The sequence below is a fragment of the Cryptomeria japonica genome, chromosome 6 (assembly GCF_030272615.1).
Source record: "Cryptomeria japonica chromosome 6, Sugi_1.0, whole genome shotgun sequence".
NCBI classification, from domain to species: Eukaryota; Viridiplantae; Streptophyta; class Pinopsida; order Cupressales; family Cupressaceae; genus Cryptomeria; species Cryptomeria japonica.
In genome coordinates this window covers 659,037,684-659,109,772 of record NC_081410.1, presented here as the reverse complement: position 1 = coordinate 659,109,772, position 72,089 = coordinate 659,037,684, and the positions used below count along the sequence as shown (strand labels likewise).

General features: G+C 35.6%; 2 protein-coding genes across 3 annotated transcripts; both read left to right on the top strand.

Moving 5' to 3' along the window:
• Positions 1–44,964: 44,964 nt before the first annotated feature.
• Positions 44,965–46,915, top strand: LOC131054824 (xyloglucan endotransglucosylase protein 6). Of its 2 annotated transcripts, none has more exons than XM_059207551.1 (4): positions 44,965–45,336; positions 45,814–45,908; positions 46,066–46,259; positions 46,343–46,915. In XM_059207551.1, exons 1-4 carry the CDS (start codon positions 45,156–45,158, stop codon positions 46,752–46,754), a joined length of 882 nt encoding a protein of 293 aa, XP_059063534.1. In that variant the 5' UTR covers positions 44,965–45,155; the 3' UTR covers positions 46,755–46,915. The 2 variants fall into 2 exon arrangements, with proteins under 2 accessions (XP_059063534.1, XP_057845416.2); XM_057989433.2 differs by having other exon boundaries at positions 44,974–45,336; positions 45,808–45,908.
• Positions 46,916–54,919: 8,004 nt separating this feature from the next.
• Positions 54,920–56,824, top strand: LOC131054823 (xyloglucan endotransglucosylase/hydrolase protein 9). Its single transcript, XM_057989432.2, has 4 exons — positions 54,920–55,338; positions 55,731–55,831; positions 55,923–56,116; positions 56,200–56,824. The coding sequence occupies exons 1-4, from the start codon at positions 55,149–55,151 to the stop codon at positions 56,600–56,602; spliced, it is 888 nt and encodes a 295-aa protein (XP_057845415.2). The 5' UTR covers positions 54,920–55,148; the 3' UTR covers positions 56,603–56,824.
• Positions 56,825–72,089: the final 15,265 nt, after the last annotated feature.

Here is a 72,089-nt window from a genome sequence, read left to right as displayed (position 1 = left end):
TTCCCACACCGGGTTTCCTCGTTAAACATCTTGTGTTATGGTGTTCTTTCTATGTTGTCTTTACTATTCTTATTTACTACATTAATTCTTGTTTACTGGTATATTGTTTTGGAATGAAAAATACTTAATAAGGTCATAAATTATGTAAACTTGTTAGATACTGATTCAATAGAGGATTTCAAATCCAAGCTAATGGATCACCTGGTTAGAGGATTTAGAAAACACAAGCTCGTTAAAGCTTACCCGGTTAAGGGATTTAACTGTTGTAATTATTAGAGAACAACAAGGTCTTACTGATATGGTAATAGCACTACTCTGCTTGATGAGATCCTTTTTATGCTCCTATCTGCCTTCACATATTCTACAGATATTCCTTTTGGTTCGACAATAAATCACACTGACACACTTAACCAAAATTACAAACACTATTACAAAACGAATCATCGACCTTATAAGCAAAACAGAAGGTTGGTAATACATGACAAAACCTAAGATCTCATAGAGATTACAAATATATCAATTCAAACATGACTGTTGGATTACATAGCAATCATCTGCACATTGTTCTAGACAACCTCGACTGCACCTGAATCATCACACATTGGATCATGTAACTCATCACGTGGTTTCCACTTCATGCTATGCAGTCGCTTATTTCCAAGATGAAACAGTTATCTCTACGCACCAAAACCACTTTGAAACTCATCACGTGCATCATGCATACATGACATAATCATCTCTGGTCACCATTCAATCATAGATCAACAAAACCGATTCACCAAGCTCCATTGATTAGGGTTCAACATATCAACAGGTTAGGGTTACCGATTGATCTCTCTGCTTCAATAATGTCCGTTGATACAACTAAAAAGCAACATCTTGTTGTGAGCCTAATTTATGCATTAACATAACTAAACATTTCTTTTCTTGTTGGTTTTTTTCTCTAGATTTATGCAATAACCTAGGAAAATCATTATATACTAGTAGCAAAAAGAGTCCTTTGATATTTGAAGGGATGTCAAAACTACGGTCTCAAATACTCCACAAAAATAAATTTCACTATATTAAGATATTCAAATTTTGATTATGTAGATAAATTAGAAGATTGAAAATGCACTTTAGAACTGCATCCTTATAGAAAATGCATATTAAGTCTTCGTTGGATGATTGTGAAACTCCTACTTGCTATTATCTAAAGGAAACACTTGACGGATCTTTAACCAAACATATCAACACAAAAAATTTCATACAAATTGAAATCATTGTCCAACTACAAATTGACTAAGAAATATTCTTAGCAAAGCACTTGAAAGAGAGAAAGCTTAAGAAGTGAGAGAGACAAAGAAAGGATACTAGTAGATCATAATATTCAACAAGTTACATACATAGAACTGAAATAGCTTCTGTAAATTCCAATACATGCATGAAATGAAACTATATGGATATATCTGCAAGCCTCAAACATATTGAGAAGTCCACTTTCCATGCTTCTTAAACTCCCACTCCTTATTATCTAAAGGACAGACTTGACGTGTCTTTAACCACTTGGAAATGCAGTGAAAATGGAAGGCGTGGTTGCATGCTCCTCATACAACTCCACATTCTTCACTGTTTGATTGGACTCCTTCTGCTTGTTTGGCCTAACATTCAATGCAGAGGTCCATGATGTGGTTTCTACAAATAGCACAATTGTCAGCCACAATATCCCAAGCCCAAAAGGCAACAACCTCCCATTTCTTGATTTCAAAGTGCTTTGAGCTTGAACCATTTCCCCCCTCTCTAGATGTGGAAGCCATTGATGAAACCACAACATGATCCTTTCACTTCCTTTCCCTATCTATAAATAACATTACAACCAGCATTCTACATTCTTCTAAAAGGAGGGTCAAAAGGCTTATGGGATTGATTAATGTTAAGGCGTCTTACGTTAACATAATGGATGCAAAAACATTCTTTCATAAAAATTAGAAGCATTTAATTTGACATGTTTGTGATACTTAAATTGCATGAAAAACAAACAAAATATTTTCTTTATTTTCTTCTCTCAACTCTCACTCCATCATTCAATTAGTTAACTTTATAATTATCTCAATCTAAATTTGTAATAATAATATAATGATACGATAATATAGTAAAAATGTAGTCTTAATTAAGAATGAGAAGAATCGGAATCAACAACATTTATGTTCATTTATTTTAATCACATATTTCTTCAACATCAATTTATGCATTCATATTTATATAATTATAAATTTCAACATGATAGTAGAATCATTTTTAGATGTGTTAATGATCCAAATTATGGATTCGGATGACAACACCTGAGTGAGAACCTGTGGTATTGTAAATTATGTTTACATGAACAAGAAAGCATAGAATTGAAGCAAGCCAAAAAATGATCTATTCAATTTGAAAATCCAACATATATCAGTCCAAGGGATTCCAAGGGTCACCAACAACTCCTTGAGATTTGAAACCCAACAGTCACATCTTGCTTATTTACATAATAAAATCTAAAACTATGAAATTTTCAAAATAATTATATAAAATGATGTCCTAACTTTAACTAGGCATAACTTTTTGCACAGGACTCGAAATTACGAGCCATTTAACTCGTTGGAAAGGTCTCCAAGTGTTGGAGGCGAAGTCCTGAAAGTAATTGCCAAACTTTCAAGGGCTAAAAATGCCCCGAAGGCCTTCAAAAATGCCAATTACTAATGTATAGAAAAACTAAAAAAAAATATAAAAATATTTTTCCACTATTTCAGATTTGCTTCTGATCAGTTAATAAGAGTATTAGAATCATTTTTAGATGTATTAATAAGCATTTACAAACATGAGTTGAAGGAGAAGAAGAAAAATGAATGCTGAAAAATATAAATACTATTTTAGTGTTTAATAGGTTTATTTTCTCACTAAACATGTAACTATGAAATTTTGAGAAATATTGACATGTATACTAGTATTAAAATGATTCTACAAATACATGTTTATGCTTTCATGTGCTCTTTATACCTAAAAAACATGTTTATGCTTTCATGTGCTCTTTATACCTAAAAAATTGTACATAAAATTTTACCTAAATGATAATCAATATATTCAACTTTGGTAATATCCATTATAATGATTTTAAAAATAATTACATTAAAAAAAAAGTCAAGAGCCATAATCCATAACCCATAAATTTTTTAGAGTATATACAAATGTTAAATGACAAATAACGATTATTAGAAGTACTATAGATTGTTTAAATTAGTGCAAGAGAAAAAATATTGAGGGAAATATAATGGTATAGTGTAAAATTTCATTAGGGAGAGGACCTAATAGTTGAGCATGTTCCAATAGTTATAGCATTTGTTGATTCAATGTTGATATTTTTAATATTAAATAACTAATAATTGTTAGTTTAAAGTTGTTTACATTGATCATGGGTATCGATAATTGAATGAAATATATTCTTAGATATAAAAGGTAACAAATCATGTGATGTCACATTAATGTGCCAATAAAACATGACTTGATGAACATCTATAGGTCTAACCTTTTTGGGAAGTCATTTACCTAACCTTTTTATAAAATAGTGTAATAAAAAAACATTATGAAAAAAACAAAATTATTTTCATTTTTTAAAAGATATAATGTCTATGACCAAAGTCTACATTCTACATTGTGGGATGTGTTGATTGGCTTGTTGTGGGATGTGTTGATTGAGCAAGCCAAAGGCTAGCTCAAAGGAAAATGTTATAGTCTCTTGTGGTTCCATTCACCCTAAAAAGGAAATCAAAACAAAATACAATATTAGGGATTAATCTTATTATCAATTTTTTTTAAGCTTTAATCAAAGCCTTACTTATCTCATGCACTTCATTTTATGGAATGTACTTCAATATTTATGTAGTGTATTTGTAACTTTCATGTCTGTAAATTTATACAAATTTTAAGGAATTACCTACATTATCTATGAGATCAAAAAATGTTTAAATAAATTTATAACTTTTTTCATAATTTGTAATCAAAGATAAATGGTCTATACTCTAGTTGTTGGCATTATTAATATTATCAATGTATTTATTAATGATTGTCGAACATAAAAAGAACATAATCATGACATGCTAGCTATTATTTGGTGTTTGTAAGTTGTTGAATAGAGTGTTTACCTCATTTTGATTATGTAGACTTCTACATTTTTAGAATATTATGTAAGGTCAAAAAGTTGAATTAGTATTCCATTTTATGCCTATGTTTTAATAACAGATTGTTTTTAGAAATTATGCCTCATTTATGGCAATTTTAGTTCATATTTATAATTGTCATTATGTGATGAATGGTGTTATTATATGTGAGCTTAAACTATGACTTCATTTCAATGAATCTCTACTATAAATAACACAAAATAGTGGATCTTCAAACAAACATTTATCTTGTGTTGAAACATGCCAACTACACAAAATTTTGGGTGCAACATAAGAAAGGATTCTACAACTTCTAACTATCAACAATCCTATCATCAAAGTCTACCACATGGAAAAATAATTTAGGATAGTAGGTGAGTATGTTATTTTAGTGGCTCCTAAATGATAGAACTAACAATGACTTTTATCTTCTATTATCTTAAATGACTTGAGAATGCTAATTTATTTAGATAAAAAAATATATTATATAATATAATTGATTGAATAATTTCAAACAAAAAACTACAAAATATTACTCACGGTTCTATTATTAAATATGTAATGATCCATTCCATATATTTCATGGTTATTTGAGATATTTTTGTCATGTCTCTCTTTTGGAAAGGATATAAAAAAGATCTATTTTGTTTACCAAACACACAATACTCATTAAAATAACTTTTTCTAACAGGATAATTGGAAATATTGTCAACCGATTTCTTATCTATTATGGTTTTAAGACCTTTTTCACTAATGTGACTTAATCTATGGTGCCACAACATACATGCATTTTCAATCCTAGTTACAAAAGTAGAATTAAAATGAGTAGAGGCATGTAGCTTAAACAAAGCTCCTATTCGAGATCCCTTAACAATCACCAAATTTCACCCTTACCAACTTGTAACCAGACTTATCAGATGACACATGCTTTCCAAAATCACTCAACTTGGAAATAGGAAGTAAAATTCTTACAAGATCTAGAATATTTTTAATGTTAGTGTAAAATATATTTTACTTGTTATTTAATAAGTAATTATCCCTATGCATTTCTACACTTGGATTTAAGCCACCTTAGGTCTAGGTTATGTGGTAACTTGGAGAGTTGGTCAAACTCATCCAAGACATATGTTGCCACTTCTTTGCCACTTGGTGGAGCTTAATTGCCACCACTTATTTAATGTTGAGATTGACTTTTGATACAACCCAATCACTCTAATTATTTGTACAAACATTATTTATAATCAATTTGATACTAGCAAATGATTAGTGATCCTAATTCTAACATGTAAAACATTTACAATGGTTATAATCCTCCCATCACTCAAACATAGCTTTACCTTTCCTTATCAAAACTCTTCATCGAGACTTGTTATCAACAAGAAAATCTTTCCTTACATCATGTTATTTCTATGAAGAAAACCACTTCTTGTGGAGTCATATGGTACGAGGCATGCAAATCAACAAGCCAAGAATCATTACAAGTAGAGTTAGCTTAAGTAAACAAAGTATTAGAATCGTTATCATCAGAGGACTTATCCATGGAAGCTTCAATGTTCTTTTTCTTATTCCTACACTCTTTCTTCACATGTCCTCATTTACCATAGTTCCAACACTTCACTTTTCTCTTTTTGGGGGTCTAAGAACATCCTTTAGACTTATCATTCTCTTTATCCACTTTATGCCCTTTCTCCTTGGACCTTCCTTGAACATGTAAGGCATCTTGGGAGCTGACATTAATGTTATTTCTCCTCATCTCCTCTAAAATAAGTATAGGAATAATACTATCCATCTTCAGTATTGTACCACCACTACTTATGGAAACAAATCGATTTTCTCAAGATTCAAGCAAAGAGAAAAGCAACATAATACACTTATAATCATCATCCTTAATACTAACTATTTGCACAAAAATGTGACAGTCAAATGACCATAAAGCAAGTGACACACCAATGAAACATTATATATAAAAGTATTTAATTAATAAACTAGTTAAACAATCAATCCTTCAAAGACGTTCCATTGCTCTCTATCTCCAAGGATTCCTCAAGTCATGGTTTTGCTCTCGGATCATTGAGCACTTGAATTTCAAAATGAAAACTTAAAGGATGAGTGTTGTGATAAAATGATCTACATGCTAGATGCAATTATGATCTATATGATAATAACCATGCTATTGAAATTTATCTATGATAATGAAAGTATTATGCTTATGATAATGAAAATGTTATGCTAACATGGGTAATTGCTAATGCTAATTATGATCTAAAATGCTTTGAAAATGTTTGTGTATATGAGAGGGACTTGTGTAGCACCTGGAGCACCTTGATAATGAAAGGATGAATCCCATTTATAGAGGAAACAAGTAATTGGATGGCTAGGATAGATTTGGCTTAGAAAGGGCTAGGATTGTATGAGGAGGGCTTGATCCTCAATCCATGTGTTAAATTCAAGCCAATGCAATGGTGACAAGTGGCATCATGAGAAGGCTTGAGAGGAGAGGGACAAAGCATTAAATTCGTGAACATACATGATGGTTACCCTAGGTCGTTGAGTTATTGGATAAAGGCTTTATCCAAGGGGTAAATGAATGTGCAAGGGTTAAAGGATTACCTTAGTCAAAGAATTAAATGCTTGAAGGGACTTGAGGGTTAGATAGATGCTTGGGTTAAAGAAAAAGTCTCAAACCAAGGGTCAAAGATGATTTAGTTGGATTAAAGCCTTTAAGGCTTGAAGAGACTTTGAGGGTTAACTTGTTGAAGGGAGAAGGCCTTTAAGGCTTTGTAAGAGCCTTAATTGTTTTGAGAAGTGACTCTTCCCTAATTCCTTAGTTTTAGGAATGTGCAAACACTTAGAAGAGGATTGGGCTTATTTTAGAAGGGTTTAGACAAAAATTAGTGAGCAAGTGGGCATTATAGGAAAATGCAAGTGGGTGAGGATTATTAGGATTTTAAATAAATAATAATTTATTTAAATATGAAAGGGGGATTTAATTAAATAAATATGATTTATTTTTTTAAATAAAAGCTGGAATTTGATTAACTGAATTAAATAAAATAAATTGAATAATTTATTTAATTAATAGAAGAAGAGGATTGGGGTGAATCGATTAAATATTAATTAAATTAATCGAAGAAAAATGAGAAATGGATTAATTAAATGTGAATTTAATTAATAGATGGATGAATGATAATTAAACAAATATAAAGTTTATTTAATCAAGTGGACATAAATAGGTGTCTACATTTTGCCCCTGTTTGAAGTGATGTGTGGCAACACGTTGATTCAAAGAAAAATTTGCTTCATGGTGCTGATAAATTTTTCAATTTGCCCCAAATGCCGATTGTCGGATAATCATGCAAGTATGCCCCCTTGGGATTTTAATCAGATAGATTTTTGAATTTTTAGGTTTTTTGATGATTTTTTAAATTTTTATGATTTTTCAAAAAAAAAAAAAAAAATTGGAGAATTTTTGAGTTTTTCTGATTTTTTTATTTATACCTGATACATTTCCTGATAAAAAAATGATTGACGCTACCGATTAAGTTGATTATGGAAGTGGAAAAATGTACCCCACTTAATTACCCCTTTTAAAAAGTAAAAAAGAATGGTCATTTGACTTCAATTGTGCATGTGATTTGGAGAAGAGAGCTCGTGGAGAAAATGGTGATTCCATACCACACCCACCAATTCAAGCAAGTGCGACGTTACAACCGACTCGTCGCATATGGACCTACGGTAAGTGCCTCGAAAAAAACACTTTTGTTGAAAATTAAAAAAAAAATTGCACGTTTTTCATGTTTGAAATGCAGATTTTTTTTATTTAGCGCATACGAAAAGAGTTTTAGCACTTAGGGTGTCTGTTTTAGCGCATGAAGATATAGGGCATCCTTTTAGCACATAGGTTTAGTTTGGCAGTGCATAGGTAAATTTTGTTAAGACAACGACCCTTTTAGCACATCGATAAGATAGTTTGGCACAATGGTTGGATATTTTAGCGCATTAGGTGAAGTAGCGCATTGGTCGGTCAGAGTAGCGCAATGATAGACTATTTTAGCACATAGACTAAAATAGTGCATAGAAGAAAAGTTTTAGCGCATTTAAATGTTTTTCTACCGCATTGAGCAATTTTAGCCCATAAAATCACTGTTTTAGCGCATACACACAAAAATGATAGAAAATTAATCTTTCTTCTTGATTTCGATATGTTGGATCATGACAACTTTTGTCGTGTTGATGCTTGATGATAATTGACCTCATGATGAATGAGAATCAATGATAGGCACTCACCGAGATTGATTGAAATCTCATTTGAGCTTATTAGATTGATAAATAACTTAATTGATCAAAAGTTGATTGGTGATATGTTATGATTTTGTAGAACTTAGGAGTTCTACAATCTTCAGAGCAATTCCCGAAGACATGGCGCTTGATTCCTCAATTGACACAAGCTGATTTGGATCTCATTGCGAGATGTGGATTATCGTCGTTAGTTGATATGCCTTGGTACACGATTAACAGGGGTTTACTGAGGACATTGGCTTAGCGGTGGCATAGTGACACCAACACTTTTCATTTGGTGACCGAGGAGATGACAGTCACTCCCGAGGATGTTTATCGGATTCTGAGGATCCTCGTGGTTGGCAATTTGGTTCCATATGAGCACACTAAGGAGGGAGGCACAAAGACATTGAGAAGGGTTTTTCATGATGATCAAATTAGCGGCTACAAGATACCTTGACAAGAGATGGTTGATTTGTATGAGCCACTGCCATCAGTACTCGCTGGATTCATTGGAGGCTTCTTATGTCTCGACAGTAGGTCAAAGGGACTCTTAGTTGGATGGGGTATAGTATTAGAGATGATGATCACAAAGGGCAAGAGGTATGTGTGGGTCTCTTGCATGCTTGCACATTTATATCGTGAGCTTCATCAGGTGGTGTATCAAAGAGCCCCTAGTATATCAACTGGGGTCACATTACTATAGGTTTGGGCCTAGGAGCATATAGCTATTACCCAGCCCTTGGAAAATTGAGATAGACTAGTCGGTAGGCCATATGTTTTTGGGTACAAAAGAGTTGTTGTCTAGCGGAAGCTGGGCAAATTGGAGTATTGGAATTAGATTCTTGATGATCTTAATGCAGTTATATGGAGGCCATATCTAGACTGTGAGCCATGGCCGAAAGCTGCAACATAGATGTTGTATGTCTTTACCTCCAGATATTTGATTGGACAGACATCATTCATTATTGAGACGTTTCTTCACACATGAGTGTACAGGTAGTATGGCCGCATACAGGGAGTACCACATGGAGCCTATGCATATGCTCACAGATAGTAGGATGTTCCAGAGTGGGGGCCCACAATTTCATACAAGGCAACCTATGCAGAGTATTTTAGGTTAGGTGCACAGACCTGAGATTACACAACTAGTGTGATTGATGCTAGGATGACGGTCGAGTATTCTCAATACTTTGTAGCTCATTTGTTACCTAGATTATCTGACCCAACTGAGCCAGTGCCCACTTTGGATGAGGATGAGGACAAACCACAGCTGAGGGGGGCCCTTCGATGCAGAGATGATGATGATGAGGAGGAGGAGGGGGATGTGGGAGAGGGTGGAGGCAACGTAGGTAGTGCAGGTGGTACAAGTGGGACAGGTGGGAGTCCCAAGAAGGGCTTGGAGAGAAGAGTACCACAGAGTAGGAAATCTAGGATCCTTCCTACACAGGGCACAAGTACATGAGGGGTTGCCAGGTAGGATATAGGAGCAGCAGGTACTTCTACACAGGTCCCCTCTTAGTAGCAGGAGACAAGATCGCAACAGGTGACTCCCAGACAGGTTCAGATTAGAGTGCCTACTCACCATCAATAGGCTCATATTAGTGTGTTGCAGTCCTTAGTACAACAGCTTCAGGCAAAACTTACATAGGTACATGAGCAGTTAGCTCAGGCCCAGGGACAAATTGCCTCTCTTACAATAGAGAGAGATATGGCCATTGCTGCCAGAGATGTCATCATTGCAAAGAGGGACACTGCTAACTTACAATCAAACTAAAAGCATTCAAATGTTTAACAATAGAGTCATCATTCTTCATTTTCAAAGAACACAAAAATATTTTGAGATATAAATTGTTAGACAAACTCTTAGTTTGATAGATTTCACCTATTTTTCTCCATAGTTAGTATGTGGTATCTTCTATAGAGACATTTAGGAGGACAGAGTCTATGAGACACAATTGAATGGTTCTTTGTGCCTTCTTGTCTAACTTCTTCCAAGAATCATCCAACAAGGTCTAGCCCTTTGGTTTCTTATCTTCTGAAATAGGCAACCACTAATCTCTCTCTTTAAGGAGATCTTCCACTTAATTGTACTTTGATTTTATAAAATGTTTAATTAGATTAATTAGTTATTTGAGTTTATCATATGAGAAGAAAATGTGGAATTAAATAAACAAGATTGATTTAGTTTATTACTTGGGTATGTGCATGAGGGGCTAAAAGGTTGATCTTTACAAAATAGATTAATTAATTGAATAAATAGTGTTAATATATTCAATTAACATCAAAAGAATGATAAGATGAATTAATTAAATTTAGGAGATAGATTGAAATAATTAACCAAATAAATAAAATTTATTCAGTTAATTTAGGAGCAACGACGAGGATTGGATTAATGGTTGTAGAATGGTCGAGAAACAATTTGGATGTCTATATGTGCATTAGAATTACAATGATTAAATATAAACTATCTCTTAGAATTTTTCTAGGTCAAATCTATGCCCCATTGAGTTGAACTTTATGTGTTGGAATTAATTGATTGAATGTGAGTCTATAAACTTGTCTCTCTTTGTCTTTTCAATTGTTAAGTCTACCAAGGTGGTGTGCAGGGACACAATTGGGGAGTGTCATCTTTGATAGGTGGAGTGTATTCTCGTAGGTTAGCCCCATTGTGAGGTTAAAATAACAACAATGAGTAATATCAAAGAAAAAAATTGCCAACATAAAAATGGAGGCATAAACAAATGGTGTAGATTTGATTCTTTGTACCTTTAGAAATCAAATTTTGTTTTAATGACTTCCTCTTTTTGTCATAGACACTAATTGCATGTTGAATTCTTTAACATAACATGTTACACAAACACGTGCCAAGTCAAGTCATAATGACTAGTAGAAAGGGTAGTAAAGTTGGAAATTCAATTTAAAATGATTTGAATTTCATGTCCACTTTTGTACGTCTTGATATTCAACTAGATCAATCTTGACCCACTTGGAAATAAACTTTAAGGTTAAAAAGTTTATTTCAAGGTTGAAAGTCAATTATGAAAGTGCAAATTAGAGTATAATAATAAGAATTAAATGAAAAATATACATAAAGTGGCATTAATACGTGAATAAAATTAATATAGATAAGAAGAACAAAACCTCACATAAAATATTATATTTTCAATTTATTATTACAACATCAAAGACATCCTACCAAAATAAATAAAAACTTAAATAATAAATTAAAAATATATGCTAATTTAACCATTAGATATGTAACATAATAACAAATTTTTGTATTCAATTGTATGCAATTTGTATCATCAAATAACTTCAACTTTATGATATATCACAAGGATAAGATAAGAAGAGAATAGAGAAAATCAAACTTCATGATCCATCATCATTTTCTCTCTTCTCTTACTATATTATTATTATCTTGATGATGGATCATGAAGTTTGATAAAAATTATTGATGATAAAAATCATACAATTAAATCCAAACATCTGCTATCATCTCTAATATGAACTAAAGAAACTACGTATTGTTAATTGAAATTTTAAAATGTTCAACTTTGACAATCACGATTGTTTGTTATTGAGGTTAGCTTTTGTTTTCCTCTCATTGTTCCAGTGGGTAATGAGCAAAGCAGCTATGGGGTGAACTGTTTAGCAATTTATATAAGGGGAAAAAGATACTTTGGATTCTCTTCTATAACTTGCTGAATAGTTGACTACATAGCCAATTCCCTCAATGAGGGCCATGCAGTGTGATCCCAAGCTTTGATCCAAAAAAAATTTGTTAGGTATTTCTATGATCCCAAGTTGTGACTTACTATAAATAGCAAGTTTTTCATATAAATTTTTTCATAGTTTTTCATATTCTCTAGATATTTTTGTATTCTTATAAATATATTCATTTAAATATATCTACTGTCTACATATATTGATTGCAATCAAGGAGGAAGGAGAGGAAGAGTATGGATTTCGATTGTAGACAAAGCCTTAAAAAAGAGGTTAAAGAGGAAAGATAGAAAATGAAGAGTAGGTGTAAAAAATGAGAGTATGGATTTGGATTGTAGACAAAGTCTTAAAAGAGAGGTTAGAGAGGAAAGACTAGAAAACAAAGAGTAGGTGTGGAACACTTACTTATGCCTACTAAATTATAAGTATATTTTCTAAGTATGTAATATAATGATAGTTTTATTATTGTACTTGGAATAAACTATATATTTTTTAAGCTATGAGATTTCAACAATCTATTCTATTATTCATTTGTTGCTTCTAGATTCGATTGTGTGAGAAAATTTTTATCATCAATGTTTCGAATCACACTCCATGATTCATCATCAGGATGAAGAAGAATTATAAGGAGATGAAAGATGATGATGATGAATCATGGAGTGTGAAACGTTGATGATAAAAATTGGCTCACACAATCAAATCTAGAAACAACAAATGAATATGTAGATTGGCATTTTAGATTGCGATCAAGGAGGAAGGAGAGGAAGAGTATGGATTTTGATTGTAGTCTGTCTTAAAAGAGAGGTTAAAGAGGAAAATAGAAAATGAAGAGTGTGTGTAAAAAAAGAGAGTATGGATTTGGATTGTAGAAAAAGTCTTAAAAGAGAGGTTAGAGAGGAAAGACTAGAAAACAAAGCGGTTGGAGAGGAAAGACTAGAAAACAAAGAGTAGGTGTGAAACGCTCATGCCTACTAAATTATAATTATATCTTCTAAGTATTTATTATAATTATAATTTTCATGTATTATAAATATACTTATAAGTAGTTATAAGTAATCTTAGGCATACATTTCTATGAGAACTTCTAAATATATTTATAAATGTATATAACTACTTTTAAGTTTATAGATTTATTTGTATATTTAAGTATATCATAAATCAACAAGTACTGATATATTTCTAGTTATCATATATTGATCCGTAAATTGCAACTGAAGATGCGAAGATGGAGGTGACAAGGGGGACTTCCTCCTCATGTAACATATTCAACTTAGTAGACACTTAAACAACTCAAGACAACAAAAGCCACATTGATGTCAACATGAGAATCTTATGGCCTTGCCATTTGAGCATGACCCCATTGACTTCTAATTTATTATTTTTTCACTTGTTTTTCATCATTTTTCTCTTCATTTTATTATCTTGTTTTTTATGTCACACTATTACTTTGGGTTTCGCATGAAACCTCTCCTCTCTCCCCTTACCCCTCTCTTTTTTAGTCACTCTAGGTCTGTAACTAACTTTTTTTTTCCTCCCCTTATCTTTCTTTCTAATGCATGAGCATCCCCAATTCATAGCAATCTTGCATCAACCAAAAATATTTCCTTTATGTTTTGCTTTTTGTTTGCAGTTTCAACATTTCTTTCTGTGTGTTCAGGATTTGGCTCACCAGAACCTATGGAGTTGGAATTTTCTTGAAGACTTGATCACCTTCCTTATTCCCAAACCGTGGAGCATCATTTTTTGGCAAGTTATCGCTACCGGTTTTTGAGACAGTTTTCTGTTATCGGTTGCCTGGACCTATTTGCATTGGTGATCTACCATATCCCTTTCGTAGCTTGCGGAGCCCTGAGCATTGATGTTGATGTTCCTTGGTGTGTGGCTGACCTTTTCCCATGATCTACACTTCATCCTTTGGTTTTTTCGAAGGAATTTCTTTGGCGGAGGCTGACCTTGTTGGTTTTGCATATTAGGTCTTGTTCTAAGGGTTTTGATCCTTTTTTGGGCCAACCGGATCCCCTTGGATTATATAAATCATTGTAATAGAGAATTAGAATGTAATCAATAAATTAGACAGAGTATAGAAGATAGATCTTAAGATTTAAGGTCCTGGTTGTGACCTATTCTATATTTTGAACATGTTTTAGCAGGCTTGTGAGCCAGTTTCTGTAACCCAGTTGGTTGTAATCAGTTTTCATGATATATTCAATTTGTTTTGCATTGCCTCCATCATGTCCTTGTGTTTCCATTGTGTTTACTCTTGCTGACCGTTCTAGACTAATCTCTTTGAGGTCCCTCCTAGTCGGTGACAACTTCACTTTCCATCTTTTCTCAATTGTAACACTATAGAAGAAGGTTTAATATCTTTGAAAATAAAAATTTTGTTATACAAAGCTCTCTCGATCATAGGGTTCCAAATCTTGTATCCTTATACACTGCCATTATATCTAATGAATATATATTGTATTGCTTTGTTCTCCAACTTTCATCACTTATTGCTAGACACATGTTAACATTCCTTGTAACCAAAACGTAAACATGCTAAAATGAGCTATTTTTTGTAAGAAAAATTAAAAGTGCACAAAATTATAGAGAAGAACAAATGCATAACACATATTTATATGGAAAAACTTGGTAAAATTATAACAAGAAAAAAACAATGGGCAAATATCTTTTGTATATTATTTTTCAGAAATTTTCACAGTTACAACAATCTCAAATTGTACATGAAAACACAACTTTGAGTAGCATATAACAACCGAGTTGCAGAGTTCGAATAGAAGACAACTTACTAAATTTAGTAAGTATGACTCACACAACTACATGTATGTATCACATGCCAGAATTACTATTTATAGTAAGTCTCCTAACAAAACTTGCTATTTATAGTAAGTCAAAAAAATTGCACCTTCGGTAGGGTTGTCTAATGGCAAACACCTACCATAGTTAGGCTTTCTTGATGGCAAGTGCCAAGAGAGAGACATATCACTAGTGACATCTCTAAAATTATTTATGCTATTAGATAATTATTGAAAATTCATATCAATTATGAAGCTCACCGAACTGGAGTTAACTGGTAAGAAACCCTCACTTATGGATAATGCTTAATCAATCCTTAGTATTATAAGGTTTAGAGAGATATAAGGGAACTAAATGCTGTTCCTTGCAATACAAATTATTAATAGTAAGAATTCTGGAATGGTACAGTGACAACTCTAATTCATAATTCATGCCAAATATATAAATTTTGTATAAACATGAGTGTTAGATACCCTGTTGCCTACCTTACCTTTTTCACACTAAGGTAATATTTTTCAAACCTAGACCATGCTATAGCGAATCCAAGAGGGAACAAGAATACCTTTAAAAATAGTAAGGATGAATCTTAATTTCGATTAAGCTATGATACTTTGTGATCAAAATCCAAGTTATTGACAAATGGACATCTGCTAATTAAGTTCATAGGAAAGAACTTATGTCCTAAAAGTTCAAGTTGCAACCATGAAGGGCTTAAACCATATACAACTCAATGGCTAATATCAACTAATAAAGACCACGTATGGACTACTTTTCATGAGTAAATAGTATTGAAACTATGTGAAATGTGAACTATTCAACTACTGTAATTTAAGACTAATAAATTTTTACATGGAATTGGCACAATATAAAGAGGGTTAGTGAGTTTTGCATATCCATTAAACATGGATTCATTCTTGTACTCATGAGAGAGCAGGTTGATAGCTCAAGGGAACAAGTGTGAACTCTAAATTTAATTAAACTAGGAATCTGTCAAAATATAGGTTACACCATAAGAGTATAAATCACCTCAAGTTTGTTGAACATCATGTGAAACGTGGGTCCAAACTTAAATGATAGTCAATGACCCTCATAGAGTTAGAATGTAGTAAGCATATAGACAAACATGATGGACTTGAACACCTTCGAAATTTAATTCGATCGAGTAGGGTTATGAACAATGATTGCATGATTTAGCATGATTGCAATTTCATTAAATCTTTCAACCAAGTTGATGCTACTTCTGCATGCATTAGCCAGTTTGTTAATCCAAATATACAACCCAGTCAGAGGTCATGCTAGTTAGGAGTATCCTATAGTGTATGACCAACACTAGTACATTTGGGCCTAATTTTTGATGGCTAATTGTTGGATTTGCGATGACACAACGTTAGACTTCCGACTAACTTTACCATTGAAAACTCGTCGTCGGGCTTCCCAACGATGCCATTTGCGTCAGTCATCCGAAAATGTTATGAACTCCTCCAGTGGTGGCTATATTTGCACTCCTGGCCACAAATTTTGGTGGATTTCTGTCAGAATTGCGATAGATGCTATGTTTGCTCCTCGACGACTGTCCGACATGGAAGTGACGTCAGATATACAGCATCCTTGTCGGATTTTTTATTAGTTGTCGTCGAAATTCCGACAGTGAGAGATGATGTGGGTCAAACGGCTTTACAGTTGGTGTATGAAAGCATTGAACGAGTTCTACTTTTAAAAATTGCATAAAACATTTATTATTTATTTGATTCAGTGTTATTTGCAAAAACTGATTATCAATGATGTTTCCTTTCTCCAAGAATTGTCTAGGATCTTTCCTTCAGATAATATATAACATCGAATGACTAAATATTTTCTTTACAAATGCTTATTTTATTTAATTATTATCTGAGTGTGAATTAAAATTTATATATGTACGAAAGCAGAACATACAAGCTAAAGAGTCATGTGCAAGCAAATTTCGTAAAAGAAAGTAAGCAGGCATTATCTTGAATGACATGGAAATAAGCTCATCAGCTACCTAGTAGAGAGCAATTGGAGAAAAGTAGAGGAAAGTGTTAAAGGGTGATAAATAGATAGAGAGTATGCAATACAAACAAACAATGTTTGGAGTGTGTGATGTGACGTCTCTAATTTATGTCCGGAGGGACTAACTAGTTTTGGAGTTCCTGCGAAACATATTGGGCCACGCTTGGAGGAAATCAATGTGTTCATGCAAGGAGCACCTTTTTTCTATTATGAGAATGATGCTTTTGCACCGAAGGATATTTGGAAGTCAATATCCAAAAATTTCTATAGTGTGGAACCAAAGTTGGCAGACTCGAAGTAATTTTCAGCTTTCAGAAGACCAAGAGGTTATGTACACAATCTCCCAATAGAAGGGCAATTTCAAGCATTACCTCTCCCCCCCATGACTATTCAGGAAGCACTTCCTCAGACAAAGGACTATTGGCCTCCATGGGATCAAAGAAAAAAATTGAAGCATAGACTCTAGACGATGTGGTGGTGTCCTTCATGAAGAACTCTACACTATAATTGAAAATTCATGAGGGAAACTACAAGATAGTGAAGAGAAATACATTCTTGAAAAGTGGGAAGAATGGATCTTGGTTTGGGTGGGGCCAAGTCAGGTGGCTCCTCTAGAGGTTGACGAGATAGAAATCTTATTAAGATTTCAAAAAGATCACACTCATGGAACTTCATGTGCGACTGATCGATTACGCTGTTTGGGTAATGCATTCCAAATAGATACAATTGCATACCATTTATCTGTCTTGATTAAAGCCTTTTATCCTGATGGCAATAAATTAAAGTAATTTCTCTTCTATTTGGTATTGGTGGAGAAGAGGTCGATAGGTGGTAGGTCAGGTCAATGCAAAGCAACCTCTTCTCCACCAATACCAGATAGAAGAGAAAGAACTTTAATTTAATGCCATCAGGATAAAAGTCTTTAATCCAAACAGATAAATGGTATGCAACTGTATCTATTTGGAATGCATTACCCAAACAACGCAATCGATCAGTCGCACACAAAGTTCCACAAGTGTGATCTCCTAATATGATTTATATCTCGTCAACCTCTAGAGGAGCCATCTGACTTAGCTCCACCCAAACCAAGATCCATTCTTCCCACTTTTCAAGAATGTATTTCTCTTCACTATCTTGTAGTTTCCCTCGTGAATTTTCAATTATAGTGCAGAGTTATTCACGAAGGACACCACCACATCTTCTAGAGTCTATGCTTCAATTTTTTTCTTTGATCCCATGGAGGCCAATAGTCTTTTGTCTGAGGAAGTGCTTCCTGAATAGTCATGGGGGGGGAGAGGTAATGCTTGAAATCGCCCTTCTATTGGGAGATTGTGTACATAACCTCTTGGTCTTCTGAAAGTTGAAAATTAGTTCGAGTCCACCAACTCTAGTTCCACACTATAGAAATTTTTGGATATTTCCTTCCAAATATCCTTCGATGCAAAATCATCATTCTCATAATAGAAAAAAGGTGCTCCTTGCATGAACACATTGATTTCCTCCAAGCGTGGCCCAATAGGTTTCGCAAGAACTTTTTCCCTCCAAACATAAATTAGAGACGTCACATCACACTCTCCAGACATTGTTTGTTTGTATTGCATACTCTCTATCTATTTATCACCCTTTAACACTTTCCTCTGCTTTTCTCCAATTGCTCTCTTCTAGGCAGCTGATGAGCTTGTTTCCATGTCATTCAAGATAATGCCTGCTTGCTTTCTTTTACGAAATTTGCTTGCACATGACTCTTCAACTTGTATGTTCTGCTTCCATACAGATATAAATTTTAATTCACTCTTAGATAATAATTAAATAAAATAAGCATTTGTAAAGAAAATAAAAAGTCATTTGATGTTACATATTATCTGATGGAAAGATCCTAGACAATTCTTGGAGAAAGGAAACATCACCGATAAACATTTTTGCAAATAACACTGAATCAAATAAATTAAAAATATTTCATTTAATTTTTAAAAGTAGAACTCGTTCAATGCTTCCATGCACCGATGGCAAAGTTGTTTGACCCACACCATTATCCATAATAGAACAAATCAATATAATAGGCTATTATAAAGAATATATACAAAAATATGAAAGAACATTAAATTACCATTACAAACCCATAAACTATTAAATAATGAAAATAGATATAAATTTGTAAATGTCTCCCTACAAACACCACAACCATAACCAAAAAAAAAAAATTCTTACCCGCAAAAACTAAGTAGCTGGTGAGTTGCAAGTCTACAACATCTCTCAGATGATCAAACCGTTTCTTAATTTTGTTCTTCTGATTAATCAATGGATTTAGTTGCATGTACAAATTTTCTATTTGAAGCCTTCTGTTTCCCTATATTTGAGACTTAATAAAATTCTTGTGAGTAGGAAATTGATTCAGGAGTTACGTGTGAAGAATTTGGCAAAGTAAATGATGACAATCAAACTCAAATTTTATCTGTCTTGAAAGCCTTTTATCCTGATGGCATTAAATTAAAGTTCTTTCTCTATTTTCTGGTGATCTCTGGAGCATAGGTTGCTTTGCATTGACCTGGGATACATTTAACTTGTGTTGTATCTGCGGAAATATGTATCATAGGTTGATGCAATGCAACCTATGCTACACCAATACCAGATAGAAGAAAAAGTACTTTAATTTAATGCCATCAGGATAAAATGCTTTCAAGACATATAGTAGGTATAAAAGGAAGCCTACCCTGTCATTTGAAGGGGTCTACCTACAATTCAAGTGATCTCTTAATTATAAAATCAATTCAATTCTAAGTGAACAAGCAATGAAGCATTGAAGGAGAATTCAAGTTGGTGCAAGTGCATTTGGAAGACCAAAGGACTCAATGAAGCCATTAAAGACTTTTGAAGGTCTTAGGAGTGAAGAGCCGATCAATTATGATGTCTTAAGGTCCATTATGGCCTTTAATGATGAAAATTGTAATAAGTTTGTAATTTGTCCTAAAGGGCCTGGTAAGGACCTTAGGACCAACAAAAAGATGTAATAGGAATTTATGGCTTAGGGAGTCTACAAGAGTTTAGGAAAGTTCAATAAATCATTTCACGACCTTGTGTGTCAGCAATTAAGAGTTTTTGATCAAATGGTTGATGTAATGCTTTGCACAACAGAGAATGTTGGTGTACAGACTAGGACAAGCAATAACCATTTGATCAAAAATTCTTGCCAGACCAGAGGAGAGAAGTGATACCTGCAGAGTGTAAGTGTAGAAGGTGAAGAGGAGCTAAAGCGGATCTGCATTGGCATTGAGTGTTGTTACCAGATCATTGTAATACTTGTTGATCTCTAACCACTTCAACAGTTGGGAAATCCCTTAACAAGGTAGCTTTAACCGGCTTACTGTAAATCCTTTGATAGGGTGACTCAAAACCATTGAGTTCTTGAAATCCTCTAACAAGGTAACCTTTAACAGGGTTTAACCCTTAACCGGGTATTCTAGCCATCCCTTAACCGGGTGATCCCTAATAGGATCGGTTCCTAACAGAACCTATTGTATCAGTATTTAACCGGACAAGGCTCCTAACAGAGCGGACTTCTAGAGAGTTCAAAAATAGCTTGTGGGTATTCATCTCCACCATGGTTTTTCCCAGTTGGGTTTCCACGTGAAAAATCTATGTGTCATGTGTGGTGTTATTCATGTGATGGTTTAAGTGATTTGTGTCTAAAGGTAAATCATGTTGATCTACTTGTTTATATATTTTGATGATAGATTACATGTTCACGCACTAGGGTAAAATGGAAATGAAGTATTAGATTGTATGAAAAGATAAGTGTCAACTAGTTTATGCTTGTCTCAATTATTCTGGGTCTTGCCAGTTGTACTCCATTTAAGACCAGTGTTACTGTTTGTTTGTCAAAGCACAACGTCTACTAACAAACCGATTTTAGGAATGTGTTTTTGTTTGTACTGATTCACCCCCCCCTCCCTCTCAATATCGGTTTGGTACTATCCGTTCATCATTGAGTTATCAATTTGTATCAGAGCGTCCTCCAGGTCCTCTGTGTTATAAGCTTAACCACTTGAGGAAAAGATCCCAGTCTAATGATGAAGAGGGAAGGTCCAAAGTTCAACAAAGATAATTTCAATATATGGAAAGATAAAATGAAGATATAAATCAGAAGCATGGGTGCTCAACACTGGAGCTATGTTGAGAATGCTTATGTTGCCCCTACCGGTACTCTCACCGATGACCAAAAGAGAGAGATGCAGGAGAATGGGCAAGTCATGGAAGCCCTAATTAGTAGTGATGCTCTGCAAAAAGGATTAGAAAATCTGTTTGATGGCAACACACACAAGAGCACAAGAAACAAACGTTAGTGTTAGCAACAAAAGATTATCCTAAACAGGCATATCAAGAGAGATATTAAGCATGAAATAGAAAGCATATAAACATAGAATGAAATAGCTAATCAAGATGCTCATAGTTGCTCCTCCCTTGTTCCTCTCCTCTCCAAGTCCCAAATGAGTGTAGCTCTCAGCAGCTTTTTGCACTATGGATGCTTATGGAGGATTGAGATTTAATACTAAGCTTCAAATATGAAATGAAAAGCTAAATACTATGCTAGAGTAGATAGTGATGCTATGAAAAAGCTCTATGCTAATGCCAGTATAACAACAATACTCTAAAATGCTTCTCCTTTTGCTTGAGGAGAAGGGTTCTATTTATAGAAGAAATAGGGAAATGAAGGGTTAAGATTGAGCAATCTTAACAAGGGTTAGGATTGAAAGTTGGGGATCCATGTGCACAATTGGCACCAATAAAATGGTGACAAGTTTCAACATAGGATTGGGTTGAGAGAAGAGGTTGGAGGCATTAAAGGCCTGAGAAGACCTCATGGTTATCTAGAAGGTAAGGGTCAAGTCTAAATTAAGATTACCCATTGGATTAAGAGTTAATCCAAGGATAAACCTTTGTGCAAATGTTTAAGAGATAATCATGGTCAAAGCATTAATGGCCTGATGAGACCTTTGGGTTGGGTAGAGGTTGAGTCAAAACAAATGTTTTAACCATGTGGGAGGGTTGAATTAACCATTAATGGTTATTGGAGACTTTGGGGATTAAGTGGTTGAAGGTTGAAAGCTTTCAAAGGTTATCCAAGACTTTGAGGGTTAATTTGTTGAACACACAAAGCATTAATTGCTTTTCAAAGACTTTGGAGTCTTTGAGAAGTGACTCCAATTTGCTTAGGAATGTGACAATATTTAGGGGATGGGTTAGGCTAATTAGGAAGGGTTTAGAAGAATCTAGAAGGGGTTTAGGCATACAAGTGGATTTTGTAGGAAAATGCAAGTGGGAGAAATTTTGGTATTTTCAATTAAAATAAAATCATTTATTTCAATTAAATGGTGTAAGTTGAATTTGGATAAATATTTAAATAAATATTAATTTATTTAAATGAGAAAATGAAGATAAAGCATTTAAATGCTTGAAGACTTTGAGGGAAACCATTAAAGGCTTGAAGACTTTAAGGAAAACCATTAAAGTCTTAAGAAGACTATAGAAGGAAGCCATCAAGTTTGAATACTTTAAGGGAAACCATTAAAGGTTTCAAGTGGGTGAGGATAAATAAGATTTTAAATAAATAATTTATTTAAAATAGTTGTGCAACTTGCTTTTGTAGGAAAATACAAGTGGGTGGAGGATAAAGGTGATTTAAATAAATTATTTATTTAAAATAATTGTGCAACTTGCTTTTGTAGGAAAATACAAGTGGGTGGAGGATAAAGGTGATTTAAATAAATGATTTATTTATTTAAATGTGAGAGGTGGGATTTTGGGGGTTTTAAATAAATATTAATTTATTTAAATGTGAGAGAAGATTTAATTAAATAAATATGATTTATTTATTTAATTAATGGTCTGAATTTGGTTAAGTGAATTAAATCAAATAAATTGAATAATTTATTTAATTAATAGGAGAATAGGGTTAAGATGAATTAATTATTAATTGATGGTTAAATAATCAAATAAATACTAAGTATTCATTTAATTAAGTGGACAAATTTATGTGACTACATTTGCCCCTCTTTGAGACGGTGTGGTTTATCGCGTCGTTTCAAAGAAAGAAAAATAGGTGTGAAGAAATGCCCCATAAAATGTAAATTTAATGGGTGGTATGCCCCCTCGAGAGATGGGCCGAATTTTTTTTTGAAAAATCGGGCGATCTCTCGAAAAAGAATGAAAAGTGGAGGGGAGGTAGAATAGAAGAAATTAGAACTAATGATGAAAGAATGGGAGAAAATGGAGTGAATATGAAGAAACAACAAGCCAGCGAGTACCCTGAGGTCATGCAAGAGATACATAGCAGATGTAGTGTGGGGTTTTGATTGATGCTATACAATTGATCAAAATTGGTTGGACAATCTGGTGCAATCGGTTGAATTGCCCCGGTCAAGTCAAAGCATGACAGTTGATGTCAGTTGGTCGCTTGGACATGATAAAGTCTGAGTAAGTGAATCAAAGTGACCTGATGGTGACTTAGACAATTGATGTAATTGCCCGATGAAGTCAAGGTATATGAAGCAAAATACTCGTTGAGACGTAGACAATTGATGTAATTGTCCGTTGGATTGTGTTTGATTGGTTGATCAATTGATAGTGTGTGCATGTGATGGATGGCTGTGGGGAATCATGGTAGTCCCGTTGAGACTAGGTCATTATGATAAATGCCTGATGTAGTCTAGGATTACCATAATCGATTACCTGTTGAGACCCGAAGATACTTGATCAGAGTATCTGTTGATAGTCTAGGTGTGTGGGAGTCGATGTATCTGTGTAGACAGAGCAACTTGCTGGATTGTGTGGATGAATGAGGATGGGAAGCGATGAAGGGATTAGGATGATGTTGATGATCAAGATAGGGAGGGTGAGGGGGGATTTGATGTTAGATAGAAGATATGGAGGACTAGGATCGAGTCCTATGGAAGAAGATGAGTAAAATAGAGTATGCATTATTATGACTACGTATGCATGATATGCAGCTATTATGAATGTATGGATGGGTGGAATGCAACGAAATGCAATATATACAAATGAGATGGAATGACGATCCATGGTGCTTTATTTTTCATCATTGAGCTTTAAAATGTTGTAAGAAAATACAAGCAACTTGACATAAAGATTCAAGATGACCAGAGTATTTCTTACATGGATTTTTATATAGCAAGTTAATACAAGCAACTTGATATAATGGATCAAGTTGACCTGAGTATTGCTTGCGGGACAGACAAGGATTATCTCCGTTCATGCATGACTTGGATCGTCCTCCTTGATCTTAGGCTGATCATATCCTGAGACAAGTGCATACCGTACTAAGAAATAAAAACCTTTATCCAAATTGGATGAGGAGGAACCAAAGAATGAGCAGTGTACCTGTAAACAAACAGTATATACATAAAGAATAAAGAATATGGATCCTTGGTAATGGTTCATGCTCATATGGTCAAGGTATACGCTGTAGTCAGCAAGCCGTAATGATCTATGACTGCATTTGGCATAAGATCACGTAGCTTAGTGAACTTTCCACGTAGACACCATTAGTACATGCCCCAGAACTTCATCGGAAATAATGCGCAAACGATACAAAACAATGCTGAAAGATCCCGATACAGATAAACAAATGAATTACTCACGAATCAACCAAGCATTTGATAGCTTAACATAATTTTCTTGTCAAAGAAAACGTCACTTTTGTCTTTGTTTTGGTAAGGAAGGATGCATCCTTGTTTAAGACAGTTTGGATTGTAGATGTTGATTGTGTTGGTCGAGTGATAAGTGGTCATTTGGGTGAGTATTTTGTCAATGTTTGTTTTGTATCTGATCGGATGAATATGTACAAGGTGTTGTCATGTTCTTGGGTGATTTTTGATGGTTTTTCCGATGTTTTTGGATTTTGTGAATCATTTTTTAATGTTTTTGGATTTTGTATTGTTTTTGAATGTTTTTGATATTTTCTGGGACATTTTTGAATGTTTTTGATATTTTTGATGATTGCCTGAATGAAGAGCGTAATGACACATAAGACAATGTAGAATCCACTTCCATTAATAGGTTAAGGGTATTGCCCCCAGTTTTGAGACCTGACTATGAAAAGGTGGGATGTTAGACGCATGGAGTACTTTCTTAATGATAGATGAATAACAAGCCATGGCTTTGGATGGATGGATGTATGTATGAAGTAAATGTGATCGCAACAAGTCTGAAAAGATAATGGAGCCATAGCCCTTACGAGTGGCGTCTGTTTGCCAGGTTTTCACCATCGCACTTACCCAAGGTGCCACTGGAGTGGTTGTTCACCGTTTGGATGCATGATTTTTCTTTACTTTTTTGAATGTTTTTATATTTTCTTCAGGACATTTTTCTGAATGTTTTTTGGTATTTTTTGATATGTAGGGGAGCCTGATGCTCTGTATACCTTAGGTATAAAACCGTTTGAGGTGCATGCTATTGATTGGATCTACGAGCGGTTCTCCGTCTGATGTAGCCAACTGATATGCCCCGGACCCGAATACAGCAGTGACAACATATGGGCCCAACCAGTTTGATTCAAACTTGCCTTGATATTCTCTGTTTGGTTGGTTGCGAGGATTTTCTCGAAGAACAAGATCACCTACCTCAAATGTACGAGATCTAACTCGGTGATTGTAGCTTCTACTCATGCGCTGCTGATAGGCTTTGAGGTGATTGTATGCAGCTTGTCGCTTCTCATCTAGTAACTCTAAGTCTTGAAGACGGGATACTCTGTATGCTTCATCATCGATGAGATTGTGCAATGAAACTCGTAATGATGGTATCTCAACCTCAATAGGTAAGATAGCTTCTGCACCATAGACCAATGAATAAGGAGTTGCACCTGTAGGGGTCCGAATGCTAGTTCGATATGCCCATAGCGCTGGATTCAATTGAACATGCCAATCACGGCCGGCATCATTGACTGTCTTCTTTAGGATCCTCAATATGTTTTTATTGGATGCTTCGGCCTGACCATTGCCTTGTGGGTAATAGGGAGTGGAAAAGCGGTGTTGGATATGAAATTTCTCACAAAGCTCACGAACATCCTGATTTTTGAAAGGAAGACCGTTATCTGTGACAATGGACATGGGCACACCATACCGGCAGATGATGTAATTGAGGATGAATGAGGCGATCTGCTTGCCGGTGACTTGGGTAAGTGGAACAGCTTCGATCCACTTGGTGAAATATTCAGTGGCGGTAATAATGAATTTATGGCCATTGGATGAAGATGGATGGATTTTACCCACAAGATCAAGACCCCATTGACAAAAAGGCCATGGTGTTGTGATTGGTTGCAGTTCTTGAGCTGGTGCATGTATTAGGTCGCCATGAACTTGACATTTTTTGCACTTCCTGACAAAGTAGTAGGAATCATTTTCCATAGATGGCCAATAGTATCCAGCTCGCATGATCTTCTTGGCTAGTGATGGACCACTTGAGTGAGTCCCGCAAATTCCTTCATGTACCTCTTCCAAAGCCTTTGTTATCTCACCTTGTTCTAGACATCGAAGGAGAGTACCATCAAGACCGCGTCGGTATAGGGTTTCGGCAATAATGGTATATCGAGCAGTTTGGCGAATGAAGGTTTTACGTTGGTTATTTGATTGGTTGGGAGGAAGGGTGTGATCGCGGAGATAGGTGTAGAACTCACCGTACCATGGGGATTCAGAACCAACAAGGCAACATATCATTTCAGATTCGGGGATATCATAAGCGGGGATCCAAAGTTGTTCTACCAAGAACTCGTAGCGTGTTGAATTCTGAGGAAGATCTAGTAGAGATGCGATGGTAGCCATGGCGTCAGCAGCTCGATTCTGATCTCTTGGTATCTGCTCAAAAGTGATAGTAGTAAATGATGTCTTTAGACTGTCCACCATTTGCTTGTATGGCATGAGTTTATCATCTTTGGTCTGATATTCATTAGTTGCTTGTCGAATGACCAGTTGTGAGTCGCCATATACTTGTAGTTCTTGTAATTTCCATTGTACGGCTAACCTGAGTCCTGTGATCAAGGCCTCATACTCTGCTATGTTGTTTGTGCATGGAAATGTGAGCCTGTAAGACTTCGGGATGCTATCACCTTGAGGTGTGATAAACAGAATGCCTGCCCCCGAGCCGTGCCTAGTGTATGAACCATCAAAGTATAATTTCCATGACTGTGCTTCTGTAATCATGAATATCTCTTCATCTGGAAAATTGGAAATGAGAGGATGATCGCCTATGAGAGGTGCATCAGCCAACTGATCTGCAATAACTTGACCTTTGATAGCTTTACGGTCCACATACTCGATGTCGAATTCACTTAGAATCATCACCCATTTGGCCAAGCGACCTGTCAATGCTGCTTTGCTGAGTAAATACTTGAGTGGATCAATCTTTGCAATGAGTTGTACCTTGTGTGTTAATAGATAGTGCCGCAATTTAGTGGCTGCCAGGATTACTGCTAGGCAAGCTCGCTCAATAGGTGTGTAATTGAGTTCATAGCCCACAAGTGTGCGAGAGATGTAGTAAATAGCACACTCTTTTCCTTCTGCATTATGTTGTGCCAGTAGTACACCCAATGCTGTACTTGTTGCTGAGATATAGAGCAATAATGGTCTACTTGGATCTGGTGGCATCAGCAATGGTGGATTCATGAGATAGTCTTTAAGCGCCTGAAATGCTTGCTGGCATCTGTCATCCCACTGAAAGCGGATGTTCTTGTGTAGCAGGTGTGTGAATGGGTGACACTTATCAGCCAATTGTGCAATGAATCTGCGGATAGATTGAAGCCGTCCTTGTAGTGTTCTTAGCTGACTGATATTCTTTGGAGGTGGCATGTCCATTATTGCCTTAACCTTTGCTGGATCGACCTCAATGCCTTTGCTTGAGACAATGTATCCTAGAAGCTTCCTGGAGGTCACGCCGAAGACACATTTCTTTGGGTTGAGTCGAACATGGTACTGTTCCAGTCTATCAAAGATTTTATCTAAGATGTGAAGATGTCCTTCTCTAGTAAGTGATTTTGCTAGTAAATCATCCACATAATCTTCCATCATAGTATGCATCATGTCATGGAAGATGGTGGTCATTGCTCTTTGATAGGTCGCTCCTGCATTCTTTAGACCGAAAGGCATTACATTCCAGCAGTATGTGCCCCATGGACATGTGAAGGCTGTCTTATGTTGGTCCTCTGGTGCGATCTTTATTTGATTGTATCCCGAAAAGCCATCCATGAGTGAAAGCATGGCATGTCCTGCTGTCAAATCTACTATGATGTCGATATTTGGTAGAGGGAAGTCATCCTTAGAACATGCCTTATTCAGATCTCTGAAGTCTGTACAAATGCGGATGCCCCCTTTTGGTTTGCCAACTGGTACAATGTTGGAGATCCATTCTGCATAATCAATTGGTCTAATGAAACCAACATCCAGGAGTTTCTTGAGTTCTGTTTTGACTAGCACAGCAATCTGAGGATGCATCTTACGAAGCTTCTGCTTGACAGGTTTGGCTCCTTTTGCTACTGTGAGATGATGCATGACTAAATCAGGATCAAGCCCAGGCATGTCTGCATATGACCATGCAAAGTTGATCTGACGTTGTTGGAAGAACTCTATAAATTGAGGCTGTTCCTCTGGAGTGAGAAGAGATGCCAGATGTATGATATGAGGGTTTTCAGGAGTCCCCACATTGTATTCTTTGGTCTCCTCAATGAGGATCGTTGATCGTTCCTGTTGTGTATTAGCAGGGAGAATGTCAAACCCTTCATCCTCAGGCGCCTCAGAGAGGTTTTCACCGTTGGATACGCTCTTTCTTTTTACTTTTGTTGGATCAAACAGTGCCACAGTGTGGTTTTCACTAGAAGATCCATGTTTTAATGTTATATTTTTGTAGCTGAAGGGTTTGGCATCCGCCTCGAAGTATGCTGCTCTATTAAGTTCAATGGCGAATCCAGCTTTGTGATCCCCGCTTGGTAGATTATCCCTTAATTCCAAAAAGTCAATGATAGCCTCATCATTTTGGAAGAGGTCAAGACATGGGGGATTTGGTTGGTTCCATTCGATGAGTTCAGGGTGGATAATGGGCATTACTTCATCGATTAAGTTAAGTGCGGGAGATGTATCAGTGAGGGTTAAGATAGTGTGGTGAAGGTCATTGATGGTACTCTCCCTGTCAGAATCAGGCGTAGGATGAGACGTAGGGTCTGTGGAAGATGTTTCCAGCTCAGGTACCCAAGTGGTCTTTATCTGTGCTTCTCCGTAAACAGGAATGTCTTTGCGTGGCGGAGGTGGTGATGTGTCTTCCTCATCTGAAGTGTTAAGTTGCACTGAATCGAATTCCCACTCATGTGAGTCGGTCTCTGAATCACTCTCCAGCATCCGATTGCTATACCATACTGGGATGTCTTTGGAGTTAAACACGGCAGGTGTGATTGGTTTATGTATCCTTGTAGTGATCGGTGCTGCAGGAATTGTGATGGGGTTTAATGGATTTGTCACTGGAAGTATCGGTAATGGTGACTCAGTGGCTTCTGCTGGAACTACTGGTGCCATAGATGTTGCTGCGGGTTCCAATATAGTTGCTGCTACAAATGGTGTTGCTGATAGGATTACTGGTTTGTTTGATGGGATGAGTGACATTGGTGATGGTGGAGTTGTGAGCCTTGAGGGGGCAGTGGGGATAGTGCTTGATGGTGCTTTGATTATGAAAGGTATCCTCTTTGCAGTAGGTGGGCAAAATGGTTTGCTGGGTTTTCCTTTGAATCTGAGTTTAGGAAGGATCTCTTTTTCAAAGCCAAGGCCTGTATTACCTTTGGGCTTGAATTATGGTAGTAGAGGTTCGTGTCGTCCTTGTTTGCAGTATCCCAAAGCACTCTGACCATCATATCCCATTCTTTGCATAATGAGGAGGCCTTTGCCATATTGTTCCGTAGGAAGTGTAACTCGCGGTATGTCAGTGGTGATGGGATCTTTGTAGATCCAGTCCGCTAGGTCCTCATCTTGTGTCTCTTCCTCTTGACTCTTTCCAAGGATGAAAGGCGTTAAGGCACATGCAGGCGTGATTAGTGGTTGCTGGAGTAACTGCTGTGGTTTACCATGTGTTCTTGGAGAAGTGGGCATTTGTCCCACACAAAAGAGCTGACTCAAGTTGTATTCTCCAGGACCTTCCTCTGCGACTTTCATTTTAAGCTTTTCTTGCTTGGGCATAGGGGTGTTCGAACTGGCAAGAGAGGCAGGATTTACATATGATGTGGAGGAAATGGCTTCCCTATTATTAGGAACAGTAATCTCTGGTTGATGGCTGATATTATGGCAAAAAGCAAAGGGATTTGCATCGCCCAGGATTGTGATCTCTACACCGTTATGTGGGAACTTGATACATTGATGGTAGGTAGATGGAACGGCTTGCATGGCATGTATCCAAGGTCTCCCTAATAATAGATTATATGGCAGAGGAAGGTCCAGAACCTGACAGATTATGTGTTTTACCACAGGGCCCACTCGGATTGGTAGCACCACCGCTCCTTTGGATGAACGCTCTGCATCATCATAGGCCTTGATGGTGATCTTCTTGCGAGGATCCACTGATTCTATTGCATATCCCAATGCTGTGACCAACTGTAGTGTACAAATGTTTAGGCCTGCTCCATTATCTATCAAGACTCGCTTGATCCTGTGTTGGTTGACAAAGCCTTCAATGTGTAGCGAAGCATTATGAGGTTGTTGGAAAGAAGAGTTGTCACTTTCGGAAAAAGTGAGACAAGGTGATGACTTTAGATTTCCAACCATGGCTTGAAACTGGTCCGTATTCAAGTTTGCAGGGACTGACGCCTCTTGGAGTGCTTGATCCAAGATAGTTTTATGAGATGGTGATAGGCGCAATAGTTCTAAAATGGATATGAGCGCAGGGGTTTTGTCTAATTGTTCCACAAGATTGTACTGCTTTGGGATGGAGGTGGTGCCTTGTGGAGCTGCCTTGATGGTAACTTTGCCGCGACGCGTAACAACATTGCAATTTGAGGTGGGATTTTTGAAGGTGATAGTTGCAATTTGTTCACTGGCATCATACAGGTGATTGACAGTGTAATTATACGCAGCCTGCGTATAATCAGTGGTATCAGGACCTCGTCTGGAAGTGGAAGGACCCCTTTGATCTTGTGATGGAAGTGGATTCTTGAACATCTGATGATCATTATTGGTTGTTTTTGGGTCATGTCCTTCAATTTCAATTTCTCCTCGGTCAATAAGATCCTGAATGAGATCTTTCAATCGATGACAATTACTTGTCTTATGTCCTCTTCCTTGATGGAACTCACAGTGTTCAGTATCTTTCCACCATGCTGGTTTGACTTGAGGCTCATAGTTTGATAGCTTAGGTAGAGTGACCAAATTTTGAGAGAGGAGTTGTCGCAACACTGTTTCAATGGGTTCCCCTAAGGGAGTGTATGTGCGTTTTTGTTTTTGTGGACGAGGTCTTGGTTCATTATGAGATGTGATGCGACCTTGATTAAGAGGAACATTTGTGTTATTTTGAGGTGGAGGATTTTGTCCTGCAAACCGAACCACCGGTTGTGCATTTTGGATAGTCCGAGCATCCACAACTCCATCGTTGACGATGTTCTTATTCTTGTTCCAGAAGTTCGGTTTATCGCTATTGAAGCACGGGCGAGGAGCATCTTTTGGTTCATTAAAGATTTTGATGAGTCCTTTTTTGATGAGTGCCCTTTCACATTTTATACCCTTGGTGATCATATCGTTAAAAGAGTCTGTGTCTTTGACATCCAGGTGAAATTCCATTTCTTCGTTTAAGTTGGAAATGAAAATTTCCACTAGTTCTCGTTCAGGTAACTGAAGAGAACGTCTGCTAGACATTTGGCGCCATCGTTGCAGGAATACTGCGAATAATTCACCTGGTTTTTGTTTGGTGTTGCATAGATCAGCCATGGTGATGTCGCGTTCAATATTATAAGAGTAATGAGATAGGAACTTCTGGATGAGTTCCTCAAATGTTCTAATGCCACTTGGAAGTCGGGAAAACCATGATGTGGTTGTTCCTCCCAAGCTTTGGGGAAAAAGGCGCATTAGGTATGTGTCCTCATAAGCGACTTCGAGACAAGCGGAATGAAATTCTCGGACATGATCACGGGGATCTCCCTTTCCTCTATATTTTTCAAATTTTGGTGTTTCGAACCCGCGTGGAAAGGGTGGCATATAAAGATTCCTATCAAACGGATAGGGACAGATGTCGTTAAGTGAGAATTGATTGGTCTTAACACCACTATGAAGTTGTTGGGCGAGATTCTCGACTTGTTGCCGCAACATCTCTATTTCATTTGGAGGAGGAGGTGGTGGGTTACCTCGAGGGATGTTATATCTGATGTGATTTCTACCTCTTTCCTCCTCATGGCGACTTTGTCTTTCTGATGCTTGTCTTAATTGGGCAAGATCAAAGTCCGAGGGGAGTTTGGCTCCTTCTTGAGCGAGTCTTAAAAAGTGAGCATCCGCATTGCTCCTTAATATTTCATCAAATAATCTGTTAAAATGAGGGTTATGCTGAACCCTTTCGATTGTTGAAGGAGTGGGAGTACTTGGGTTTTCGTCATTCACATTTCCTCCAAGTGCTTCTTGAAATTCATTGAGGTTGTCCTCTTCTTCCTCAATTTCTATTTCTCGTTGCCTTGATCGTGATCGGGTTTGAGCCATTTTGTTTGCAAGTTTGTTTTGAAGTTGATTGAAGATGATGATGAGTTGGTGATGAAATGAAAGATTGATGATTGGTGATTTGTGTTGTATGGGGATCTCTAGCACTTTAAGGTAGATGTAACCGAAATTCCTTCTTTGATTTGCTTGTTTGTTTGATAGATTTTTGGATGTGATAAGGTGTAGAGAAATCTGAGATGTGTTACAGATTTAGACTACCTAGCAATGAGAGGATTCACTCATGAACTAGTTTTAACCTGCGTAGATGTGTCTCTTAGGATGAGCTTATCCTAGATGTAGAAACAATCTAAAAAGTGATGTGATGTGTTTGATTCAAGCAATATCTAAAAGAGAACTTGGGACAAGAACCTCTTAATGTTTTGAGAGTTTTGGGATGAATTGATGATGGAATAATGATGTATGAATGAGATGATGGATGTTTTGTTTTTCAACTTCAATAAAAACTGTGTTACAAATGGAACAAACTCTACCTCTTCCCTTTCAGGCGTTGGTGGCACTTCTCGAGCTGTGTTGTAGGTGATACAGATGTTTGGGAAGAAGTTGGGATCTATCTTTCCTCCTTGATTTTTTTGATAACTCAGAGCTCTATATTGCATAAAAGCTCTGCGGTTTAATGATTCTGAATCAAACTCGTTTGTTTTACCTTGAAGGTACAGACGCATGCGATGTAGAAAGACTCTATGTGAGACAAAGATTTGTCTATTGAGATAGAAGAATTTCCTCCTTTTGATCAAAGCCTTTGAGCTTAGTGGTCTCCTTTTCAAGGTGATATTCTGATGACACTTCTTCTTTCGCAAGATGTGAAGAATGGTCATAAAATGTGATTCTTAGTTGTTTTGTACCTTGTTTTTGGTATTTTTGGTTGTGTGGATAGATGTTGGATGAATACTTTGTTTTTGGGATTTGATCTTCTGATTTTTCTTTGACAAGAAAACAAAGCAAGCACACAAACACAAGAATGTTGCCTCAAAAGGCACAAATGAGTATGGGTCTAGATCAACCCAATCCTTGGACTTGTTTTTGACCCTTCCTTTAGATTTATTTTAAGGTGTAATTCCAAAGCCTGAAGTCGGCTCAATTTGCACTAGGTCTGTAAAACGAACACACTTCAAACACTCTTTATCCCTAAGGTCAAATGGCCAGTTGTGATAAATTTAGCCCACATCTTGATATTTCTTTGACTTTGGTACTACATACCTTATCAATCCCGTCGTGGCAGGTAAGGATGTGATATACTAAGTCTTGCACGAGCATAACAAATAGATGATCCCTATGATGGGGGAGTCACCACTTTTATCAAGCCACAAGTGACCTTTCAAAAAGCTATGTTTCTACTCAAGGAAATATGTATGGTGAGTATCTTGGGAGCAAAACCATCTATGCTCTTGCACTAAATTATACCTCAAATATCCTCAATCAATAGAACGGGTGGGCTACTACTTAAAGGTGTTTAGTCATGTTCGATGTTTTTGGACATAAGTTCATTCTGCAGTGACTCACTTAAGAGCCTTGTAACTGGTGGTGGGGCCCATTTGTCCTTTCGGCCAGTTACACTGTAGGAACAGCTATACCCAAGGCTACAGCTTTCGCTCACACCTGATTTCTATAGCGGCTCGAAGGATTTACCGCTCAAGGTCGTTCCCAAGAGTGATGTGTCTCTTGGCAGGCCTCTCTTAAAAAGATAAAATTTTGAGTGTTACTAACACTTTTCTCTTGCACCTAGGACCACGAAAGCCAAGGGAGAGGATAGTGTGTGTTAGAAGTAGGACCACTCGACCAACTCTTTGCACAAGTGTGCCAAGCACGAAAAACACTTGTTCTTTTTAATCTGTCATTGCAATGTGATCTAACTATTTGGAGATGTTGCTCCAACAATCATGGTGTTTTTTTTAATTTTCAAAGGCAATTGTTTGAGTAAACTAGAATTTGAAATCCTGGTCAACTTAATGAAAAACACGTTTGCATGAAGTAAAATTGCTTTGAAAATGAGACAAGTTGATTGTGAATTTTATTTGCACCAAAAATGGAAGTGTGGATTGTGAGTTTTATCTTGATGCAAGAAATAAAATTTGCCTTGTTGATTTTAAGCACCAAAACGAAGTTTGTTTCCTAACTTGCAAAAAAAATAAAGTTGTTTTTGTATAAGTTTGTGGTTCTTTTTACCTTTGAACAATGAAATTCTTTTTAAGAGCCCCAAACAAATGTGTGATTCTTTTTTAAAAGCCCAAACTTGAAATGTGAAGTTAATTTTAAACCGAAATAAAAAGTGAATTCATTTTTAAAACCAACTTCAAAAACAAGTTAGTAAAAAATATAAATCTACTCTTTAATCTAATTTAAATCTGCACAAAAGAGAAAAATAGTTAGTAAAATCCGCTTATTTGGTGGGCTTCTACAAGCCTAAATTTTTATTTTTTTTTTTGGTTTTTTATTTTTTTTGGTTACAAAGTGATTTGTACAACGTTTTGTTACAATAGCGCTAGTCTGCGTTTGAACAGAGGCACTATTTAACACAAACGTATTAAAAGAAAGGGAAAGACAGAGAAGGGAAAAGCACTGAAACAGGGGGAATAGCGCCAAAATAATGCCAAACGCACCAAAACAGTGTCAAAATCGCAACCTGTGTGACATTTTCAACATTCAAACATGTTATTGGTTAAAAAAAAAAAAAAAATTGATCTTTTTGGTGTTTGGATTCACGTCAGGTTCACCAAATGATGCTCTGCAAAAAGGATTAGAAAATCTGTTTGATGGCAACACACACAAGAGCACAAGAAACAAACGTTAGTGTTAGCAACAAAAGATTATCCTAAACAGGCATATCAAGAGAGATATTAAGCATGAAATAGAAAGCATATAAACATAGAATGAAATAGCTAATCAAGATGCTCATAGTTGCTCCTCCCTTGTTCCTCTCCTCTCCAAGTCCCAAATGAGTGTAGCTCTCAGCAGCTTTTTGCACTATGGATGCTTATGGAGGATTGAGATTTAATACTAAGCTTCAAATATGAAATGAAAAGCTAAATACTATGCTAGAGTAGATAGTGATGCTATGAAAAAGCTCTATGCTAATGCTAGTATAACAACAATACTCTAAAATGCTTCTCCTTTTGCTTGAGGAGAAGGGTTCTATTTATAGAAGAAATAGGGAAATGAAGGGTTAAGATTGAGCAATCTTAACAAGGGTTAGGATTGAAAGTTGGGGATCCATGTGCACAATTGGCACCAATAAAATGGTGACAAGTTTCAACATAGGATTGGGTTGAGAGAAGAGGTTGGAGGCATTAAAGGCCTGAGAAGACCTCATGGTTATCTAGAAGGTAAGGGTCAAGTCTAAATTAAGATTACCCATTGGATTAAGAGTTAATCCAAGGATAAACCTTTGTGCAAATGTTTAAGAGATAATCATGGTCAAAGCATTAATGGCCTGATGAGACCTTTGGGTTGGGTAGAGGTTGAGTCAAAACAAATGTTTTAACCATGTGGGAGGGTTGAATTAACCATTAATGGTTATTGGAGACTTTGGGGATTAAGTGGTTGAAGGTTGAAAGCTTTCAAAGGTTATCCAAGACTTTGAGGGTTAATTTGTTGAACACACAAAGCATTAATTGCTTTTCAAAGACTTTGGAGTCTTTGAGAAGTGACTCCAATTTGCTTAGGAATGTGACAATATTTAGGGGATGGGTTAGGCTAATTAGGAAGGGTTTAGAAGAATCTAGAAGGGGTTTAGGCATACAAGTGGATTTTGTAGGAAAATGCAAGTGGGAGAAATTTTGGTATTTTCAATTAAAATAAAATCATTTATTTCAATTAAATGGTGTAAGTTGAATTTGGATAAATATTTAAATAAATATTAATTTATTTAAATGAGAAAATGAAGATAAAGCATTTAAATGCTTGAAGACTTTGAGGGAAACCATTAAAGGCTTGAAGACTTTAAGGAAAACCATTAAAGTCTTAAGAAGACTATAGAAGGAAGCCATCAAGTTTGAATACTTTAAGGGAAACCATTAAAGGTTTCAAGTGGGTGAGGATAAATAGGATTTTAAATAAATAATTTATTTAAAATAGTTGTGCAACTTGCTTTTGTAGGAAAATACAAGTGGGTGGAGGATAAAGGTGATTTAAATAAATTATTTATTTAAAATAATTGTGCAACTTGCTTTTGTAGGAAAATACAAGTGGGTGGAGGATAAAGGTGATTTAAATAAATGATTTATTTATTTAAATGTGAGAGGTGGGATTTTGGGGGTTTTAAATAAATATTAATTTATTTAAATGTGAGAGAAGATTTAATTAAATAAATATGATTTATTTATTTAATTAATGGTCTGAATTTGGTTAAGTGAATTAAATCAAATAAATTGAATAATTTATTTAATTAATAGGAGAATAGGGTTAAGATGAATTAATTAAATATTAATTTAATTAATTATTAATTGATGGTTAAATAATCAAATAAATACTAAGTATTCATTTAATTAAGTGGACAAATTTATGTGACTACAAGTAGTTTATCTGACATTGAGTTTATTGATGTCCAAGATAAAGTTAATCCCAAAGAAGTATGGGATACACTTGAAAATATCTATGGCGGTGATGAGCATGTAAAACAAGCTAAGGAAGAAAGCCTCAGAGGGAAGTTTGAAGACATGCGGATGGCTGAAGGTGAGACCATTCAATAGTATGGAATAAGAATCAAAATTGTTGTCGGAGATATCAAGAGTGCAGGTGGTAAAATGGAAGATTCCACTATGGTAAGCAAAGTTCTGAGATCCTTATTACGGGTCTATGCAATAAAGGTTGCTGCTATTCAGGAGTTGAGATCAATAGACAATACTAAGATATCCCTAGACTCTTTCATTGCAAAGTTGACAGCCTATGAGCTAAATAGTTTTGATGGCAGTGTTCAAAAGACTGAATCAACTTTTAAAGCTTCTATTGTACCATCCAGAAAAGGAAAAGAAGCAAGCACCAGTGGTGAACCAAGACAGAGCAGAGAAATGGATGATGAGGAGATTCTGATGGAGTTTGAAGCTCTTCTTGCTAGGAAACTTCCTAAAGGAGCCGGTAAATATAGAGGTAAGCTCCCTTTGAAATTATTTTCTTGTAACCGGATAGGACATATTGTTGTAAACTGTCCTAATGGTGAAAACAAGGACAAACCGGAAAGGTTCAAGAAATTGAAAGGAGGAAACCGGAGAAACTGTTGTGGCAGTTGATGAAGGTGTGACAGATGAGGAATCAGAAGATGAAGAAAATGAAGATATTGTGTTTGTTGCTGTCAAGGAAGATGTGTCAGACAAGAAGGCTCTTGTCTCCTACTTTGATAATTCCAATGAGTGAATTATTGACAGTGGATGTTCTCACCATATGACTGGTGACCGGAGCAAGTTTCTATCCTTGGAAGAGTATGATGGTGGTGTGGTTCGCTTTGGTAATGATGCACCATGTATAGTCAAAGGCAGAGGGTCCATTTCTCTGAATGGAAAGAGTAGTGCTGACAATGTGTATTGGGTTGACGGTCTCAGACACAACCTTTTGAGTGTTGCCCAGCTGAATGATAGTGGTATCACTCTGGAATTCAAGAATGGAGTGTGCAGAATCAAAGCAAAGAATGGTGAATTGGTGGCCACCGGCATGCAGATCAAAGGTAACCTATTTCAGCTGAATGCAAATATCAATACATGTCTTATGGCCAAGTTCGATGATAGCTGGATATGGCATAGGAGACTTTGCCATGTAAACTTTGATAACATTGTGAAGGCTAGTAAGGTCAAGGCAGTTAGCGCGTTGCCGATGCTGAGCAAACCGAAAAATACCTTATGCAGAGAGTGTCAACTAGAGAAAATGTCTTCCTCAACCTTTAAAGGTAAACCTTTCACTGTAGACAATTTACTTGATCTTGTGCATACTAATTTGTGTGGTCCAATGAAAATTAGGAGTGTGCAGGGTGATAGGTACTTCATGATTATCACAGATGGCTGCTCAAGAATGATGTGGGTCACATTCTTGAAAGATAAGTTTGAAGCTTTTGGAAAGTTCAAATCTTTCAGAGCATTAGTGGAGAAGGAAAGCGGTAAAAGGATCAAGTGCCTTAGAACTGATCAAGGAGGGGAATTCACTTTCAACAAGTACTATGAAGAACATGGCATCAAGAGGCAACTCTCTGCCCCCCAGACTCCATAGCAGAATGGCCTAGCATAGAATAATAACCGAACTATGATTGAAGCACCAAGAACAATGTTGATTCAAGAAAAGGTTGCTCACACCTTTTGGAGAGAAGCGGTGAGCACTGCAGTCTACACAATGAACCGGGTATTCATCAAGAAAGGTAAGGATAAAACTCCTTATGAGTATTAGACCGGTAAGACACCTGTGGTTAGCTACTTTAGAGTGTTCGGTAGCAAATGTTACATCAAGAGGAGCGAACACCAGAGAAAATTTGATGCGAAATGTGATGAGGGAATATTCCTAGGATATTCCACAAAGAGAAAAGCTCTCAAGTGTTTCAATAATAAGACTCAGAGAATTATGGAAAGTGTCAATGTGAGAGTTGATGAAACCTCTGAGAAAACTGAGGAAATTGGTAGTGAGCAAGCAGTAAATGAACCGGTTGTAACCTTCTCGGAACCGGTTGCCAGTCAACCAAGTACCAGTAACAGTGTTCCTACACCGGTAGATGTAGATGCTGATACTGATGGAGATGAGGATGAAGAAGAAAAGAAAGAGGAATCTGTTAAGACCATTTCTCGGTATGTCAAGCTGAATCATGATCCTAAGCAGATCATAGGAGATAAGGATGCAGGAATCCTTACAAGAAGAAAGGTTAGAGAAAACTCATGTATGATCTCTGAATTTGAGCCTAAATCATTCAAAGAGGCACATAAAGATGAAGACTGGATCAAGGCAATGGAAGAGGAACTTGACCAGATAGAGAGAAATGGTATATGGTCTTTGGTACCCAGACCAGAGCATAAAATTGTCATCGGTACCAAATGGGTTTTCAGAAATAAGCTGAATGAAGATGGCACAGTGATTAGAAACAAAGCCAGACTAGTGTGTAAAGGATATGCCCAAGAAGAAGGAGAAGACCATGGAGAAACCTTTGCTCTTGTAGCCAGATTGGAAGGAGTTCATATGCTTCTTGCATATGAAGCTTTTAAAGGATTCAAAGTATATCAAATGGATGTAAAATCTGCATTCCTAAATGGTGTACTTGAAGAGGAGGTATATATAGAGCAACCTGATGGGTTTGCCCTATCTGAAGACAGTGACATGGTGTGTAGGCTACATAAAGCCTTATATGGTCTAAAGCAGGCACCCAGAGCATGGTATGAACGCCTCCATCTTGTGAAGATTGGATTTGAGAGAACAAGCGAAGATAACAATATCTACTTGAAATCTGAAGGAGATCAGATCCTGATTTGTGAGGTATTTGTTGATGACATTATCTTTGGTGGAGATGACAAGATGAGTCATGAGTTTGCAGATGAGATTAGAAAGAGTTTTAAGATGTCACTCATAGGGGAGATTACGTTCTTCATTGGACTGCAGATTCAACAGATGAAACATGGAATCTTTATCACTCAGTCCAAGTATGTCAAAGAGGTGTTGAAGACCTTTGGCATGGAAGAGAGCAAACTGATTGGTACACCGATGGTGACCGGTTGTAAACTATCCAAAGAGGATGACTCGACATTGGTTAATGAGAAGGAATACCGATCAATGATTGGTAAGTTGCATAGCATACCAGATATTGCACATGCAGTTGGCATTACTGCAAGGTTCCAGAAAAGTCCAAGAGAATCCCACTTGATTGTAGTCAAGCGGATTCTTAGGTATCTGAAGGGAACTATTGATTATGGATTGTGGTATCCATATAGCAAGGATTTCAACTTGAAAGTATTCACAGATGCTGATTGGGTAGGTAATGTGGACGACCGGAAGAGCACAATCGATGGTGCATTCTTTCTCGGTGGTAGACTGGTCTCATGGATGAGTAAGAAGCAGAGTTGTATCTCTTAGTCTACAGCGAAAGCAGAGTATGTTGCAGCTTTCATGAACTGCAATCGGACAATTTGGATGAAGCATGTATTAAATGGCTTCAAAGTTCCTGTATCTGAACCGGTAAGTATATTTTGTGACAATACTAGTGCAATTAACATCTCCAAGAATCCGGTTTTACATTCTAGAACCAAGCACTTTGAGCTTAAGTATCATTTCTTGAGGGAAAAGGTTCAGAACAAAGAGATTGCACTGGAACATGTTTCCAGTAAGGAGGAGTTAGAAGACATATTCACCAAGCCTCTCCCAAAGGCTACATTTATGTACTTAAGAGGTGAATTAGGGGTGTTGCCCCTTTAGGAGGTGAACTAAAGGTATATGCTCCACATCAGTCAGGTATTGCATAGTCAAATTTTTTTTTTCCAAGATTGATGTGTTGAAGGATGCCACTCCTCAGGAGGAGCAACATAATGGAATAGGGAAGCTTGTGCCTCCACTTTGGCATTGTTGTCAAAGGGGGAGAAGAAGTGAAGCGGAGAAGATATCTGCAGAAATTGGGGGAGAAGATGTGAAGCAGAGAGATATCTTTGTATATTGCCATCAATGCCAAAGGGGGAGATTGTTGGCATTATGTGAACCAGTATGAGGACATGATGACATTGTATGTTGTCATTGATGTCAATATGCTGAAGAAGAGAGAACCGGTATAACATTGTGAACCGGTATATGTGTCAAAGTGAAGCGGTGTGTTTGTTCAAGGTGAACTGACATGTTGATATGGGAACCGGTACATGGAAGCTTTGTATGACTACCAGTTGGTAGTCTCAACTTCAGGGTTTTCGGTTGAAGTGCTTCAAGCCTGTGTGACTCAACCAGTGACTTTGTGTGATGAGTTAGCATTGTAACAAAGAAAAAATCGTGTTGCCACGTCAGCCTTGTGCGCGTGAAGGATCTTGCGTGAAGGAGATTGTTCCTATCTACCTTGGGAATGTGCGAAGTCTGTAAATGGTGAAAATGTGTGATGGGTTATCAACCACCATGAAAGCGGTGGAAAATGAATGATGGAGAACGTCTTGAGATCGGTTCAAGACTGTTGCATTTAATGCAATGTGCTCAACGGTCAGGATTGAACCGTTTGAATTGCTTAACCTAACAGGTTTAGGGTTTAGGGTTTATGCTACCGACCTATCTATTTCCTAGAAGGTCGATGTTGTGTTTCTTTCTGAGGTTGTTGGCAAAATTTGTGTGTGTATCCAAGTGAAGAGATACGTGATTCTTGCCAGACCAGAGGAGAGAAGTGATACATGCAGAGTGTAAGTGTAGAAGGTGAAGAGGAGCTAAAGTGGATCTGCATTGGCATTGAGTGTTGTTACCTGATCATTGTAATACCTGTTGGTCTCTAACCACTTCAATAGTTGGGAAATCCCTTAACAGGGTAGCTTTAACCGATTTACTGTAAATCCTTTGACACGGTGACTCAAAACCATTGAGTTCTTGAAATCCTCTAACAAGGTAACCTTTAACAGGGTTTAACCCTTAACCGGGTATTCTAGCCATCCCTTAATCGAGTGATCCCTAACAGGATCGGTTCCTAATAGAACCTATTGTATCAGTCTTTAACCAGACAAGGCTCCTAACAGAGCGGACTTCTAAAGAGTTCAAAAATAGCTTGTGGGTATTCATCCCCACCGTGGTTTTTCCCAGTTGGGTTTCCACGTGAAAAATCTGTGTGTCATGTGTGGTGTTACTCATGTGATGGTTTAAGTGATTTGTGTCTGAAGTTAAATTATGTTGACCTAACTGTTTATATATTTTGATGATAGATTACCCGTTCATGGACTAGGGTGAAATGGAAATGAAGTATTAGATTGTATGAAAAGATAAGTGTCAACCAGTTTATGCTTGTCTCAGTTATTCTGGGTTTTGCCGGTTGTACTCCGTTTCAATAGTTGAGTCTACCAAGATGGTGTCTAGGGACACAATTGGGGAGTGTCAACTTGATAGGTGGAGTGTATTCTCCTAGGATAGCCCCCTCATGAGTTTAAAATAACAACATTGAATAATATCAAAGAAAACGTTCACCAACATAAAAATGGAGGCATAAACAAATGATGTAGATTTGATTCTTTATATCTTTAGAAATCAAAGTTTGTTTTAATGATTTCCTCTTTTCTTCATAGACACTAATTGCATTTTGAATTCTTTAACATAACATGGTACACAAACACATGCAAGTCAAGTCATAATGACTAGTAGAAAGGGTAGTAAAGTTGAAAATTCAATTGAAAATGATTTGAATTTCATGTCCACTTTCGTACATCTTTATATTCAACGTCTAGATCAATCTTGGCCCACTTGCAAATAAACTTTGAGGTTAAAAAGTTCATTTTAAGGTTGAAAGTCAATGTATGAGAGTGCAAATTAGAGTACAACAATAAGAAATAAATGACAAATATACATGAAGTGGCATTAACACATGAATAAAATAAATATAGATAAGAAGAGCAAAACTTCACATAAAATATTACATTTGCAATATATTATTATTACATCAAAGACATTCTACCAGAATAAATACAAAATTAAACAATAATTTAAAAAAATATTTGCTAATTTTGCCATGATATGTAACATAATAACAAATTTCTCATTTGATTGTATGTGGTTTGTATCATCAAATAATTTCATGATATGTCATTAGGATAAGATAAGAAGAAAATAGAGAAAATCAAACTTCATGATCCATCATCATTTTCTCTCTTCTCTTACCATATTATTATTATCTTGATGATGGATCATGAAGTTTGATAAAAAATATTGATGATAAAAATCATACAATTAAATCCAAATATCTGCTATCATCTCTAATATGAACTAAACAAACTACGCATTGTTAATTGATATGTAAGATGTTCAACTTTGACAAGCACGATTGTTTGTTATTGAGGTTAGCTTTTGTTTTCCTCTTATTGTTCTAGTGGGCAATGAGGGCAGTAGCTATGGGGTGAACTGTTTAGTAAGTAATATAAGGGGAAAAAGGTACATTAGATTCTCTTATATGACTTGCTAAATAGTTGACTACATACCAGTTCGCTCAATGAGGGCCATGCAGTGTGATCCCAAGATTTGATCCAAAAAAAATTGTTATTGCTATGATCCCAAGTTGTGACTTAAAGTTGTTATTGCTATGATGAGTACCAATAATTGAATGAAATATACCATTTGTTGTAAAAAGCAACCAATCATGTGATGCCACATCAGCTGCACAAGTATTGGGCTCCCTTTTGGACGCCTATTGGTCTCACTTTTTGGGGGTTGTTTTGGACACCTTGACAAAAAGCATGCTGATGTGGTATCATATTTGATAATGTGACCCTGAAATGTTAGTTATAAGTAAGAGACTTGCCAAGTAAGCTGCTGTAAAAAATTAGAAATGATTCAAAATTTCCATGTGAAATTTTGAAAACATGAAGTTAGTGCAACACTACTACTGGAACATCATCATAGTGAGGGCCACCCAAAAATGTTAGTAAAATAAGAAATAATGGACCCTGGCTGTACTCCTGTGGCATGGCTTTCTGCTCGTCTCGTGACTGCTAAACATTCTGGCAAAGCACACGGATACCCATTCCCCATTAACACCATGGAAACAACAAATTCCACGTTGAGAACGTTAAGAATCACTGCAACAAGTACACTAAAATATAATCTCACGTGACAGCGACTGTGTTTGATAATGATGGGAGCTCTGTGTGCAGATAGTGCGGCACCACACTCATCCCGTCACCCCAACTATTTTAATTTTACTGCATTTCTATTTCCTACCTGCTCCAATTTGCAACATGTTACTTGCATTCCCTCTAGACTAGATAATACCTCCAAATCTTACCTTGATTTCTGAGCCGCCAACTGGTTACCCAATATCCAGAATCACGATCCTTTGTAACTTGCAGAGGAAGTTTTAGAGGGCCAGCTGTAAAACAGTAGCCGTTTAATGAACTGAGATGTAAGGACATGGAGTGGAGTGAGAGGTGAGGCGATTTTAGTAGGTTGTTGCAGACTGTTTCGGTACGTGCAAACTGGCAGCTTGGCAAATCATATTTACTTTTATCAATGTCATGTCAGGATTCAGGACAGCTGTTGCACACTGCCCTTGTTAATGGAAGCCTGAACCTGACCTGAACCACATTGCATTGCATTGGCCTCAGCCTTCTAACGGTCGGGGTGAATTTTGAAAAACAGGCAACTCTCATTAATAAATATAATGGTGTTGTTTATTCTGTTAAACAGCCTGGCAACAGGAGTTTCCCGTGACTAACTTAGCTTTGCCCCTCCAATTCCAACTATATAAATTGCAGGGCATGAGCTCCTTTTACTACCACGATCAGATTGATTATTGTCTTCAATGGCTGCCCAGGGGAAGAGCGTATGTTGTTGGTGGGTTTTTCTCACCCTCATAATTGTCTTAGTGAGTGTGGGGGGCTCACAATGTGCAGAGTTCAATGACTATTTCTACCCCAGTTGGGCAGAGGATCATGTCATGTATGAAGGACAAATGCTCAAGCTTAAGCTCGACAATATTTCTGGTATCTTTTTTTTCTTCATGTTTTGATCATTTTGAAGATTCTGTTTTTTTTTCTCTTCTATTTATTCACGATGAATATTATGTTAAGCTTCTGAATTCAATTATGTATATTTTATTTGCATCAACATTTGGGATCACACTCAATGATCCAATGATCTATTATCAAGATGAGAAAAAGCTAATAAGAAAAAAACTAATAAGAACTAATGAGATTAGAGTTTGCATTTCTGGTACTTTTTCTCTTCATCTTTGCTCATTTTGAAGATTCTGTTGTTCTTCCTCTTCTATTTGTTGCAATCTTTGTTCCTCTTGATACTGAGATTAGAGTTTGCAGTTGAACTGAAGATTACTGTATCTTCACTCTTGCACATGGTTGTTTTCGCAAGAAAAAGTTGTGTGGGTTGTGGGTTGTGTGTGCACTAAAGTATATGTAGGCTGTTTTTTTATGTGTTGATGGACATTTTTGATAAAGGTGCAGGATTTGCTTCTAAAAGCACATACCTCTTTGGAAAGGCAAATGTGCAAATCAAGCTTGTTGCAGGGGACTCAGCAGGCACTGTTACAGCTTTTTATGTAAGTAATGCACGCGTATGCCTTTTCTTTGTGACCCGATTTGGTTGATGATTGCCTTGAAAACTGCCACTGTTTTGCATGTTATCACATACCCATATCATACACCATTTGTTCATTCATTGCTCATGTTTTGTTATGATCATGTTTTGAATGACAGATGTCTTCACAAGGTGACCAGCACGATGAATTCGACTTCGAGTTTTTAGGCAACAAATCTGGAGAGCCATACATTGTGCAGACCAATGTGTACTCACAGGGAGTGGGCAAAAGAGAACAGAGGCTCTACCTGTGGTTCGACCCAACACAAGACTTCCATTCCTATTCCTTGCTGTGGAATCGCCACCAAGTAGTGTAAGCCCAAAACACGAACTACAACTTCACCCATTAGCTATTTTGCAGTTTAAACAGTGATTTTAATGAGGATTTTGATGCAGGTTCATGGTGGATGATGTACCCATCAGAGTATTCAAGAACAGGGAGAATGAAACTGGATTGGCATACCCACAGAGGCAGGCAATGGGGGTGTATTCATCCATTTGGAATGCAGATGACTGGGCTACACAGGGAGGACTTGTAAAAACTGACTGGAGCCATGCCCCTTTCATTGCTAGTTACAGGAATTTCAGCATTGACGCCTGCGAGTACAAGGGCCCACAGTCGATGAGTGAGTGTTCATCATCATCATCTTCATCGTCGTGGTGGTGGGACCAGGCTGCATATGATTCTCTGGATGGGAAACAGAGGCTGAAACTCAGATGGGTACACGACAAATACATGATATACGACTACTGCAGGGATTCCACCAGATTTTCCACGCCTCAGCCTGAGTGTGCACAAAGAATATAATTTTTTCCTTTTCCCCAGTATGATTGTGAATTGTGACAATCCTTCTTTATTCTGCGGTGTGTGGGGCCGCAGCAATTTTGTACCAAATAGAAATTTAGCCTCTTTTCTTCAGAGGTCGTGTTGAATTCTTTACTAATATCTAAGGCATTTTTATGTTCCCAGTGGAATTCTACCAGAGTTTAAATATTATGAGTTTGAAATTAATTAGAAATTAATCGTTACACTTATAGAAATGCAAGGTTGGGAGCCCATGAAAGAACATTTTATCAGTTATCATTTATAATGGCAGTCATATTAAACACGCATTAAATTCTATGATTCGCATATTTATATCAATTTCTATTTTTAGGATTTGTTTCAATATAATTATATAATTGAGTGTGGATTTTCATTTTTTTTTTAGATTCATATAATTTTATTATTCTCCATGATGTATGTGAAGTGACGTATGATTCGACGTTATTTCTCTTCCTCTTCAGTCTCTTGTTGCAAGTCATTTTCAAGAACATGCTAATAAGGTCATATTTATTTCTGAGATGAAATTTAAATTAAAAGTAGAGAATCTAAAAGGAGATATGATATACAATCTAGGAGTCTAAATATAAGCATATATATTTTCATATTTAAATCAAATCTTAAACTTCTATCTTAAACTGTTACATATAAACATATTGTCTTTAGTTTTTTTATATTCTTATAAATGATAGTCTTTAGTTTTTTTATATTCTTATAAATGATAATATACATTCAAGTACTTAATAGATTTTTGAATAGTTATTTATTATATTTATAGATTAAGTATGTGCATAAGTGTTTTTGGATAAATTATGTATTTTTTCTAAATATAAGCATCTATATTTTCATATTTAAATCAAATCTTAAACTTCTATCTTAAACTAATATATATATATATAAACATATTATCTCTAGATTTTTTATATTCTTTTAAATATATTATTATAAATGATATAATATACATTCAAGTATTTAATAGATTTTTGATTAGTTGTTTATTATATTTATAGATTAAGTATGTATTTTTGGATAAGTGTTTTTCTATAAATTATGTATTTTTTTTAAATTGGCATTTCAAATTACGATCAAGGAGGAAGGAGAGGAAGAGTATGGATTTCAATTATAGACAAAATCTTTAAAAGAGAGGCCAGAGAGGAAAGACACAGAGTAGGTGTGAAACACACAAGCCTACTAAATTATTAGTATATCTTCTAAGTATTTTTGTAATTATTGTTTTCATGTATTATAAATATACTTATAATTAGTCATAAGTAGTTTTAGGCATACATTTCTATAAGCACTTTCAAATATATTTATAAATATAAATAACTACTTCTAAGTTCATAGATTTATTTATATATCATAAATGAACAAGTATTGATATATTTGTATTTATCATATATTGATCTGCAAATAGCAAGCGAAGTTGTGAAGATAGAGTTCACAAGGGGGACTTCCTCCCCATGCAACATATTGAACTTAGTAGCCATTTAAACAACACAAATCAACAAAAGCCACATTAAGGTCACTTTGGAGGATTCGAACATGGATCTCCAACATGAGAATCTTATGGCCTTGCCATTTGAGCACAACCCCATTGACTTCTAGTCTATTAATTTTTTCACTTGATTTTCATCATTTTTCTCTTCATTTAATTATCTTGTTTTTTATGTTACACTAATTTGGGTTTTGTGTGTAAGCTCTCCTCTCTCCCCTCCCCCCTCTCTTTTTTAGTCACTCTAGGTCTGTAACTAACCTTTTTTTTCCTCCCCTTATCTTTCTTTCAATCTTTTCTCAATTGTAACACTATAGAAGAAGGCTTGATATCTTTGAAAATAAAATTTATGTTATACAAAACTCTCTCGATCATAGGGTTGCAAGGCTTGTATCCTTATATATTGGCATTATATCTAATGAATATATATTTTATTGCTTTGTTCTCCAACTTTCATTACTCTAGACACATGTTAACATTCCTTGTAACCAAAACGTAAACATGCTACAATGAGGTATTTTTTGTAAGAAAAATTACAAGTGCAAAAAATTACAGAGAAGAACAAAATGCACAACACACAAATTTAAGTGGAAAAACTTGGTAAAATTATACCAGGAAAAAAATCACAGGCAAATATCTTTCATATATTATTTTCTAGGAATTTTCATACTTACAACAATCTCAAATCGTACATGAAAACATGACTTCGAGTAGCATATAACAACTAAGTTACAGAGTCCAAATAGTAGACAACTTACTAAATTTAGTAAGTATGACTCGCACAACTACATGTATATAGCACATGTTGGAATTACTATTTATAGTAATTCTCCTAACAAAACTTAAAAAATTTACACCTATGGCAGGGTCGCCTGATGGCAAACACCTACCATAGTACAATTTGGACTTCACATTCCAACATTTTTCCCATTTGTGCTTCAATATGGGTTTTAATTAGATAAAAAAGTCATAACTATAACAATTTTTTCCAATAAATTATTACTTCTTGTGCTCTCTGTCAACACCTTGTTCATTCTTTTTGCAACCCCATTCTACTAAAGAGTATGTAGAGTTATTTTATGTCTCTCAATTATGCTCTCCTTATAAAATCCATAATTTTTTTTAAGGAAGAACACTTACTACCATTATTAGTCCTCAAGATATCAATCTTAATATCAATATTGATTTTTTGAAAGAGCTTAAAACTCTTATAGGATAACTAAAAACTTCAAATTAACTTATAAAGAAATATACTCATATTCTTCTAGAATAATCATTTATTAGATTATCATGTCATGCTTCTGGATTTAATAGCACCAATTTTCTTTGCATCAACATTTTGGATCACACTCCATGATCCATCATTTGGATGAGAGACTTGTTGGAAAGAAAAAATGGCACGAATAAAATTGATGCAGTTGAATCCAGAAGCACGACATGATAATCATTATGGACTGTGGAAATATAATGTCTTTCATTTATTAGATATAAAATATAAAGAATTTGAAATCAAAGAAAAATTAATAAGATCAAATACATATGAATGAATCAATTCCTAAATCCTAGGAGATTTATAAGAACTTGAATAAAACTAAACATGTTTCTATTTAACATATGTACAATGTTCACATAAATTAAATTCAAGAGTACAATCATTCAAACCTTCAACAAGATTTTTATTTTATAAGGTCCTTAGACCCTTATCACTTATATGGCCCATTTTTTGGTGTCATATCATTGTTTCTTTAGGGGTGACTTTCTCTAAGAAGTAACAACTCACTTAGTACATAGAAAATATGACCATCAAAAGTAGATAAAATGCTCCTCTTTACTCTTAGTATAGATGGTAAAGGTGTAGATTTAGTAGATCTCTTTACTATAAAAATAATATAAGAACTATTATATTTAATTTTTTTGGTGGAGGTCCAGACCTACGAGCATGGCATCCCATCAAGGGCACGAAGCCCATGAGTATACCAGCCCAGCGAGGGCCTTCATGGAGTAGTTTTTGCCAACTAATACAGGGGCATAAGCTTCTAGACCAAAACCTCTTCCACTAAGAGCCAAGGATTAAGGGGTATCCATTCTACCAAATATGCTCGGGGCACAATCCTGACCTCATCCCTTATGATGTCGGATCCTTGCACTCAACAAAACTTGATCCTTGGTGGGCTCATTTGGAGCCATTCAACTTCACCAATAGACCAAGGCCCATTGACAAAACTATTATATTTATTATTACATGCATCCAACTAAAACATAGTGCCCACAAGAACACCCTTAGTGAGCACCATATCTCTTTGCAACATCTTACACCATCCATTAGAGAAAGAAACCCACAAATCTGCATCAATAAGTTTTCTAATTAAAAATAGGTTCCATGCCAAACCAAAGATATGTAGAACACCATTGATCCCCTTCACTAATCAATCGAGGAATCTAATCAAGATTCTACTATGACAAATAGTGTTTAGACAAGAATCATTAGCGAGTACACTTTCCCTCCATCATATTATTTATGTTACCTTTGATGAGAGGTCATATGGAAAGAAGATCCAACGTCTATCAATGACACACCCTCTAATGAATGTGTTACCCATTTCACAATAAGGCGTCTCTACCATCTTCTTCTGAAGATCGATAAAACTCATCATTCAACTCATTCATTTTTTTCTTGTTCTCCTCCTTGTAGTCTCTTTTGAGGCAATGCTTTCAATTGTCATCACCAAGTGATCCCATAAGTTCAAAAAAAAGAACATAAAGTTTTCATACATTGATCCTCCTCCATCTTCAATCTAATAGAGCGCAATTGGATGATGATGCTATTAAATTCATTCAAATGCTTGACTGAAAAATTATAGTTATCCATTTTAAGGTACATAGTTCCTTTCTTAGGAAAAGTGTCAAGTAGGAATTTTGCCTAGTATAAGTCTCCCAACTAGAGTTAAAAAATGCTTTTGAGATGAGTTCTTCATGTACATTCAATAAAATTAATTATACTTAATAGAGCCTAATGAGGCCCTTCACCTTTCTATTTAATAGGTTCTAGTTGGATAGTGACACTACAATTGGGTTGGATTTGGATATTGTAGACCATAGATCCTTGTTAACAAGCATATCTTGCATCATGGATTTCCATAACTTAAATTTAGTGTTGGTGAACCTTTTCATCTTTATCCATCACATGCTTACTATTTTTGCATAGCAATATCTCTTTCTACACACTAGTTTAAGATTTGATTAAAAAATCTTGTCTTGGATACTCTAAACAAAAGAGATCAAGCTATAACACTAAATAAAAGGAAGTAGAGGTGCATTGTTATGGTCCTAACCCTATAGTGTGTGTTGTGTTATGAGTAGTTGGCTTTCGGCTACCTTAACTCTTAAATAAACTACATAATCATTATTATAATCATACACATGTATTTAGGTCATTCTAGGAGTCATGTTTAAGTATCTAAGTTGATATAGGTGGTATCAAAGGCATAAGTATGCTATATATAAGAGGTATATGCTAATTATTATCATCGTTGGGAGTATTGAGTTCTTATTGAAGACTATTGGAGGTATCCCCTTCAAAGTGGATTAGGAGGTTCTCCCTTGGATGTGGCATAATATTATCAAGTATTGGTAGAATAATTATTATTGTATTCATCTTGTGAAAGTTATTTCATAACAAGTGGTATCAAAGCATGATCTTGGCATCTTGAAGGCAAGGTTTTTTCATCAATTTTGGAAAGCGCATATCTTTTAAATTGGAGATAAAAAATTTCTAATTTTTAAAGGGTTTTTGAAGATTACATTGAAGCACCTTCAAACCATAATTTATAGTAATTGGATCTAAATTGAATGAGTTATTGCAAAAACAATGTTTCTACCCTAAATTTTTGTAAAGCATATATCCAACTTATTTGAGCAAATTTATGTCTAATTTTTGAAGGGATTTTGAGGAGGTCATTAGAGAGTCTACAATCCAGATTTTAGATAAATTGGAGTAGAAATATGCTACTTCTTTCAAAATCATTTTGTTAAAACTTATTCACAACAAGAAGTAGCAAAAGAAGAAGAAAAAAAGGAAAAAATAAAAATTACAAGAAGTAGAAGAATAAGAAAGAGAAAATGAAGTAGAAGAACAAGAGTAAGAGAAGAAGCACGAATAAAAGAAAGGGCAAAAAAAGATTAAGCACAAGAGAAAGAGCAAGAGAAAGAACAAGAAGAACAAGGAACAAAAAGAAGAAGGAAAAACAATAAGAAAAAAATGTGATGAAGAATATAAGAAAAAGAAAAGGTTATCTTTAATGACAATGCTTTTGTTTAAAGTGTGGAACAATGTTATGTCCCTTTTCTATAGTGTGTATTATGTGATGATTTGTCGACTTGTGGCTACCTTAACTCTTAAATAAGATTTATAATCATTATTATATGTATTTAGGTCATCCTAGGAGTTATATTTAAGTATCTAAGTTGGCCAAGGTGGTATCTAAGGCATCAATATGGTATATATGGGAGGTATAGGTTAGTTATTATGATCATGTTGAGTATGGACTTCGTATTGATGACTATTGGAGGTATCTCCCTCGAAGTGGATTAGGAGGTTGGCCCCTCAAAGTGGTATATTATTATATTGTGTATTTGAAGCATATTTCATATTATATTATTCTTGTGCATCAATACATGATACCATCAAATGGTAATTCGGAAACCATGAGCTAAAGCCACCCAAAATGTGTTTCTTGAATCCCTAGTCAAAGTCTTCCTCTCAAATCCTAAGACAAGTCCATAGTTAAAAATTACACATTTTTAACATCTATCATAAGCTCATCATAATCCATTCACCAACTTGGACACTCTATTTTGGCTCCATTATCTCCATTTAAAGATGCCAAAATATGAGTTTTGTTAAGAAAGGCGTTTCAACCTTGCAGCCTAATATTAATTAGACTAAATTGCAATTCTTGAACTATATAACACAAAAAATGTAAATTTTGAACTATAATAGTCAATTTTAGCCAAAAAAATATTAACATGATATATGGCATGGAAATAAAATATATAATAGCTTGGATGTTAGTTTCAAATTCTTGGTTGTGGTTGGTGCTTCTAGAGTGTAAGACCATCATATCACAAGAGATAAGACTTGGAACATGCTGCAAGATGACTTTAGATATCTCTCAATCTACTCTTATATTGAAGAACAATTCTGAATTTGATATAAAAAATATATATTTAATTATAAAAAATCTGAGTTTTATTTTTTTTGGATTTGATTGTGTATGAATTTTTTGCATCAATATTTTGAATCATCACTGAGAGTGATTCAAAAAATTTATTGCAGAGAGCGATTTGAAACGTTGATGCAAAAATTCATACACAATTAAATCGAGAAGAAATAAAACTCAATTTCATGAATTGTGGAAAACTCATAAACAATCTTATATAATTTTTATGGGAATTTATTCCAAAGATACATTTTTCCCAAATTTTGACCATATTTTAAAGCAAAAAGCCATAAATAAGTTATGAATGAATGAAGGAAGGAATTTTAATGATGTCCACGAGACCCCACAATCTAAAGGACCAAGATGCAAATTAATTCGATTTCATGTTCCTTTCCATGTCAATTCTTCTGTTATGAATTTTGAGTAAGAAACTTGTTGTTTTGTGAATCTTTGTCTCTTCAAAAAGTTCATTCAAACTGTCCACCTTTAATTCCTTATCAAACTAATTATGTATATCTTCATATGTTGTACACTCCTTGATGAAATGTCATTCTGATTCTACTACCTTATTATTGCAAAAAATAATTTCACACCGCAAATGATGAGATCCAATCCTTAACCATGCAATTAAAATTTTGGTCTTTCCTTTGATCGTAGATCCCAAATAAACTTTTTCATCATGCTCCCGAGTAGGTTTAAATTCTTTAATATAGTTTTTTTTTTTTTTTTTCTGTGTAACTGTTTTGTCCACATAACATTCTTGAATTTTTCTAGCACCCACCTTTTTATCTCCTCTTTAATGTTAGGAGATTCCTACATGTTTATGTCCCACTTGTTCATCCATTTGTCATTTTATTTCTTCGCTAATACTTAGCTCCGACAATCATTATGGCCATCAAATTTAGCCCTGCAAGAATCCGTATATTGTTTAAAAGAAAATGAAGGCGTGGAACGTGGTGATGGGGCAAATTCTCTCTCTTCAATTATCTGAAGCAGAATATGGTGAAGTGTCAGCTGCTCACACTTCATTGCAGTGACAGTGGACAAATCAGTTGCCATTATTACTAAAAGCTTGGAAAAAGCCGTGACTGGGAGGAAACGTAAAAGACCAGGCTGTCCCAAACCTTCCTGCCGTACCCCAATTTAATCTCACACGTCATATTCCTGGACCCCATCCCCATCTCATTCACAATTCACAACAGAATCCACGACGTGGGAACATATCAACTTTCTATCTGCTTTTCGAAATTACAGCTGTAACACAGCGAGCAAAAACGACACGGAACTCCACTGTGAGTTAAACTTTCCAGGTAACTGTCGGATTGGCGTGCCCAATTTGTGATTCGTGAATCCGTGACGCTAAGGAAATGGAGGAATTAACCGTATAAATACAGGGTGGCAGGCAGAGTGGAAGGCCATCAAGTAAACGTTATTGATTTTTTTACAGTTGGGAAGGATTTAAAATTATTTAAATCTGTGTGGGAGTACGGTTCACGGGGTACTCGGGTTGGAGCCGGAACGTCCCTCTTAGGGATTGCTTTGTTTAGTTCATCATCCTATAAATTACTGTGCCTGTCCCCTTAAAACTCCACAACAATTCTCTCTATGCCTACTTGTGGGGTTTGGAAATAAGAAGTTTAGTTTCCTGCTAAGAGTTCAGTTTCCATGGCGGGGGCAGGAAAAGTAATGGGTTTATGTTGGTGGGCTCTCAAAATTGCTGTTGTTTTGATGGTGGGTTTGGGATTGGAGGGCTCACAATGTGCAGAGTTCAATGATTTCTTCTACCCCAGTTGGGCAGAGGATCATGTCATGTATGAGGGGCAAACGCTCAAGCTTAGGCTTGACAATACCTCTGGTATAAGATCAGTTTTCCTTCCTTTTCCAATTCCTTTGTGATTTGTGTGGGATGATTTTTTTCTTCTTTGTTTTTTTGAATTTGATTGTGTATTTCTTTCATTTTCTTTTGTGATTTATATGAGATGATTTTCTTTGAATTTGATTGTGTATTTTATTTCAATGTTTTGATTCGAATCAAAGTATCATCAAGATATTAAAGAGCTCAAGGAAGAAAATGGTTTGTTTTTTTGAATTTGATTGTGTATTTCTTTCATTTTCTTTTGTGATTTATATGAGATGATTTTCTTTGAATTTGATTGTGTATTTTATTTCAATGTTTTGATTCGAATCAAAGTATCATCAAGATATTAAAGAGCTCAAGGAAGAAAATGGTTTGTGATTTTGGTACAGGTGCAGGATTTGCTTCCAAGAGCACATATCTATTTGGGAAGGCATATGTGCAGATCAAACTTGTTCCTGGGGACTCTGCTGGCACTGTCACTGCCTTCTATGTAATCATATACCCATATTATATCATTTGTTCAATCATTTCTCATGTTTTGTTTTGCTACTGGTTTAATTGATGACTCTGTTGAATGACAGATGTCTTCACAAGGTGACCAGCATGATGAGTTTGACTTCGAATTCTTGGGCAACAAGTCTGGAGAGCCATACATCGTGCAGACCAATGTTTACTCCAAAGGAGTGGGCAACAGAGAACAGAGGCTCTACTTGTGGTTCGACCCAACACAAGATTTCCATTCATATTCCTTTCTGTGGAATCGCCACCAAGTTGTGTAAGCCCAAAACACAATCTACAAGTTCATACATTAGCTATTATGCAGTATAAACAGTGATGCTAATGAAGATTTGTATGCAGGTTCATGGTGGATGATGTGCCAGTGAGAGTATTCAAGAACAAGGAGAATGAAACAGGAGTGGCATATCCACAGAGGCAGGCAATGGGGGTATTTTCTTCCATATGGAATGCAGATGACTGGGCTACACAGGGGGGACTGGTGAAAACTGAGTGGAGCCATGCCCCCTTCATTGCTACTTACAGGAATTTCAGCATTGATGCCTGTGAGTACAGAGGCCCACCCTCCATAAGTGACTGTTCAACCTCTTCATCGTTGTGGTGGGACCGGCCTGCTTATGCTTCTCTGGATGGGAAACAGAGGGTGAAGCTGAGATGGGTTCAGAACAAATACATGATTTATGACTACTGCAGGGATTCCACTAGGTTCTCCACGCCTCAGCCAGAGTGTGCACAAAGAGTATAATTACACCCCTTTTTCTTGTAGAGGGGTAACATTTTTTTTTGTATAAAAGGGTTTCTCTGCCTCTCGCTCCACAGGCGTTGAAATCTTTCCTGATATATGTTTTCCTTCTGCAAAATTTTGTTCTGATATGATTCTGATTCTACCATGGAGCATTTTGTTTAATTCCAACTAAATTTAAACAAAGGGACCAGACAGGAATGAATAGAATCAATACTTTCAGTCTATGAAAAAACATACATAAAGAACGGTATTAATGCTTTCCATAAAGACCAGTAACACTGTGTTTCGCAGTAATATGATGCCTTTTAATGATTAGCTGCACAAAAATAACTCTGTTTATTCTTGGTCAGAGATTTCTTAAAGAATTTAAATATATGAAATAAGATTAAATTAAGTGGTGTCGAGTTCAAATCTTTTTCCATAAAAAAATATACAATAAAATTCAATTAAAATTTTATATATTACACGGAAGGACTCCATAGATGTTGTTGTACTTTGAGATCTATAGAATTTGCTCAAACAGAATCTACTATTAAATATATTTAAAATTAATATTAATGTTCATTCTTTACTATATTTTAAAATGTTATATAATATCATATTTTGTAGTTAATTGATGCATTCAAGTGTTGGATAATAAATGTTTTATCAATATAAATGGTAAAAGAGTGGATATATATAAATATCATTGATATTTTGAGTTGATATCAATTGTACAGATTGTATTCTAATTATTCCAATTTCATATATAAAAAAACATTAATTATTCCAAATAGATATGTAGTTGAATGGATGCAATCAAGTGTTGCATACAAAATGTTTATTAATATAGTAAACGTTTTATCAATATAGGTGGCAAAGAGTTGACATCAATTGCACACATTTTTTATATGAGAGATTATATTCCATAAAGAAGACATTAGTTATTTTAAATAGATATGTAGTTGGTCAATGGTAGCAAAAGGAATTGAGAAGCAACTATTAGTTTTGCAAAAGAAACCTTAATCCCGAGCCATATAAACTCTCTTATTGTTTAGTAATTGATCCACTTGAAGTTTGATTTGTTGAATTTGGAAAATTGTTCCTAAGTTCTTTTTGGAGTATGTTTGGAACTATGACAACAAAGAAGCAAGACAATAAAACACATCACAAAAAGCCTTAGAACTACAAATTCTTGGTGCTCATTATGGTTATTAAAGACTACTTTACACTTGTTTCTCCATAAATGAAACAAAATAAGATGTTTATTATCATGAAGGTCAACCCCTATTAAGGCCTCTTTCTAGCTTAGCTCATGGTTTGTAAATAGTTGGCAAGTCATTAAACCAAAATTTCTATTGTTTTCAAACAAATTATCATCCCTAAAATGTGTCTCATGTCCTCATGTTTATGAAAAATGGGCAATTAACTAGCTGAATTATAATAAATTTCAATAAGCAATTTGCAATAAAGTATCTTCCAAGTCATTAATTGAGCATTCAAATTGGCTTTTGATTTCCAAATTTAGTAAATTCCATTTGAGGTTTAGGTGAGGCTTCGAGGGTAGGTCAAGTAGCAATTGCAAGTATATCTTCTTTGATCAAAAAATAAAGAAAGGATAAGATGACAACCATTGCCAATATTTCAAGAAATTACATTGGATATGTGTACGCAACTTCATAAACAATTCTAATGGCATGAAAGACTACACAAAAATAAAAGATATTTATATTTGTGACTCATACTAAATTAAATTTTAATAATATGCCATGGTAACTACTGTTAGCAAGAAATGTGTGAGACATAGACTAGAGTTTTGAGCCTTGAGGACTCTCTTAGTATTGTAGTTTATATCCTAGACTTAGTCTTATTAAGAAAATAGGGAATTAGACTCGAACATGAAACTAAATCTTAACAAAATATAAATAACATTGTATAACACATTATATATATGAAACTCAAAAGTATTTGTATTGTATTATTCATGTCAAATTAGTATGAATCTGTGTATCCTCTTATACTCTTCCACACGGACACACACACAGATATATATATATATATATATATATATATATATATATATATATATATATATATATATATATATATATATATATATATATATATATATATATATATATATATATGAGACGTGACCCATACATAGTATCCCTAGTTTAGATGTTATCTTCCTAATCTTATGTTTTGGGGGCTTGGTGTGGTAAGATATGGTAGGTTTTCCTGAACTATTTTGGTTGCTCTTCTTTCTCGCCAACATCGTCCCCTTTCAAAACCTTGACTTATCCTCAAGTCAACTTTGTTATGCAAGGAGAATATCCGTATATATCTCTTTTAGGCTTTTAAAATTGTTGTCACATTGAGTTTTATCTAACTAAAGTTGTTGGATGTGTACTTGGATTTGCAAAAATAGTGTCTTTTCTTTCATGAGTGTGCTAGGTATTTGGATTTTTTAGGACAGGTGTTGAGCTTATTGGTGTATGTTGGTGATGTGGGCTAACCACAAACTAACTACCTCTCTAAAATGATGAAAGCGGTGCAAGGTCTTATCCCTTTGATCTTGTAGTTGTTGAAATTGACCATGCAATGCCTCTATCTCCACCCGAGTTTGGCCATCCAATTTTTTCAAGGCATCATAATCAATTGATCTCTGAAGTATCTAAAGTTCTAATTGATCCATGAATGTTTTGATTGGTGTTGTCATAGTTGACAATTGCAAATAAAACCGATATAGACTATTCAAGTTTCATTTTGTATTCTTCATCGTACTTGATATAATTCTCCGAAGTAGAGTGTGTAACAATACATTTCTTTCTCTCTTCATGGTTTTCTTTTGTAGTGTTATATCTTTAACTATACCATCAATTAGAGTTCTCAATTTCATCGAAATTGATTATGATTGCTTCCTTTATATCTAAGTGAACTTACTTTGTATGTCTTTCACCAAACCCTCTATCTGATCAGAGCTCTCTATGTGTTTCTTTAAAATCTCCTCCCTTGATTTTTGATTTGATATATCCCCCAATTGAAACTTATGAAGGGGTGAGATGCTCCCAAGATCCACTTGTGACTCAACTAAAGGTAATTGCAACAATTTCAGAGAGGCCATCGGTTAAATTTGATTTTGTTTGGCCAAAAAGTCCTTGATGGACTACATAGGATATGTGGTGGAGGAGGAAGGAAGGTGTGTCTTGTTGTTAGGCTTGAGATGACTCCCCTTGCAGAAGCTGGCTAGATTATGAAGAAACTGCTTTATATTTGCTTCTTCCTTGCAGGGTTTTTGATATGCTTTGGTGATTGCCTCGTTCTCTTCTTACATACATTTTTCATTATTTTTTGTTTTTCCAACATGAGTTTATCTAGTCATTGCTTGGAATGGAGCTCCTTTTTTGTATTTATACAATATTTTGCTTTTCCAAAGGTGTGATTGAAAGGGCTATCTTCCTAATAGCTAAATCCCCTAACATTTCCTCATCTTTTGCATTTTTCTCTTTTCTTGTTCTCAATATGATGACCAAGGAGTCTGAAAGGCAGTCAATTAGGTCCTCCAATGTTGTGTTGGATATGAGTATGTATCTTATCAGTGCTTGTTTTATGATCAACTTGTTTGGGACCACCATATTAATGTACTTTTGCAATGTCGTGCCGAAGTCTTCTTTCTAGAATAGACCATAAAAAGTTAGTCTTTATCTATGAGCAATGAGACCTCAAGGATGGATGTGTCCTCCAAAGGGGAAGTATCCTCTAGTATTGCTTTCTCTTCCTCCTCTAGTTCCAATTTTTGTTGAGACATTATTCTTTGTGCCTTTTCCTTCCACCTTTTTGCCCATAAACCTTTTACGAATATGTTTTCTTAGTCACTTTATTTCTTATGTCTACTTTACAGTACAATATAATACAAGTGTATATGTTCTGATGATCTTAAGTTAGATTGTATTCAAAATATACCTTTCCTACGCCACTCTGAATTTTAGGTTTAGGTTGTGGAATTAGGTGTTTGATCTCCAACCTAGCCAGTGCCTTCTAGTAATGTAACCTTGCTATAATGTGACCCTTTTTCAATCTTATGTCTTAGTGTTAATCTCAAGGATCTGGCTAGTGATAGAATTTTATCTATTTCACATATACATTTTCTAGGTTTTATTGGATAGCATTATACTTGGGTGATGGTTGGTTATCATATTTCTTATTTTGTGGTACCCTAAAGTTATTTGATGTGTTTTTTAGATGTCTAATAGGTTTTCTTTGTATTAAAAAGGCTCTCCAAAACCCATAGACCTTTTGGGATGTTATCTCTTATTCTCTTTCCATCCATGTATCAATGACTTCAATCACTATATGTGCTCTCATGGTTGCTATTAAGTTCAATTTCTCTGAAGCTGTTAGGATCTTCCTCTTCTTCTTCAGTCGAATGTTTGGATATGGAGTAGATATTTCTTAGGCCATCTCCCTCTCTATCTTGTGAAACTTCTTCCACATACGTCATGTCTTTTGGTTCTTTGAGTGGGACATAGACTATTTTATTACCATCTACAAATGATATCTCTTCTTTCCTTGAATCAACAATCCTATTTGAATTTACAAACCATCTTAGTCGTAAAAAATCTCTGAAGGCGTTAAATTTTTCTTTCATTTCCACTACCTCAAAATTAACTATTTGTTTTAGACCTTTTATATTAGCTTCTACATTTTTCCATCTCCCCAAAGTTTTCATGCCTAAACTATCATCTGGGATAATGTTCTTTGGTATTTTCACCAAATGAGGTCCCTCCAATCTCTCACAAGTTGTATCGAGAATGATGTTTAGATTCGCACCCAAATCTACCATCACATGCTTCACTTTGTTATTTTTGAGATGTGCAGTGATGAGAATACCATTCTTCTAGTTTCAATCCTCAGTCAATTGGTTCACTTGTTATTGCTTCTATTTGTTCCAACATTTTCACAACTTCTTCAATTTCACCAAAAGATCTTTATGTTGGGCCAAAAAGGCCAAGTTCTTAAGCATCATTGCTTCCTTTTTAAAAAAAAGCTACTTCATCTTACAACTACTGAATAATATGTTGTTAGCCTTCTCTACCACCTTATCATGATGTTATTTTTTTGTTGAAATTAATCATGATCTCCTTCTTTGGGACTAGACTCTTCATCCTCCTCTTCAATTTCTTTTTGTTTTTTCTTTCCAATATCGATTCCTTTCCTTGTGAGCATTGTGGCCTTATTTTTGTTTATTTTGGAATTCTTCTTTTTCTTAGGTTCTATTAATTGCTCTTCATTGAAATATTCCTCATTGGATGTGTCAGGGGACCATACATCTATCTTTTGGAAACCTCTTACCCCTCGCAATGGTATTTTTCTTCTAATTATAGCTCCTCCATGATTTTTGTAGATCATCAGTATTAGATTGTGGCCTTGCATTTTCCAATTTATAGAGGTCACAAGATTCACCTGCACATAAAGGGCATTTATTTTTCTTCTCACCCAAACATTCAATTGCATAGTGGCCTACTTTTCCATAGTTGAAGCAAGCGTCATCATTTCTTCTCTGTTTATTTATTCCATGGCCTTTTCCACCTTTGTAAATAGATTGTCGATTATCTTTAATGTGGTCTTGTGGTGGGTTGTGAAATGGAGGAAAATGGATTCTTTACCGTAGAAATGCAAACTAAGAACCATTTCCAAAATCTTTCATTGGGGAACAACCAATTAGGCTCAACTTTAGTCCTATAGGAGAGCTGAGCATCGTGATCAAATTCTCCCTTTTTATTATGATTGGATATTATAAGATATAGATGCAAGAGCTAGGTAAAATGATGCAAAATTGATATTATTAAGCATAAACAAAAATATACATAATTGAAAGTCAACATAGAAGTACAGACTTGGAAATGAGATATAGAAAGGAACTTATCGTTGCAATTTGGGCCTAAAATAGTTGGAATAGTGTGCTAGGTGCTATATGTTGGCATTAAAGTTGTCATTGATGTCAACAATTGAGATGATGAAGTGGATAGAGATACAAAGATGATAAATATCCCTAAGCACATGTGTATCTTGACAAAGATTGTACAGAGTGATAGCTTCATCCACTGGACAAAGATGAAAAGACTTGCAGAGACATTAGATTGGATAGAGATGCAACATGATGTGTACCCCAAATGAAGAATAGATTGATAGAGATGGTATTGTCCCAAGTTGGCAGAGGTGAGAAGATTTCATTGTGTATATGTGTAGGTTGAACAAGCATGGAATCAACCAAGGAATTCAAGCATGGAATCAACAAAGGAATTTTCTCAAAGGCCACAAAGAAGTTAAAGAATACAGTTAGAGTTAGCCATTGGATCCGTAATTGCACAAATAAGACAAAGGACATTGAATTGGCAAGGCATTAAGTAAACAGGTTTGACTTATAAAAGTGTAGTTGCAGAAATGTATAGCATGTCGTGTTAGTCGCACTCAGTTACAGGCAACATTAGTCACCACACTATGTTAGTCATGCAAGGGGATATAAAAGGAAACCATAGAGTACGTGAAAATGGACAAAGAAGACACAGGTCAAGGTGTGGTGAAAGCATTGGTCAAACTGATCTAATTCAGAAAAAGTATGGTTGCAGTTTGATTGACATGTCGTCTTAGTCACACTCTGTTGCAACGATATGTGCATAACACACTGTGTCATCGCTATTGCTATCTCACTATCAACTTTCTGCGTTGACCAAAGGTTGTTGTGAAACAATGACAGGTGAGTGGAGATATGCATAACACATCATGTTATCATCATCGTTATTTCGCTAGGAAACATTTCATGCTAACCAAGGCAGTCACGAAACAATGAAATACGTATAAGACGCATGTTTTGGATTATTGTTGGTTCGCTGACAATTCTTTGCATTAATTAACGGCAACCACGAAACAACGAAAAGCGTATAACACACAGGTTATGGATTTTTTGCTATTTTGGAGGGAAATATTTTGTGCTGATCAAGGGAGCTGAGAAACAACGAAAGCATATAACACGCAAGTTTTTTATTTTCATTATTTCACAGTAAGGTTTATATGATAACTAATGTATTCTATGAAACTGCAAAAGTGCATAACACACATGTTAGTTGACCTATAGAACACATTAGTGCAGCTCGTGAATCTAGCGTGGATTTCTCCCACATGTGGATCATTTGTAAATAAAATGATTTGTTAATGGTTCCCACCTTCCACCATGTGACTAAGGGACATGTGGATGCCTTGTGTACAAGATATTTGACTGGTATATGAAGCCAAGGCACACGTATCAAAGGAGATTATTTTTCAGCCCACACAACGAACAAGGAAAGAATTAAATGCTGAATAGTGTTGCAGTTGGTTGATCATTTCCAGAATGGAGATTGCGTGTAAAAGAGAAACCAGACTGCAGAGGTTGTTAGATAAACAAAGAATGAAGCATTTAATAAGTACATCTATTAGACATAAATGAAGAAACAAGAAAGTTTATTTAGTGGCTCAAAAAGATTTCCAGTTTGACCATGAAATAAGAAGTTAAGTAAATGTAAACAGAGCTGCAATTGGTCGATCATTCCTAGCATAAGGTTTGTGTACCGGGTTAGACCAAAGAGTAAAGGTTATTGAAAGAAGAAGAAAGACAACATTAAATGAATATTGTTGCCAAACTGAGAAGAATAGACAAGAAAGATTATTTTAATGGCGAACAAATTTTTGGAAATTCTATTATGGAGGGAAAACTCTTGGAGTACGAAGTTGACCAAGAAGTAGGGATAGAAGATAAGTGTAGTTGTTGATGGAGAAAGAGTACGTGAGAGGTGTGCAGAAAATAAAGCTTTGCAAAAACAAAGAAGAGAATAGAGAGTGAAAAAGAGGGTGCAAAAAACCGTTTTACGCAAGTGCGCATAACACATTTGAGCAGTGAATAACATTGCAACAAGGAGAGTAATTTGAGGGTGAAGAGGAGATTAAAGACAATAGAAGGTCGAAGAAGCGAGTAGAAAAATAGGGGATTAAGAAGGCAAAGCAAACAAGATAAATAGGTACAAGAAGAAGGTGAAGAAGAGAGAATAAGGAACATAAGATGGTATCATAAAGGGGGATAATAGAGTGAAGAAGAGTCAAAATAGAGGAAAACAACCTCAGAGTAGAGAACTGAGATTAGACTACAGACAAAGAAGAGAACATAAGTGTTGTAGATAATACAAAGGTGTGAAATAGAGAAGAGGAGTGTAGTAGCCGAATAGAGAGGGTGGGAGTTGCAGAGAATCAGATAGAGCAACAAAGAAGATAAGAGTGAATTTAGCAAAGATAGGGCATTAAGAAAACCAAAAAGAAGAAGAATAGAGGATAGAGAAGGACAGAGAGAAGACTTCAAGCAAAGGGATTGAGAACTATAGCAAGAATAAGACTAATTTACAGATACATGAAGGCAGAGATGAAGTATCAGTGAGATGTCAGTTTAGAGCAACAGTGAGGTGTTACAAAACTCATTTGTAACAAGGATTTTCATTATATCAAAATGTTTATTGAGTCATTGTAAATCTCTGAGTGGTTGCCTAGAGCAGGCGTTGGTGCTCCTTTGGGTCGGTGCCCATAAACTACAGGGGTCGGTGCTCCTTTGGGTTGGTGCCCATAAAGCTAGGGTTTGGTACCCATAAACTTTAGGGGTTGGTGCTCCTTGGGTTGGTGCCCTAAACATTATAACCAAACTTATTTGTGAGGCCAGATTGGAGGAGTAGACTCCAACAACATTTCTCACCAAGGTTTTTCCCACCGTGGGGTTTCCTCGTATATATTGGGTTATGAGTTTTCCTCTTGTGTGTGTGCAAATGTGTTTACTATCTGTGCTCATAGTTTCTTGACTTCAGTTATTAATGTTTTAATCATTTAGTAAGTGCAAGTTTTTTATTACAATTGGTTCACCCTCCCTCTCAGTGGTCCATTTGTGTTCATCACTATAGTCTTGACAAGTGTCCTACGAGCTAAGACTTAGGATTCTAGATCAGGATGCTTTGTAGATCACACTCTCTAAAATTTAACCAAAAAGTGTTAGATAGGTGCTCTAATTGATATAGTATATGGGTTTTTACTTGTTCAAAATTTGGAATGTAGGTCTCAGTCTGTACTCTACAAATCTACAACTTTCTATTGTCAAATTTGTAACTTGCACATACAAAAGAGGGAAAATGTTTATTAAAACAATAAATGTTTTATCAATATAGGTGGTAAAGAGGGGATGTATATATATATCATTGTCATTTTGAGTTGAAATCAATTGTATACATTCATTGTGAGAGGTTATATTCCAATTATTCTAAGGATATATATAAATATCATTATTATTTTGCGTTGATATCAATGGCACACATTTGTTATATCAGAGATTATATTCTAATTATTCCAACTTTATATATAAAAAATATATTAATTATTCCAAATAGATATGTAGTTGAATGGATGCAATCAAGTGTTGCATACAAAATGTTTTATCAATATAGGTGGCAAAGAGTTGACATATATAATCATTTCTATTTTAAGTTGACATGAATTGCACACATTTTTTGTATGGGAGACTATATTCCAATTTAATCTTTATATATAAGAAAGACATTAGTTATTCTAAATATATATGTAGTTGATGTCCGTAATAATATATTATAATACAAATATATACTCTTGCAATAATAAAATAGATTATCAATTGTTCTATCAAACTTAAATATAGATATGTAGTTAATTATTCCAATATAAAGTTTATATGTAAAAGACATAGTAATAATCCCAAATAGATATGTGCTTTTTAAAAAAAATAAAAAATTGAAGAAATGCAATGAAATTACAAAGAGTAGTCAATTAGTAGATTGTCAAGAAAACAACTAAACATTGAAACATTACAATAAATAATTTAATAGCCATAACAATGCATCATTACAACTAATAGATAAGGCAAATAAACTCCAATTTTATTACAACCCAGCTGGATAACAAACAAAGTTGTTGTTCATTGAACATGAAAATCACCATCCCAAAGTTCCACTCGGAATCCACCAACAATGACATTATCAATCTTGAAAAGTAGTCCTTAGGCCCTATGCTATGACAACCATCATTTTGTTGAGAATTTTTTTAATCTAAAGCTTAATTTGTTGAATTTGGAAGTCAATCTTTAAGTACTTCTTTGCCCCAACCTATGGTTGGGAAAAAAGTGAAGTCAAACAATAAAAAAGTCAAATAAAAGCCCTATATATGAAACTTTGTGGTGACAATTTAGGTTATTAAAAATAGCTTTGTATCTGTATATCCATATGCGAATCAAAATAACATGCCTAACTTCATCAACAATAATATTACCACGTAACGCCACACCAAGAAGGGCCTCTTTCCAATTTAAACTATATTAAAAAATAACCTGTAAGTTATCAAAAACTGAATTCCACTATTTTTCATCAAATTGACATCCCCTAAAGATATGCCTTACATTTTTTTGTCTTTAACATAATGGGCAATCAGCTGGTTGAACCATTATACATTTCAACAATGTCCCTAATGAGAAATTTGTAATGTAAAATTCTCCAAGCTATTAATTGAGCATTTGGTGGCCTTTGATTTCCAAATTTGGGTAGATAATTTTGACCAATTTTTTCTATTGAATTTACAATTCTATGGAGAACTAAAATTAAGCCTTAAGGGCAATCTTGGAAGCAAATGCAAGCAAACCTTTTTTAAAGAAAAAAATAAGAAAGGATGTGATGACATCCATACCTCGTCTTTGTAAAATTTGTAGTGGATAGGAGTAGTTTCATTGATAGCTCCAATGGAACCAAAGCCATCAAAAGAATCATAAAATCTTTGTACTTATTACAAAGATTGAACTGCTCTTTAATTTAGCATGCCATGACAACCAACTCATAGTATGAAAGTCTCAAAGATCTTTGACATTATAGACCCCTTTTCTTGAAGAGGGCATAAGACTATTTCTAAAAGCTTAAGGCAAGGGGCTAATCCCAGTAAAGAATGTTCTTGTTCCATTAGATAGATGAGGTGGAGAAACTAAATCCATGTTGATGAGAATTATCCTTCCATTTAAAAGAAAGCAATTATGTTGCCAAGCCTTCCAAATAGACTAGAGGGGAGTAGAGGCCTTAATTGAGAAAAAAGATTCGTGAAGAATTTTATCTAACCATCCCACATGCTACCATTTTCCCTTGATAGTGGCAAAATTAATGTGGTTTTGTATAATAATCTTCCACAGTTCATCCCCATGAACAACTCTGATAATCCATATGGTAGCCAAATTAAATCCTTGTGTTCTTGGATCTATAAGCCCCAAACAACCCTTACATTTAGGTTGGATGTAGTTGTATATGGTGAAAGTGGAAACAACAATATTGAAAGACTAAATAGATTCAACCACAAAACCCTAGCCTAACAACAACAAAGATCCACCATAACATATGAAGATTACCTAAGACAATGCAAATCAAATAAAATCACAAAGATTATACCATCACATGTCAAATAGGGTTTTGGATCTCCATTCTTCCTATCTCCATTGATCTTGCTTGATATATTTTCTCTCAAATTTTATGTGTGCACAAGAGCTCAACAAAGAATGGAAATGTGGTTGCAAGTAGGATCGCATATGAAAGTGCAAAGCGTAGTCGGGGCTGAATGCATAGTGAGGGTTTGATAATGAAGGAAACATCTCCTTATATAGAAGCCACTATATGAAATGGAGGGATAAGATTGAGAGGTGTAAAAGAGGTCGGCTATGATTAGAGGGTAGGTAAAGAAAATAATAAAACAATGAAAGGGGTAGGTAGTGTATGAATTAAGAGATGAATGACATGTGTCATGGGTAGAAAAGGTTAATGAATTAATTAAATAAATAAAGATTTATTTAATTAATAGAAGAAGTGGGATCAATTAAATAAATAAGATATTTATTTAATTTAGGAAAAGGACAATTTAAATAAATAAATGTATTTATTTAAATTAGAAATAAGGCTAGAAGAGGATAAATGAATTAATTAAATAAATAAAGATTTATTTAATTAATAGATGAATTAGGCTAAAATAATTAAATAAATAAAAATATTTATTTAGTTAGACTAAACAATTTTAGGTGTCTACATTTTGCCCCTCTTTGAGACAATGCAGCTTGTTGCGTTGTTTCAAAGAAGATAATATGAACTGATACAAAGTTGCCCCAAGATGGAAATGATATGCCCCCTCGAGAGATTGGATGAATATGTCTGGAAAGATCACAGACAATCTCTCGATAAGAAAGACGGGATAGAATGGACTGATCGGATAAAGTGACAAAGTCACGAGATAATGAAGACTGACTCGGGAAATGAGGGCTAGGGATAGGGCTAGGGTAGTCTATAAAATAGACCATGAGGGAAGTACATCCTCATTGTCATCCACACATCTAAGAGATCAGAGTGCCAAGAGAAAATAGAGCAGCAACAGTCAGCAGCGATGGCTTTGATTCATAGATTCGATCACGTTTGTCGATTTCAGAGGCCAGCAGATGCAGGAGAGCTGGTAAGTATCGCAAAACATCCTTGTACTTTGCCGCATTAATTGTTGTCATAAATGCATGTTAGGTAGTGCAATAAATGCGCTTTTGGTATGTCTAGAAAAATGTCAAAAATGCTTAGGCACGTCTGTGCTGGTGCCAGGTGTGTCTGCATCATGAATGTGCATTTATGTCTTTAATGTCAAATTGGCAGTTTTGTGATGAACATACATTGTCGATTAGATAAGCTGTTGAGAGGATACACTCAAGCAGGTCCTCTAGGGAAGACTAAAATAGCAAATAGGGCTAGGATTGACAATTTTGTGATAGAACATACGTTGCCAATTATGAAACTACTCAAGAGGATACAGTCAAGCAGAGGCCCTAGGATAAGATAGATCAAGGCACTTTGTGATGAACAGGAAGTACCAAGACAAAGTACTTTGTGATGAACAGGGAGTACTAAAAAAAAGAGCAGCACTTTGTGATGAACAGTGAGTGCAAATGTGAGCAACACTTTGTGATGAACAGTGAGTGCAAAAGTGAGCAGCACTTTGTGATGAACAGGGAGTACCACTAGGATAAATAGCAACACTTTGTGATGAACAGTGAGTGTCACTAGGAAAAATAGTGCCATATGATAAATATAAGCACTAGGATAAAGAGCAACGTTTTGTGATGAACAGGGAATGCCACTATGACTGACATGATTGATTTGCTTGACTGCAGGAGGATCTACCTATGCTAGAGTCACGGGAGAGGTTCCCTTCGACTCAGAGTTTGCGAGCAGAGATGACATTCGAGGATAGAGCGACAGTTGAGGCCATGGGCTTGTGATACATTATGTATGTGTTTGAATTCAGGCGAAGATGGGATTGCTGACTTCATTAGCTGAGAGATGGCACTCAGAGACTTGTAGTTTTCATTTGCTGATGGGTGAGATGACAATCACCTTAGAGGATGTGTATAGGATTTTGAGGATACCGATCGATGGGGAGTTGATACCCTATGATCGAGACGGAGACAGGGATGCACTGAGATGAGTGTTCCAGATCCGGGACTGGAGATGAGGAATGGACACGTGGCTTGGGATACGATGACATAGACAGGATTAGCGCTAGCGGCGGTGCTGGTAGGAGTGATTAGTGGGTTCCTTTGTTCGGATAGGGCGACGCGAGGGGTGGCTGCAGAGGACACAGGGGCCACGAGGGATGATCTTGGGGCGGGTCCTTCCATGGCTCAGACTCCATCGAGGCCAGCCGGCTCCGAGGGAGGGAGTTCATCATAGCCTTAGAGGGCTCCCTATGTATCAATTTTGTACCATTTTGTATGATGATGTAGACACCTTCGGGTGATTGTAGCCATATGATTTTGACATCATTATATCATGACACTTATGATTATATATATGAGATGATTCATCTTTGTGGCAGCTATATGCATGCATACCTATATGATGAGATGTTTCATGATGTATGTTTCTATGTGATGGTTATGATATGGATGCAAATATGTACATGATGAAATGCAATATTTTTTTTGTTCTTTTATGTTTTTATATGTTATGCCAACGCAAATGTGAATGTATGAAATGCCAATGAATATGATAATGCAAATAATTATTTACATGATGAGAATATAAAATGTGCTAACATGTGTTGTGTGCAGGATGTGATGCATTTGTGATATCTATATGTATGTATGAAATGCTTAATATGTGGTAATGCAGGTGCAACTACATGAAATGCAAATGTTTTTGGCGTGTCATTATACCCAGTCATGTGATAGTAGGCTACATGGACTCAAGAAGGTTGATGGAAGTCAATCAAGAAAGGGGGATGGAAGATAGAAGATATGAAAGTGAAAGAGCTTCTTGTGCGTTATCATCATTGAGCTTTATTATGGCAAGTAGGTTATGACAATCGAGGCATATGTTTGACCCAGAAAGTCATTGTACTTGTTTGCATGGAGATAAGATAGTCGCAAACAAGGAATTCCCTAGTTCATACTAGACTCTCAGTGTCCTCATATCCTTGGACAAGTCATAGCATTACTAAGAGACAATCCACAGACAACAAAAGAAAAATAGGTGACGATACCCCATCCTCGCCTTTCTAGTCAAAGACATCCTGGAGATAAAATCTCTAGTCAGAAACATCCCGGAAAAGCTAAAAGACATGTCACCAAAAGATAAGATCAAAAGAAAACCAAGACTCAACACCAACATCCATTTTAGTCCTCAAGTTTAGTGTCTCTTGTCACTTGTATAAGTCTTATTTGATTGTGGTCACAATGTTCACTTTCACAAACGAATAGATAGCACTGAACCATAATGTTGTCTGAGTCTGTTGAAAGATTTGATTTGTTGAAAGTCCATTGTTGTTGCCGTGTCTCATCTGAAACTGACTGAATCCATGAAACTGATACTATATTCTGGAGAAGACAAAACTTTATTGCGGATTGGCGATGCAGATGTTGCTTTATTGCGGATTGTGCGCGAATAGACTGAAGAAAACTGGAAGAAACTGTAATCCTCGAAACATGTGATGCTCTCAGTTCCACACCCATCACTAGACGTAGGATTTGCCTTAGCCACAGATAGGATCTGATTTATTATGGATGAAAAGGGATGAAAAGGAATGTTTATTATGAATGGTGAACCAATCTTGGGTAGATCAATAAAAGCCATGATGGGAATGTGTAGAGTTTATTATGAATGTATATGTTGTGAGTGTGTGCAAAGTGAAGGATGAAATGGAATCCCGAAGGAGGGAGGAGCAATGTCTCTACGCATGGCATCGGTGACCCGGTTTTCACCATGGTACTTGCCCAGGACGCCATCGAAGTGGTTTTCACCGTTGGACGGATTTATTTCTCTTCACTTTTTTGATTTTTTTGTTGTCAAAAGGCACCTGTTTGCCAGGTTTTCACCAAGTAACAATTTTTATGATTTTTTTGTATTTTGAA

Coding starts and splice junctions, on each gene's coding strand:
- LOC131054823 (XM_057989432.2), top strand. CDS start 55,149: ATGGCGGGGGCAGGAAAAGTAATGGGTTTATGTTGGTGGGCTCTCAAA. Junction 55,339..55,730: donor TAGGCTTGACAATACCTCTG/GTATAAGATCAG, acceptor ATTTTGGTACAG/GTGCAGGATTTGCTTCCAAG. Junction 55,832..55,922: donor GCACTGTCACTGCCTTCTAT/GTAATCATATAC, acceptor GTTGAATGACAG/ATGTCTTCACAAGGTGACCA.
- LOC131054824 (XM_057989433.2), top strand. CDS start 45,156: ATGGCTGCCCAGGGGAAGAGCGTATGTTGTTGGTGGGTTTTTCTCACC. Junction 45,337..45,807: donor TAAGCTCGACAATATTTCTG/GTATCTTTTTTT, acceptor TTTTTGATAAAG/GTGCAGGATTTGCTTCTAAA. Junction 45,909..46,065: donor GCACTGTTACAGCTTTTTAT/GTAAGTAATGCA, acceptor TTTGAATGACAG/ATGTCTTCACAAGGTGACCA.